At 40.6% G+C, this 72,089-nt stretch overlaps 1 protein-coding gene across 1 annotated transcript; it reads right to left on the bottom strand.

Moving 5' to 3' along the window:
- Positions 1-25,047: 25,047 nt before the first annotated feature.
- On the bottom strand, positions 25,048-47,986 carry TARS1 (threonyl-tRNA synthetase 1). The gene is made up of 19 exons (XM_065875312.1): positions 47,724-47,986; positions 44,039-44,119; positions 42,043-42,233; positions 38,787-38,910; positions 36,898-37,019; positions 36,282-36,399; positions 35,609-35,673; positions 35,446-35,524; positions 34,239-34,385; positions 32,767-32,865; positions 31,582-31,748; positions 30,444-30,606; positions 30,204-30,341; positions 29,767-29,844; positions 29,548-29,648; positions 29,319-29,423; positions 27,689-27,761; positions 26,012-26,126; positions 25,048-25,579 (listed from the first exon to the last, which is right to left on the bottom strand). Exons 1-19 carry the CDS (start codon positions 47,739-47,741, stop codon positions 25,431-25,433), a joined length of 2,133 nt encoding a protein of 710 aa, XP_065731384.1. The 5' UTR covers positions 47,742-47,986; the 3' UTR covers positions 25,048-25,430.
- Between the last annotated feature and the right edge of the window lie 24,103 nt (positions 47,987-72,089).

Raw genomic sequence — 72,089 nt, 5'->3', positions numbered from 1 at the left:
TCTGGTGAATTATGGAACCTGAAGAGGGGGTTATGGGAAGCCCTGAATTTGTAGTCAGCTGGGCAAAATTGCAGGTCCCTGCACACCCCATTTGTGTCTGGCATATGAAGTGGGGACAGTCTGGCGGGATTGAGCCCTTAACCTGTGGAGTCTGTGCTAATTCCAAGTAGTGTCAAAATTGAATTACACTGTAGGTCAGCCAGCTGCTCTTGGAATGACATATTTGGTATCAGAAAAAACCTCAGGGTTCCTTTCTGATATCTCTTACTTAATTAGTTCCAAAACTTTTTAAAAATGTTCTTATAAGACCACAAAGGCAGAAGTGTTTGTGATTCAGTGTCTGTGACATGTGCGTCTGAATCCAAGGCTTAGGCCAGGGGCCCCTGCGGCCCAGGCGTAAGGACAGAGCTGCCCACAGCACTGCAGGTCATGGGCATTCCACAGCTGGGAGCAGAGACTCTTGAGGAAAAGGAACGGTAAGATCCAGGCTTCTCTTGGACAATGGGATAGCTGAGTGAGTGGGGAACATTGCCTCAACAAGGCCGGCGGGCGGCTGGGTCACTCCAGCCCGGAAGCCTGGGTTTCTAAAAGCCAACCAGGAAGACAGGTTAAGCTGTGGCTGTGACTGGCCAGGCAGGGATCAGTAGGCTAGACCAGGGTATCTTGAGTTCAAAGTCTGTTGTGTGTTCCCCTTCTGCCCTGCCTACTGGCTCTGCCCACCATCAAGGACGGGACTCACAGAAGGCCCGGAAGCAAAACAAGTGGGCAGAGCGGCTATGTGGACAAGGCCTATTTCAAATACACCAATTATCCTTCCTCTGCACTTGACAAAGAAGCCAATTTTCGTCCTGATTAGAGGTCATCCTGAATTATTAATAAATTGCTGGGATTTCACAAATAGCTCCCACATTTCACTCTAGGAAGCTAAACTATCAGTAAGTCCTTATCAAGTCACCATCAAGCATAGTATATGGATTCGGGGATTAAAATAAGAGGACAACCATTTGGGAGTTTCCTGTCTGCCGTGTCCATCTGGGTGTCACCAGAAGGGTGATGCCAAGGAGGGATAAGGACAGGAGAGAGCATGTTCATTACCCCTTTCCTCTTTGGGAAGGTGGCTCTGATATTATTTGATCTACCTCAGAACCTCCCAGCACAGCTGTAGAGCTCCAACAAGATGACGTCCAGGGAAGGGCCTGGAACATCTGGTGGGCCCAAGATACATCCATTGTTACTTGGTCACTCATGGGAGAGACTTCCTCCTTGACGGTCATGCCATGCACCTAACATCCCTCTTCCACTTCTCATCTCTGTCACCACTTTCACTGCCCCAGGTTCATCAGGGTCTTTGACTTCCTTCCATTCTCAGCCCTAGTCCTTTCCTAGGGAAATCCCGTGTCTAATGACCCATCCAATTCCCTAACCCTACTCTCTCAAACTGGAGTTTGTATAAGTTACAAGGGGGTACTTCTTCAAATGTAGGCTCCTTGGCCCCGGTGCCACTGATTCGGACTCAGTAGGCAGGAGAAGGCCCCAGAATTTGCAGGTGATAATGATCCAGATGGTCCCAGGGTCACAGAGAAGTCCTCTACTTTCTCATCTCCTTGACCCTGCTTGGGTTTCACAAAGCTCTTAAAGAAGGCTAAGTGACATTTTAAGGATTCCAATATATTTTTTAAAAATGAAAGAATGTTGAAGCAAAGTTATGAAAATTGTAAATTTTGAATGTTTATAAAAATAGGTGTATACACACACATTAAACTGCATTTGGGGTAAACAGCAAAAGTCTAAATGTGAAGCCCTCCCTGAAGACGTCAGCCTCTCTCGGTACAATGTATGTGTATGATGGTCCTGAAGGGCCATCAGAGCAGACCTAAAGCCTTGAGGAAGTTCAACATCCCCTGGCAGCTCTTCTCACCAGCTCCTGTCTTTTTGCTCCAGCCCCCCGGCTAGTTGGGACCATAGAGAGAAAAACTGAGACATGAGACAAAGCAGCTGGAAGGAGGGTTGCCTGCCTGCGGTTGGGTTCAACCCTTACAGCCAATTGTATTGAGATGTTGGTTGACCTGTTGGATAAGACCATGCCCACCATGGGTAGGTGTGTATATGAGTTCCCTATGGCCAACCACCCAGGGAACATAAACTTTAAAGCATAAACACGCTTCGAAAAGTTAGAGCAAGCATCATTAATGCCAGCTTGTAGAAAAGGCTCAACTATCAGCTCCCTACACATTTGTGTTGAAGAAGTGAAACCAGCTGACTTTCTCAGAGAGGAAAGGGTAAGAGGAGAGAGTTAACACACATCAAATGCCTCCTCCAGCCACTCCTGGGGCGCTTGTATTTTACAGGTACTTTTCATTACAGCTTGGGACCTTGCCAAATGCATTAGGTTGAACCATGGGAAGCTTCCATTTCTGTGGGTCAAAAATGGTTGCATATTGGCAACTTCACATGGTTCAATCTCATATTTCAGACATTGGGAGCAGGTGAATGTAAGATTTTGGAAGCTAAGGAACAGAGACTGACCCAAGTCCAGAACGTTTGACCAGATAGTGGTTGGCCCTGGTGTACAGAGAGTAGGATATGGAGTAATATTAACAATTCTCTGATTAACAGATAATGACTGATGGTGATGAACTTGCTGCCCCCCTGCCTTGAGAGCTCTTCCCCCAGATATACACAAAATTTCCTCCCTCACATCCTCTGATCTTCGTTCAACTCTCAATTCTCACAGAGGCCTCCCTCACTATCCTTATCTCTAGGAATCCTCTAGCCCCTTCCCTGCCTTATTTTTCTACAGCACTTGTCCTATTTTTGTTTATTACTGATGCCTCACTAGCGTGGATGCTATGAGTGCAGGGATCTTTGTCTGTTCCCTCCCATGTCACCAGTGCACAAAATGCTCCCCGGCCCACAGAGCATACTCATAAATATTTGTTGAGTAAATGAGTAGATGAAGAGCTGATGAAGCCCTGATCACTCCATCGAGGTTGCTATTGAAACAGTTTCTTTCTTTCTTTCTTTTTTTTTGATATTGAGCTGCATGAGCTATTAATTGCAGCACTATTTATAATAGTCAAGACGTGGAAGCAACCTAAATGTCCATCAACAGAAGAAGGGATAAAGAAGTACGTATATACAATGGAATATTACTCAGCCATAAAAAAGAACAAAATAATGCCATTTGCCACAACATGGATGGAGCTAGAAATTGTCATGCTGAGTGACGTAAGTCAAACAGAGAAAGACAAATGTCATATGATATCTCTTATATGTGGGCTCTAAAAAAAATGGTACAAATAAACTTATCTACAAAACAGAGTCACAGATATAGAAAACAAAGTTATGGGGACTTCCCTGGAAGTCCAGTGACTAAGACTCTGTGCTCCCAATGCAGGGGGCACAGTTTCGATCCCTGGTCAGGGAACTAAGATCCTGAGAGAGAGAGGAAGGAATGAAGGAAGGGAGGGAGGCAGGAAGTGAGGAAGGATGGAAGTGAAAGAAGGAACAAAGGGAGGAAGGAAGCTAAAAGAGTGGATATATGTGGTATGTATAACTGATTCACTTTGCTGTACACCTGAAACTAACACAACAATGTAAATCAACTATATTCCAATAAAAATTATAAAAGAAAAAAAAGAAACAGATCTCATATGAACAGAGAAGCACATGACAACTGTAACTAAGAACATGACTGAATTAATTATATAGAACCATTATCATCGTCACTTTAATCGCGTACAACCCAGCCCTCAACGTTTGCTCCCTGGGTACTACAGACAGCTATCCTCTCAGGTCTCTGGGAGGGAAGTTCTAGCTTCCTTTTGAGAAAAGAGGAGACTCAGCCACAGAAAGGTTGAGGTCACACAGCCCTTTAACGGAACAAAGCCCTGAGGGGCCAGCTGGGGGCAGTAGGGCAGGGAAGAAGCTCAGCTCACTGCCCAGCTCAGAACTCCATTGTCTTGGGAAAGGCAATCCCTGCTGGGGAATCAGAAGAGAAAGCACTGCCACTGATACTCCCTGGTCCTACCACCATAGTGAAAACATTTCTGCAACTGTCAGCAAAGGGCTGTTACTAAGCCTGTTATAAGGACATATCCTCGTTCCTTTCAGCTTCATCATTTTCAGCTGGGCTGCTCCCTGCCACACTGCTGACCAAGGTCAGTCTATATGAGGCATTTCAAACCAGGACGCACATCCAGGGCTTACAATTCCAGAGAGCAATAGAGCAAATACATTTAAATGGATAGACCTACGCTTTACCTATAGGATCTGCTGGGTATCACAGGCATTCTGGAATGAATCCTTTTATATTCATAATCTTGAATAATTGTCATAATAACTCTCCCACCTAATACTAGAAAGAACCTGCTAACCTGCTCTAGGATGTTTCTCTCGTTTAATCGTGCATTGAGAGAGGCGAAACTGATGATACAACTACAACAGAAGAGAAAAAAAAAAGAGAAAGATACTGCTGGCTTTCCTCTTTGGAAGCTGAGCTTAAATCCTCTAACAAACTACCACAAACTCGGTGGCTTAAAACAAGAGAAACATATTATCTTACGGTTCTGTAGATTAGAGGTCCAACTGAGGTCTCACTGGGTTCAAATCAAACTGTTGGGGCTTCCCTGGTGGCGCAGTGGTTGAGAGTCCGCCTGCCGATGCAGGGTACACGGGTTTGTGCCCCGGTCCGGGAAGATCCCACATGTCGCGCAGCGGCTGGGCCCGTGAGCCATGGCCGCTGAGCCTGCGCGTCCGGAGCCTGTGCTCCGCAACGGGAGAGGCCACAACGGTGAGAGGCCCTCTTACCGCAAAAAAAAAAAAAAAAAAAAATCAAAGTGCTGGCTGAGCTGTTTCTCCTGGAGGCTCTAGCGGAGAACTGATTTCCTTGCTTCTCCAGCATCTAGAGGCTGCCTGCATAGTTGGCTCATTGTTCGCTTTCCCATCTCCAAAGTCAATATCAGCTGGCCAAGTTCTTCTCACATCACATTCCTCTGACTCTCTTCTTTTGCTTCCTTCTTCAACTTGAAATGACCCTGTGATTACACTGGACCCACCTGGATAACCCACGATGCTCTCCCTAGATGAGTGTCAGCTGATGAGCAACCTTAATTTTCTCTGCAGTCTAATATCCTTCATACCCCCTTAGTATCCTTAATATCCCAAGATATTCACGGGTTGCTCTCGGCATAGGACATGGACGGCTTTGGGAGGCCATTATTCTGCCTACCATAAACGTTGAGATTACAGTGGGCCTTGTCAACTTTTTTAAAGAAATTTTAACTCTAGCCTAAGGATAGGGTCATTAAAGGGTTTTAAGCACGTGATCATACTGTGTTTTAGGCTAAACTGGTGTGTTATTTTTCTCTGTAGCTTGGCATGGGGATGGGGTGCTGTCAAATGGAACTCCAGACCTGGGCCTTATACTAGGTCTTGGAGAAAGGCCTGTCCAAGGAACAGAGGAGGAGAAATTGTAGTTGCGGTACTTCAGATGGACACCTGTACCCCAATTCTCAAACCTCGGCCTCACTCATGTCTACCCCTAGTAAGTTGAGAGTCTTCTGTAAACGAGATAGTCCCATTACTTACTGCTGACCCGCAGTCACCTCTACTTCTATGGAGTCAGGCTGGATCAGAGTTTATTGGTGAGGAAGTCACAGAGCTGCCACCCAGAGTGGAGAAACTCCCTGCACTTGGCAAGAACAGCTTGAATAGCATCTCCTGTTTCTAACCCAGACTCCTTTTGATAAGACAATTCAGGAAATATACCCTCTACCTCTTTACTTGCTTTATCATGGAGAAGATGTTTCCCAAATCGTTATGATCTTATTTAAATTGCAAGAGTAAGTGCAAGTATTGTAAACATTTTATTCTCTTCCCATTATAACACTTTACTTTTAAAAGGGAAGTTTCTAGAACTTTCTAGAAATAAAGACTTATTAGGAGCCAAGCCTGCCTTCTAAATGAGGAAAGCAGCAGGATGGAGAGCTGGGTCAAGCACCTCTTTCAGTTGCATTTGGTTAATTAGTCCGACTGTTCTGCTATCTACAATCAACAGTCCATATCAGCCATTTGGTTTGCAGAACAAATGGCAATCCTTTGCCTGCTTTACTCCTTATCTTCTGGTTGAATGATATAATCAACACTGAACAACAGGGGCGTCTTTAGTCTTGGGCCTCCCCACATCCCCAGCACCAGGAGCCGGGACCCCACCACAGGTTCTTTGATTTTGCCCATTACTTTCCTTTGTCCTGGAGGGCAGAGACTGCTCCAGCCCACTCTAATTCCATCCCATGCCCTTAACTACCTCATCTCGTTTGCTGATTTCCACAGACTACTGATCATTAGTTCACTCCACCAGGGGTCTCCAAGACACAGGAAAGAAAAATTTACCTTGCACGTCCGTCCCTTCATGCCTTCACAACATAGTATGAACAGGGGCCTTGGAGTCTCAAAATCTGGGTCTCCAAACTCTGACACTTATTAGATGAATTCACGAGCTGTATAATAATAATATTGTCCTCATAGACTTATTGTCATGATTAAATTAGTTAATGCATGTAAAAACATATCAAAGAGTGCTTTTCAAAGTGTATTTTATGGGAACCCTCCTACACTGTTGGTGGGAATGTAAATTGGTACAGCCACTATGGAGAACAGTATGGAGGTTCTTTAAAAAACTAAAAATAGAGTTACTATATGATCCTACCATCCCACTCCTGGGCAGATACTCAGACAAAACTATAATTCGGAAAGATACATGCACCCCAGTGTTCACTGCATCACTATTTACAACAGCCAAGACATGGAAGCAACCTAAATGTCCATCAACAGAGGAATGGATAAAGAAGACGTAGTATATATATACAATGGAATATTACTCGGCCGTAAAAAAGAATGAAATAATGCCATTTGCAGCAACATGGGTGGGCCTAGAGATTATCATACTAAGTGAAGTAAGACAGACAGAGAAAGACAAATATCATATGATATCACTTATATGTGCAATCTAAAAAAAAAAACATACAAATCAACTTATTTACAAAACAGAAACAGACCCACAGATATAGAAAACAAAATCATAGTTACCAAAGGGGAAAGTGGAGGGGATAAATTAGGAGTTTGGGATTAGCATATACACACTATTATGATAAAATAGATAACCAACAAGGACCTACTGTATATCACAGGCAACTATATTCAATATTTTGTTATAACCTATAAGAGAAAAGAATCTGAAAAAGAATATACATATAACTGAATATGTTATAAGTGAATCACTATGTATAACTGAATGTGTATATGTATAGCTGAATCACTGTGCTGTACACCTGAAACTAATGCAATATTGTAAATCAGCTATACTTCAATAAAAAAAATAATAATTCTTAAAAAACAAAAACAAAGAGTATTTTACGGACAAATGCCATCCACAAATTGCTTGCTACCAGTTTGCAACTAGATCAATATGAAAGTATAGTTAAGTAGAGAAACTTAGATCGATGAGCTTATAAACAAAAAGTAAGCTCATTTGTCACATTACAAACTCTAAATGTTGACACATACAGCGTTTATTCAAAGTGTGTACAAAGGCCCTTAATATGGGGAGTCACTATTCTACTCATAACTTTCTGTGAAGTTATGCTTGTGAAGTAACAAGGTATTAATAGTAGAATAGTGATTGTATTAGTCACTTAGACTTTCAATGGACAATATGTACAAGTTTTATAGTTTTTCTCTATGTAACTTTTTATTAATTCATTTTTATTGTATTTTGCAAAAACATTGCTCTGTGTCAAATTGGAAATTAAAGAAGAAACTAGTCATTTGTTTCTTTGTTTCTCTGAAACTAGTCATTCTCAGAGAACTTGAGAGGCACTGACTTAGGAACTACCTGGTATATTTTTTTTTTTTTTTTTTTTGCGGTATGCGGGCCTCTCACTGTCGTGGCCTCTCCCGTCGCGGAGCACAGGCTCCGGACGCGCAGGCCCAGCGGCCACGGCTCACGGGCCCAGCCGCTCCACAGCATGTGGGATCCTCCCAGACCGGGGCACAAACCCGTGTCCCCTGCATCGGCAGGCGGACTCTCAACCACTGCGCCACCAGGGAAGCCCTACCTGGTATATTATAAAGAACACAGAAGAGTGCCAAATATAGCAAGTGCTCAATTAACATTAGCTACTGTTATTTTCATGTTATGGATGAAGAATCTTAGGGAGAGAGAGGTTCAGCCACTTCCCCAGCATCCCAGGTCCATGGCCCTGTCCACTGGAGCTGCACAGGACCTGACATACCTGCCTGTCTGTCTTGAGGAAATTGCCAAAAGGAGTTGTCTTAATTGGGACAAAGGGGTCCTGCAGAAAACCCTGCAGGACAACAAGCAGAAGCTGGAGACAAACGAGTGTCTTAGCCTGCTCTCTAGTTGTTCATGCTGCCAGAAGGAGCTGATATGAAATAGGACCACCCAGAAAGCACCTGAGTGCACTGCCTATGGAACAATAACAAACCTGAGTCATACCCACCCAGATGTTACCCAGCAGGAAAGACAAATCATCCAGAAACCAGGAGATGTATTGGGCAGCACAGGTCTCTAGGGCTTCCTGGAGACTTCCCTGCAGAGCCACAAGGTCAAGTAAGCTATATTCTTCAAAATCAGACACAATCTTAATAATAAAAAGGGATAGAGAAGTTATATGAGGGATTGAGCACTTTTAACTAATGGAAACTGAACCTCACTTAAAGGGAATACGCCTTAGACAGGATTGGAGATGTAATTAATTTTTGCCTAGTATCCCACAAGAGAGGGCTCAGGAGAAAGTTCCAATTACAGAAAAAACAATCTCCCTTTCCGTGAACCTCTGAGTTGTGAAGAGTAGAATTTTTCTGTCTGGCTGCAAGAATGTCGGCAGGGAAGCTAGAGAATGAATTAAGGAAAGAACCTATGAATCTCATGCTCAGTGATCCATTTCTTTCTCTTTTTTTTATAACATCTTTATTGCAGTATAATTGCTTTACAATGGTGTGTTAGTTTCTGCTTTATAACAAAGTGAATCAGTTATACATATACATATATCCCCATATCTCCTCCCTCTTGCGTCTCCTTCCCACCCTCCCTATCCCACCCCTCTAGGTGGTCACAGAGCACCGAGCTGATCTCCCTGTGCTATGGGACTGCTTCCCATTAGCTATCTGTTTTACATTTGGTAGTGTATATATGTCCATGCCACTCTCTCACTTCGTCCCAGCTTACCCTTCCCCCTCCCTGTGTCCTCAAGTCCATTCTCTGTATCTGTGTCTTTATTCCTGTCCTGCCCCTAGATTCTTCAGAACTTTTTTTTTTTTTAGATTCCATATATATGTTAGCATACGGTATTTGTTTTTCTCTTTCTGACTTACTTCACTCTGTATGACAGACTCTAGGTCCATCTACCTCACTATAAATAACTCAATTTCATTTCTTTTTATGGCTGAATAATATTCCATGGTATATATGTGCCACCTCTTCTTTATCCATTCATCTGTCGATGGACACTTAGGTTGCGTCTGTGTCCTGGATGTTGTAAATAGAGCTGCAGTGAACATGATCCATTTCTGACTCCTGCCCTCCAAGCCACCCTGAGAGCTGAGCCCCAGCTCACAGCGCTGGTCTCTGCTGTGTCTGAGCAAGTGTCAGCCCGTACCTCACAGCCCATTAGCCGACAGGAGGACAAGGAAGTTAAGTGCCTGCAGACCACAGTGGAGCCTGTAGGTGTGTTTTTTAGCCGTGGGGAGAGTGGCATCTTGAGGAAGGTGCCTGAGGAGCTGAGGGGCAGGTGGGTAGGTCTTCTCCCTGCTGCCAATGAGGCTTTTCCTGGCAGAGGTACATCTCTCTCCTCGCGCTGCACTAATTCCCTGTTGATGGGGAAAAGACAGGAGAGGCAAACATTCTCTGCAGTGAAGGGCAGATTTCATGCCATGCCCCTTTGCTTGTTTTATCATATGATTTCTAACCTGTTTAAGAGAGTCAAACCTATTTTAGCATTACATGTTCCATATCTGAATATTTGAAAGGGAATTGTAATAAAATGTTTAATATTTATACCTGTAAAATAAATTAGAGCATTTCTAAAGTCCAGCTAATTCCTTAACAGTTTTAAATGTCAGAGACATACACAGTTTTCTATATGTTCGTAGTGGTTACATGACTATATATGTTTGTCAAAAACTCATTGAATTACACAACCCAAAGGGCTGAATTTTTAGCATGTAAATTATACCTCAATGAGAAAAAGAAGTTAAGAGGAACTTCTTAAATCCCAAAAGCAATTTTAAAGAAGTACATACATTATTAATCTTTTTTTGGAAATAAGTTCAAACTTATAGAAAATTTCCAATAATAGCACAAAGAACTTTTCTTCCTGAACCCATTTGAGAATAAGTTGCTGACCTGATGCCCCATCACTCCTGAATACTTCAGTATATTTCCCATAAATGAGGACCTCCTCCTATATAACTGCGAAACAACCATCAAAGTCAGGAACTCAAGATTTATGCCCATCCAGCATCCAATCCACAGACATCATTCAGTTTTCACCAATTGTTCCAGCAATGTCCTTTATAGAAAAGGATCAAATCTAGAATTACACATTGCATCTACTTATCATATTCTCCTTCTGTCTGGAATAGTTCATCAGTCTTTCCTTGACTTTTATGGCCTTGACACGTCCAAAGGTTTCAGGCCAGTTGTTTTGTAGAATGTCTCTGAATCTGGATTTACCTGATACTTTTTCATAATTAGATGCAGGTTATGACTTTTGGCAGGAATATCACAGAAGTGATATAATCTTCTCATTGAATCCTATCGGGAGCACACCATTTGAAATTGCTCCATTGCTAGCAATGTTAATTTTGATCACTTGGGAATTCCCTGGCGGTCCAGTGGTTAGGATTCTGCGTTTTCACTGGTCGGGGAAACAAGACCCTGCAAGACGTGAGTCGCAACCAAAACAAAATTTTTTTTGGATCACTCGTTTGAGGTGGTTGCTGTAAGTGTGGGTATGTATACATGAACAGTCATATTTATTTTCATACCTATCTATATATACTGAAAAGCATGGGTCCACAATGATATCTTTACTTCCACAGCAGTACTGCAGACTGATTTGAGTTTCCCTTCATATCTGTAACTCCCTGACTCCCACTCTGCTCCATAAATGTACTTGTGGGCTCCTCCCCCATCTCCTACCACCACCTCTCCCCACCTCCCACTGACCCCTCCCTCCCCTGTGCTATGACTTCCGGTTCTGGGCCACCACCGCTACCCAACATGGATGCCCTCTTCACCCTGCCAAGACTACCAGGGGTGCAGGGCCTCTGTTCCTGCCATTCCTTCACCCACACAAGTGCCTCCCTCACCCCGTGTAGGCTCTGACACCCTGCTCTGGTCCTGTCCCTCCCCTTACAATAGGTGGTCCCAATTTTTCTACATCCTACCTAGTGATATTTGGACTAAATTATTCAGGAAATGAAGGAAGGAAGGGAGGGAGAGAGAGATGCCTTACACAAATGCTGGTGCATCAGTTTCTGTAGTCTTTCTAATTCAGCTCAGAGCGTACCTAGAACGAGTTCTCCCCTATCTTGAGGCTGGGCACTAGGAGGGTCCTGTCTTTCCTTATCCTTACTCATCAGCACCCCTCTGTTTCATAGCCACCGCCTGTGCCTCTAACCTTAACTAGTCACCACACAGTTAAACCCACCGCAGACAAGCTCAAGTCTCAGTGTGTACCCACCTCTTATGGGCCGGGTTCCATCCTGGGTCCCCATTTCTGCAGAGGAAATGGTACTTTCAGGGTCTTGAAATGGTATCCCTTACAGATAGCACTAAGACCAAATGGGCTCTATTTAAATCCAAAGGGACAAAATACTCCTTGGAGAGATTTCAGACCCTACGACATGCCTTCGGGGAAAGGAGGAGAGGAAGGTTATACCCAAGATCCCACACCTGCAAGTGCCTTGTTAGAAGGGGTCAGGTGTCAACCCAAGGCCGCATCTCCCTCCCAGGTAAGGGGAAGCTCTGCTGGCTTGCTCAGGGCAGCTCAATTGCTCTCACCTCAGCTTTGCTGCCAGTGACCTGAGCCCAGAGCCATGTGCCAATGCTCCCTAAGGAGTTCATCCATCCTCACTGGTAGCTGGTGACGGTTTTCAGGCCATTATCTCGGGCAAGACAACTTCTTTGACCTTCAGTTTTCTTAAATGAGGCTGATAATAATAATGCTTTCCTCACAGGGTTGTTGAAAGGTAGAAGCAAAACTATTAAATTCCTAAAGCCCTGTGTAAGACGTGGTTACATATCACTGCCCTCAGGAAGCACAGCCCACAGGTGAGAAATGATGATGAACAACTGGGCTCCATGTCTCCCCCGCAGGTCACTGCAGCGTCTCTGCAGGTACAGCCAACACAGGGCACAGCCCTGGAATTTCTGTACACATGATGCAACACTTTGATCACCCCAATTTCTCTGCATTCTTCCTGAGCCTGAGACTTCACTCATTAGAAACTGTCTTACACAATTCAGCTATCCTCCTGCGATTATGACGAAGGATAATCACAAGGGGATCTGGGGCAGTCCAAGCAGTTTGAAGGGTGGTTCGTGCACCAGCATCCACTGGGGTGAGTGCCCAGTGTGCAGACCCCACCCACATCCCAGGCGCACTGAGTCAGAGGCCTTGCAGACTCCACAGCTCTCTAGGTTTTTCTGATGCACATTAAGTTTGGGAAGTACTGGCTTCAAAAACTTAGCTAATGGGAAACTTTGATGGAATATTTTTCCTTGAAGGAGGATGACTTTTACATTTCAAAAAATAAATGCCAATTCGAGGCTAAAAGCCCAGTAGGAGGGGAAACAAGCCCTATTTCCAGTTCTGCTATCAAAGACAATGATTTCGAGGCTTAGGTAAGAAGCTGTACCATGACTGCGATGATTGGCTTAGATAAATGCAGACGACTCCTAGGAAAGGTTTACACATTTGAAATTCAAATGTACTGATAAAAGTAAAGCACTGTCACTTCGGATTTTGTAGACTACAACGTAAATAGCAGATGTTACACCAAATCAACAGAGACTAGAATAAATAATACAGTGTAAATGGTACACTGCTATATTAATTAATTAATAAGTTTTTAATTTTTAAGTTTTGTTTCCTCAAGGTACCTATATTTCCCATGTAACGCAGGAGTTCTCAAGGTTTGGTATATGGAAGAAATCACTTAAGGAGCTTGTTAAATTGTACAGGTCTTCCTCAACTTACGATGGGGTTACGTCCCCATACACCCATTGTAAGTTGAAAATATCATAAGTTGAAAATTCTTTTAATACACCTAACCCACCAAAAATTATAACTTAGCCTAGGCTACTGTAAAGGTGCTCAGAACATTTACTTTAGCCTACACTTGGGCAGAACCATCGAACACAAAGCCTATTTTATAATACAGTGTTGAAAATCTCATGTAACTTATTGAATACTGCACTGAAAGTGAGAAACAGAATGGCTGCATCAGCTGCTTGTCCTCATGATCACATGGGTAACTGGGAGTTTTGGTTGTCGCTGCCCCCATCACAAGAGAGGATCGTACGAAATATCACTGGCCCAGGAAAAGATCCAAATTCAAAGTACTGTTTCTACTGAGTGTGTACTGCTTTCACACCATTATAACCATCGTATATTCCCGACGATATTCCCCAGATATCGATTCATTAAGTCAGGAATCAGCCTAAGATCTTAATAAGGACCCTAGGTGATTTTGAAATGTGTTAAAAGAGCTAACCACTGCAAAACCAACACTTAAGAGCTGACTGACCCCTCTGCCCAACTGCTCTTCCTCCCCTCAAAAATCCTCTTTAAGACAGCTTATTCAACCAACCTCTCCATTTAGTTGCACGTTGAATTAATATTCAGTGAGTCCTTTAACATAACACGCCCTTTTCCAGAGCCATGAGCACAGTAACAACTTTCACTTCCCAGAATTGATTTTTTAAATAACTACCATATGATGGCAAATTAACATAGGGTGGTTCTCTGGTGCCATGACGTATGAGTGTTCACAAGCAGATCAAAGGCATTAAGTGATGCATGAAATCTCAGTTTCCTGGATTTCTGCCTATAGGATGATATAATAACAGCAGGCAGGGACGTGGGCTATACTCTTTGGTAATGCAGTATTTTTGAGTTCTGGTCCTACATCTGGGCAATTACTCCCTTATGAATGTTACCTCCCTGAGGCAAAGCCGTCTACCAACCTCCCTTGAAACTAGAGCACAAGGAGCAAGATTTTCGCTGGGAAGAAGGAGGCAGGCACCCTGAGAATCCAGCTGGCTGAGAGAGGGGAATGAACGATGATGGCAGAGAGATGCCCAGCTTTTCTAGGCAGCCCTGGTGGAGATAGGAGGCGGAGCCCCGCCCTAGCGCAGGTGCGGTGAGCTGGAGTCCTCTGGAGGCTGCAGCAAGGGCTCCACCAGGAATCCAGCACTGTCCTCTGGGCTGTTCCTTCTTGCACAGTTTCCACGTCCAACCCCAATCCTGACCTGCAGGTTCTGTGAAGTAAATACTTAGTATCTTTTAACGAGCTCTTCTCCACCGGATCTAGAGCCAGTTCTGTTTTCTGCTAAGAAACTTTTTTGGTTTTTAAATTTATTTATTTATTGTTTTTTTTTGGCTGCGTTGGGTCTTCCTTGCTGTGCGTGGGCTTTCTCTACTTGTGTCTTGCAGCACGTGGGCTTCTCATGGCGGTGGCTTCTTTTGCTGCGGAGCACGGGTTCTAGGTGCACAGGCTTCAGTAGTTGTGGCTCATGGGCTCCAGTAGTTGTGGCTCACGGGCTCTAGAGCGCAGGCTCAGTAGTTGTGGTGCACGGGCTTAGTTACTCTGCGGCATGTGGGATCTTCCTGGACCAGGGCTTGAAACCGTGTCCCCTGCATTGGCAGGCAGATTCTTAACCACTGCACCACCAGGGAAGTCCCTCTGCTAAGAATATTGATAGAGAGCAGTAATTGTCCGTTCTGCCATCTACAAACCTTTATTCTTTATCTGAAATGTCATCACATCCACTTTGCTGATTTTTTTTTAACATAGGCATATCGTTAGTAAAAAACTCTTCCTTTTGTACATTTAAAATAAAACTCGTATTAAGGTGGAAGGATGCCACCATATTTGAACCTCTCATTTTATGCAGGAAATGAAACTGAAGCCCACAGAGGGGAAGGGATTCGACCACTTCTAATTGGACTGTGGAGCCCAGGTCCCCCGCCTTCCCCTTCAGTTCTGCTCCCCCCCGCTGCCCCGCCCATGTTCAGCTTACACATTGCCCAGGACCAGCCACAAATGGCGGTTTTATCACATAAGTGCTGTTTCTTCTCTTAGTGCATGAGCTGGTGCTGAGACTTGTCGGTGTATTGAATTTATTCTTTCCAGATCACAAAAACCAAGACCTTGGGCCTCTGTGCATGCAGTCAATTGAGGATAATTGAGGTTCCAAGTGGTAGGCGCTTTTTGAAAATAGTGGCTACAGAAAAAAACTTCAGAGTCTCACTTATATTTCAGAGAAAAGGCCTGGACTGAAGTTTTGACCTTTGGAGCCAAAATATGCGTGTGTGAATTCTCTCTTATCTGCCTGGGCATTCTCACGCACTGGAGTAACTTTGAATAGGAATAAGGATCTAGATAATTTCTAAGAGGGGGTGTTTATTCTCTACTCCTATTTAGACTCAGTGTCCTGGTCCCTCTCTTCAGCTCACTTCACTCCCCACTCCCCAACTAAGGGGACAGTTATTTGATAGAGGGGAAAGAGCCAGTTGTGTCCAATCAGCCCTATCCCCTTCCTCTTGTGAACCAACTAGTCCAGGAAGCAGGTATTCTCGGCCTCACACTTTATCAGGAGAGGGTTTCGAAGCCCTGCCTGGACTGTATGAAAGAATCTAATTCTGTCTTTGTAGAGAAGTGGCCACTAGCTAAGGTTATTTTAGCTGATTTATCTCAACCTTGTCAAATGATGTCAATCTGCATAAGGAGGGCAAGATCGCCATCTGCTGCTTAGAGGTAAAATAGATGTGCATCTTCATAGATGAGGCTTTCCCTGCGTAAATGAAGTTCTGGCATCACTGGAGACTCATAATGAACTTTGAGGTATTGAAAATTCCAAGAAGTCATACCTCGAAGAAACTGTTTTACCTAAATCTCCCCCAGATTGATTATCTTGAAGAGCCTCTAGAAAGCACATGACTTCGTATTTTCAAAGTCAACATATAAATATCACTTCACACAGGCCACTGTGAATCTATATACAATTATCGATGCAGTACCTCCTAGGATGGCACCATCCCTCAGTCATTCCATCCTCAATTCCACAGTAACCCTGCCTCTTATTCCCCAAAACTCCCCTCATCCCATCTCCCTCCCATGTCCAGTCACTTCTTTCTTGTGTGAAATAAAATTCATATTTTATGGTGAGACGAGAAAAATTTTAATGTAGAAATTCTTCTCTGCCCTTTGGCCTCCTCTCTCCCCCAACTGTGCATGTGTGTCTGCATTATGCATTGACCAAACCTCCCTCATCAGTGGAAATACCCGCTCCACCGTAAAGAACAACGTTCTCCTAGCATTAATAAGACAACTCCTTAAAAACAACATTCCTTCTGGATAGGGGTCGCAGGGTGCTTAAATCTGGATTGTGGAAGCTATCAATCATATGTCATTTCGTGTACACCTTCTGTCTCAACAAACTTATATAACTGTGCCTTGACTTCTGATGGGAGGAACAGTTCTCAGAGCTGTTTGTGAGATGCTCTTCCTCGGTGATAATCCTCAAATTTAGCTTGAATAAAGATTTCTGTTTCTCTCTTAGATAGACTGATTTATTTTTCATTGACATATGTTTGGTGGAGTCGGCAGGATATCAGAGACACCTGGAAGAGGACACTTGGCGTCCACCTGGAACCGGCCCTCGGTACCAGCATGGGCCTACTGAGCCCCACTGCTTCTCGGTACTCCTCAGGTGTTCCGGTGTGTTCTCCTGATGTTTGGATCTTATTGTTTGGGTGATAATCCTCAAAATTTTATTTGAGCTGGTTTTCACTTAAGACTTGGAATCTTAAGGGGCACTGCTGTGTTTCCTAGGCAAGGTCTAGGGCGTCTGGGCAACAGGCCCAGGGAAACGTAGGTGGTCGGGTGTTTGTTAAATTTGACTTAAATTGGAGAAAACATGAGTTGATATATGGCCTGAACAAAACTTTTGCTAGTGAAATGAGAGACTGAATTATTCAGCGCTGAAGAATAAAAGGATATTTTTGTCCTTCCAGCCACACGGCATCCTCCGGCGACTGAGGACCTTGCAGAAGTGTCTGAGGATGAATCCTCGCAACGCACAGTGGTCCCATAGGGGAACCCTCACCATGACCACTAAGTAAACAGTGCTCGTCTAGGGGGGCTTGGTGGAAACTGATCACAGAGCACCTCTGAGCACCCGTGATGGTTTTAGGCTGTCACTGGGAGAAACCAAGCCTCATAAAAGAAGTCAAACCGACCCTCCTTGGGGAGCTAGACTCAGAAGCAGCACATATGTGATCCACTACGCTGTCCTCAGAAAGTTGTTCGATGTCTCATATCTCAGTTGAACTATGAAATTAATAGTGGGAAATTGTGCCTCAAAAACCAAGGAGCTCGGGTGCAAACAGCCACCTATGGGAATACCAGCCGGGTTTACGGATGCTTGCAAGTACTTAATTGGGAGCTAAAGGAAATCAGGCCCTGAAATGGCCAAGCTGGGCTTCTTTTGACACTCCAAAACAAGTTTGAGTGCACAGTTAAAGCCATCAGTCTTCAGGATCTGTGCCTGCAGGGTCTACTGGAAACAGCAGTCGTAAATGTTTCTGAAACCCTGCAATTCAGATTGGGACTTGAACCCACAGTCTTTTAATTGAGATCACACACCTGGTATCAGGATTTAATGAAGCTCAGGTTCTTGATGCCTCACCTCAGAAAGAATTCAATGAGAGACAAAGTGATAGGTAAGAAGTGGATTTATTTAGAGAGAAACACACTCCACAGACAGAGTGTGGACCATCTCAGAAGGCAAGAAGCCCTGAAATATGGTGTGGTTAGTTTTTATGGGCTGGGTAATTTCATTGGCTAATGAGTGAGAGGATTATTCCAACTATTTGTGGGGAGGGAAGGGGCAGAGATTTCCAGGAATTGGGCCACCGCCCACTTTTTGACCTTTTATGGTTGGCCTCAGAAGGGTCATGGTGCTAGTGGATGTGGCATTTAGCATATGCTAATGTATTACAATGAGCATATAATGAGGCTCAAATTCTACTGGAAGTTGAATCTTCTGCTATCTTGGACCTAGTTGGTTTTAACCAGTTTTTGTCATGTCCTATGACTATGTCATTCTTTTAAAGGTTGTCCCCTGCCCTTCACTCCTGTTTCATTTTATATCTTTTATTAGCAGGGAAAAATATTTATAGAGCTAACTCCACAGATCCTTTGAATTGGAGAAATATCTAAACTTAACATTTTAGAGAGCCCTCATTTTAAACTATTGTACCTATTTTAATTGGTATGCAGAAGCCCCAAAGGGCTTCAAAATTCCAAAATAGCCTCATTGAAAGATTTGTTGTAGAAGGCTAATGGAAGATTAAGGGTATAAAAGGTACCTAAAACTTTAACCATCGCTCCCCTCTATGCTTCTTTGAGTACTCATTCTAGTGATCTTCTGCCTGATTGCCTTTCCACTCTGAAGACACTACTAAACAGTTACCTTTGGAAATGGGATTACCTGAGGCTGTAGGCAAATCTCTTCAGACCAAAGGCCAAACTGAGGGCCATAGTTGAAGAATTTCTTAAACCCAGAAATTTTTCTGGGATCACACGGCACTTTTGAGGTGTGTGACCCCAAAAGTGGTTGTAAAAAGGTTACCAAAATGCAAGGCCGCCAGTCTGACTAAACTGACCATAGCTTATATTTGGAGCCTGATAGGAATTTGGTGGGGAGACCTTCTCTGCAAAGCAAAAGGAGGGAGAGTAAAGCATCCCAACACAGGGAACGGGTGTGTCAGTCCTTCCATCTCATTGAGGTGACCACGCAGTTCTCTGAGGAAAGAAGAACTGTCCTTGTTTGACATATCTAGTCTTTATGGGACCAGAGGTGTGGCTCCAGAAATAATCTGAAAACCCATCAATCCTTTTACCACTCCCCAAACTGCCCCTACTTAATCTTAAGAGGCTTGTAAGTACTGAAGAAAAGAAATTTTTCTGGCCTTCAGGAAACAAAGTTTTCCAAGGAGGAACTAGCCTTTCTCCGCCTATGCCTCTCAGAGGCAAGTGTTCTACCTGCACTTCTCCAGGAACCCTTCTTTCTGCCAGCTTTTTAAAATGCAAATATATTATGGGGGCCTTTTCCATAAATATTAGTAGAGAGGGTTTAGTCATCCACACAGGTGACCTTAATTTGTTCCATCCACCAGAAACCCAACTTGAATCCAGCCTCCTTTGTACGTGATGGGTTTTACACTGCTGTGCCTGACTCATGGCTGAAATTCTGGAATGAGAACTATGGTCTCTGTGTGTGTGTGTTTGTACGTATCTATGTGTGTGCTGTAGACGTATGGAGTTGCCGAAATTAATCTGTGAAAGGTCTATTTAATTGGCTTAAAGGAAATTAAGCACTTACTCAAGAAACATAAAAGAAGCTGGCCAGAATGAATTTCAGGTTCACGTGATCTGGGAAATATTCAGGATTGAATTAATACCTGGTATTAACATTAGCTTAAGCTTGTTGGTTGGATTAATTCAGAGTCCTCAACATTAAGTATAATATTTTTATTGTACCTAGGTTGACTGAAATCCAATAAGACCTTATTATTCCTGTTACAAATTTTGTCAGCAAGAAAAATAATAATATGACAAAAACTTTTTTTTTGGCCCCACTGCGCAGCTTGTGGGATCTTAGTTCCCCGAACAGGGATTGAACCTGCACCCTCGGCTGTGAAATCATGGAATCCTAACCCCTGGACAGCCAGGGAATTAGGGAATTCCTTTTTTTTGGCTGTCAAAAACTTTTAAGTAAATAAAATAGAGGTAACTGAGATAAGAGCTTTTAAGTAAACTTTTTAGGAATAATTGAATTTGGGGAATGTCTGCTTTAAGGATGGTATCTACAGATTAATGAATCAGTTGTAAAGACTCCCAGTTCTACTTCAATGGTAAGGATTAGCCTGAAGCACGTTTTTGCAGAATTTTAACCCCCCTCAAGCACTCAACCACCTGATCACCTGGAGCCTAAGGGATGATGCTGACATTTTCTGACCCTCGTGACTTCATTCAACTAAAGCTTGGAATCTGTCAACCTTTGCCCCAATTCTCTGCTGAATTCTCCTCTGCTCAAACCACTTCATGAATATGCATGTACCCTTAGCTTAAAACTTCCCCAATTTTGCTGTTGGGGAGATACTGCTTTGGGAGAGATCCCCAGTGTTCTCCTTATTTCCTGCAGGCAATTAATCCTTCCTTCTCCAGATCTTTGGCTTGGTTGTGTCTTTTGGCTCAACACCCACCAAGGGGCGAACCCAGGTAACAGAAGGTAAATGGGGCATTGATATATGATGCAGCAGAAAAAAGGAAGGTCAAATTTAAATGCCTGTAAAGGGTAGGAAGAGCAAGATCATTTGCCCTGAGGAACCCAGGAAGTCTCAGGAATTAGAGGCACTGGGTACAATGGAAGAAAGGGGACTAAGTATAAGGGTATTATTTCAAAGTCTGCATAAAGAGTAGTTAGACCTCTGTCTGCAACCCTACCTGCGCAGTCAGGTGATTGTTCCATGCTGCACCTCCCAGAAGACTGTTTGGTTTATTCTCTGGAGAATCAGAGAGATTGTAGCCTCTGGGACACCAGGGTCTGAGGAGAACAAGGATGAGGTTCTGCCTGGACACTGGGAGAGTTAAGTTACAGTCTGCGTACTGAATGATAAGACTTCCCCTCCCAAACCCTTCCTGCATGCAATGCCAAAAAGCCATAGGCTTACCTTGCAGGGAGATTGGAAGAAACTTTTCTAAAGACACTTATAACCCCTACAGTATGTTATTATATAAGGAATTGGCTGAGAACAAAGAATAATGCTGGAAACCTAAAAAAGTGACAGTTGAAATCTTTTTTTTAAAATCAATAGAATGAATGGGAAGACAAAGTTAAGGAGAACTCTTGAAAGTAAATCACCTGCCAAAAATAAAAAAGAAAGTAAATCACCTAAATGATAGAAATTCCACTAAGAACAAAAGGAAAAATAAACTCTCCACCAGATCACAATTCAGTACAGTTCTCCAGTCTGTGCATGTATACACACACACACACACACACACACACACACACACACACACACATGAAATAATGGAAAGAGAAAGTTAAGGAAATCTCTCCTAAAGTAGAACACCTAAATAATAGAAGGCCCATTAGGAACAGAGGTAAGGGAGGAAACCATCAAAGACAACACAAAAAGCATTTCTCAGTACTGCAGGGTACCATCTCCAGAATGAAAAGTCTGCTCGCCAGGATGGAAGGCAGAAGACCTACACCATCACCATGAAATTTCAGAACAATAAGCCTAAAGAAAAGAGATCTAAACTTTTCGTAGAAAAAAGTGACAGGTAACACACAGAGGACTGGGAATTGGAACAGATTCCTCAGAGAAACACTAGAAGGCAGAAGGAAGTGACAGCAATGTCTTCCAAAGTCTGAGAAAAAAAAATATTTTCAACCAAGGATTCTATACCTAACCTCATGCATCCTTCTTTGAAAAGCAGCTGGAAAATCCTGTCCACCAACATGAAGTAGTAAACGAAGAGAAAGGAAGACATGGAATCCAGGGAAGAGGATCAAACATGGAGGGAAGGTGGGAGCTGACCCAGGTGAGGGCTGCCATGGGCAGGACACTGGAAGATTCTAAAAGAGACTTGCCTTGGAAGATAAATGGAACTAGTGAATTGTCAGATTTGACTTTTGGATGGTAATTAGAGGGGATGGAGATGTTAACTAACTTTACTGCAGTAAATCATTTTGCAATATTTATGTGTATCAAATGATCACATTGTACATCTTAAACTTATTACATATATGTCAATACCTCAATAAAGCTGGGGAGAAAATTGACTTTTGGGAAAACTGTAATGAAAGGTATAACAAAGAGCTGTTTAAGTCAGATACTCAAGGAAAACATTTTAAAAGAAAGAAAAAGTTAAGTCCAAAAAAAAAGTTGTACTAGGAAAATGTAATCACAGAATATGATTTATTAGACCATAATATTTGTGGACATAGTAACAATTAACACCTACTATGGATTTAACAAAAAGTTGAGATATATTAGGATGGAGAGAGGAAATAAACAGGTGTAAATTAAAATCCGCATCTTCTAAAACAGTAAGTCGGAAGAAGGGTTTTAAAAGTGATGAATCAAGAGAGTAATGTATTTAGAAACAGGAACAGAAGCCTATACCAGCATGGCTAAAGTGGTTGCCTGGGAGCATGGGAATCAGATGAGGGTCCAAAGTACAATAGGCTGGTTTCCTTATAGGCCTTTCACTACAATTTGATTTACCTTCTCCTCAAACTGTGCTTGTCAGCATCAACTTGGAGCTCATTAGATGCAGGATCCCAGGACCCAGACCTACAGAGTGAATACACATTTTCACGCTATCTCCTGCTGATTCCCATGTCCAGTACAATTTGAGAAGCACAGTCTAGCAGTCACAGCGCAGATGTCTGGGGACGTATAAAGGTGAAGTGAAGCAAGTGGATGCACTGGGCACACGAGGTCACCGGGGGCTCAGGTGTGACCTCAGCTCACCGTCGCAGGTCCTTTGCCCTTTCACTTGCCTAAACCATCTTTACCTGCCTGTTCAGTACTCCTGACTTTATGTTATGTCTCTACAGATTCTGGTTTAGCCTGATTGTGGTTTTGGTGCCTGTTTTACGCATCTTGGTACCTACTTTATTTTTCGTACCTGTTTTACTTGACAAAATCTGTCTTTGCAGATGTCCTTGTTCTCACATAGTTCCTGTCTGTATATTTCATTAACAGATCATATAACTCTCGATAGTCGTAGCATTTGGGTTCTGTCACTTCTTTTTTTCTTTTTGGCCGAACTGCGGGGCATGTGGGATCTTAGTTCCCCGACCAGGGATCAAACTGGTGCCCCCTGCAGTGGAAGCATGGAATCTTAACCACTGGACCGCCAGGGAATTCCCAGCAATTGGGTTCAGTCAATTCTTCATTATATGCCAGAAGAGATCAGAAGGGTACAACGATAGAAGTCTCTGCTCTCCAGAAAAGAGAAGGAAAAGAAAACAAAGCAAACTACAGACATAAGAGCTTTGATGGGATAAGAGAGTGGTCCCCTATGCTTCCACTGGAAGTGGGGACTAAGCTAAGAAGGTGTCAATTACAAAGAGGAGTCTCTGATTCCCAGTCTTGCCTACCTATGTCTTTATTATACTTTTATATCTTAAGTTTTGTAAGATTTATGAAGATTCTCCAAATATTTCAAGAAAATTATTAATATACAAGCCATTTGTTGCTTTAAGTGTAAAACAGGTACTAAAGAAATCTAGGTAAACCGTAGTTGGTCTTTGGACTACGTTATTACAGAAGCCATTTAAAATAATGCTGTAATATGAGTTTTTTAAAACTGAGGAAAAATCCAAACTAAGATACCGTGAATTTAAAAAAATAAAAGTCAAATAGTTTTGAAATGAATCAGAAATTTTGGTGTCATGACTTGAGAATGCAAAGTTCTGGTTCAAATGCAAAATTAGTTTCCTAAGGATAAGCATAGAAGTTAATTACAAACCTATCCAAGGCTAAGTTATAAGACAGTCATAAGCAAGGCTTAATTATGAAGTTTCAGGAAAAAAAAAATCCCTATGATTAAAGATCTTATCTCCTTTATTAAAGTGAGGATTCATTTATGCAAATGGGCTCTGCTTTGAATTGATCCTAGCAAACAAACTACTGGAGTTAACTGGCGAACTGACAAGATGTTGTCTTTTTAAAATAGGGCTTCCCTGGTGGCGCAGTGGTTCAGAGTCCGCCTGCCGATGCAGGGGACACAGGGGACATGGGTTCGTGTCCCGGTCCGGGAAGATCCCACATGCCGAGGTGCGGCTGGGCCCGTGAGCCACGGCTGCTGAGCCTGCGTGTCCGGAGCCCATGCTCTGCAACGGGATAGGCCACAACAGTGAGAGGCCCGCGTACCACACACACAAAAAAAAACTAAAGAGGAATTGATATGTAACCACATAAGAAATTCCTTATTTTGTGGTGTTCTCCCAAACACCATTCAATGGTTTAAAAAAAAAAATCATAAATTATCCTTTATGAGACAACAGGGAATTTGTATAAAGGATTCTATGGCCCAGAACAGTCTGCCATAAACACACATTTCTTTTTTTTTAACTGAAGTGTAGCTGATGTACAATATTATATAAGTTACAGGTGTACAATATAGTGATTCCCAATTTTTAAGGTTATAATCCATTTATATTCATTATGGAATGTTGGCTATATTCCCTGTGTTGCACAATATATCCTTGTAGCCAATTTTATACCTAATAGTTTGTACCTCTTAATCCCCTACCCCTATTATTGCCCCTCCCCTGTTCCTTCTCCCCACTGGTAACCACTAGTTTGTTCTCTACATCTATGAAGCATGCATTTCTTTGAAGACTCATCCTTCTTAAAAATTTGTGCAAATCTACTCTAAATTAGCTTCATGGTTGGTTTTAATTTGTTTTAAAAGGTTTGCATCGCAAAACAGTTAAGTGACATTCCTCCACGGTGTCACCCTGTGACTGAGAAGCAGGCACCTGGTTCATACCCCAGTTTGAGAACAGCAGTACACTACAGATTTTACCCCTCCACCCAACTTACATCATTTGTATTATAAAAGATGAAAGATAAGTATTGAATCACGCCATTTGTTCCAGGTAGGTGTGCATGGACACGAGGGACGGAGCAGTTGAAACTTACATGAATAAAAGTTTTTATTTCTAGATCATAATCCAATTCTAATCTTTCTTTTCCATTAATCAAATTTGAAATTTTATTTTAGCCGTATTAAATTTACAAAAACATTCTTCCACATTACATCAGAGCATTCCTCATGTTTTTATTCCAGTGCTCAGAAATTTAATGAATAAAATCACTTTACTGTGTCACTTTTAATTAACTCCTTCAAATACATATTTTCTAAAATCTGTCTAGGTCAAAAAAGGTTGATCCTGCATTCATCTCTGCGGACTCTGCCAAACTATTCCAAGGTCAGTAGAAGCTGATGTTTTCAATTGTACAAAGTTACTGTTATGGAAACATGCTCATCCTTTTCCATTGAGCCAATCTGGGCAAAGTTCTTCCTTAAAATTCTTCTTCTGCCTGTTTGCTGCGGGACTGCTTGAGCTGCTGGAGCCACTCGATGGTTTCAGAAATAGTACGTTCTCCGTGCACCTTATTATCTCTGGTACGGATATTGACAGTGCTGCTGGTTTTCTCTTTCTCACCAACAACTAAACCAAAACCCACAAAGCTTTGTTAGGTGAAAGGACTCCTATTGAATATTGGAACAGAAATCCACCCTGTAGCTTCTGATTCATTAAAATGTACAGGTGACCAAATCTAGTCATTAAAAAACAAAACAAAAAACCCCAACTCACCATTTTGCAATGACTAGAACTGCTGTGTTTACCAAGTCACTTAATCCAGCCAACTTAATAAAACTTCACCATATGAAAAAATAGGAGGTGAAGGGGAGATTTTTAGACAAACCTTTTAAGTACTCTTTTTTAAAACCAAAGTGTTACATCAATGGAACAAACATACAGTTTGAGATCAGGACTGGAAAGAACTACTGATGACCGCAGTTCTCTTAAGCCTAAGTCTCAGCATTTCAAGTTTTCCTAAAGGTTGGCAGGTTTTCTTTGGTGAGTCTCCTTTCTTACCTAGGATGAAGTTATACTGTGCTAACTGTGCATTTCTGATCTTCTTGTTTAACGTACAGCCCGGATCCAGATCAATGTCCACCATGAATTTAGCATCGTGGAATTGTTGCCGTACCTATTTAAATAGAGATAGAGGGTTCTTCAGATCTAAAATCAGAATTATATTTTGATCTTAAATATTTTTATTTAACAAACAATTTGGATAATCATGCCAGCATTAAAAAGGAATGTTAATAGATATACTGAAGCATATATTATTGTGACTTAGAACTACAAAACTATATACTCTGCTCGAGAAATAAATTGTGAATTAAATTAAATAAACTAGCTTATATTTTCCATCCATCTGACAACCAATTACCACTAATATGACAAAAAGATCTGAATGAACCATTTTTATTTCACTAATAGGTTGTTGTGCCTTAGTGATCATTAACCAATGAACCTCCTGGGATTTTATAAGTATGCAAATTTCAGAAGGGTTCTTACTTAGTTTATTAGAGTGCCAGGATAAGACTTCACTCTCAACTGTAACCTATTTTAAAGAATAAAGCACCAGTGTCTTTTTTTTTTTTTTTAACACGAGTCCTCTACACACGTGAGTTGAGCTATTCTGTAATCGGGGAGGAAGCCTGGTAATTTTAGGCTGTTTAACAACTGTGGTCTCTAGTCATTAAGTATCAATAGCAGTGCTCACCCTCCCGTCCACTCAATATAACCAAAATCCACCCCACAAAATTCTAAACGCTACTCCACCCCCAGATGGAAAGGAGAAAGACAGTACTATCTCCAGTTGAAAAGTGAGTTAACTAATACAGACTTTCTTCCTACTGTGTGAGCTTTCTTAATGCAAATACAATAAAGTAAAATCCATTAAACATGGAGCATAGCTGATTCTGATCATTTCTAACTAAAACTACCATGTGCAGTGATAGGAACACAGTATATCTTGAATGGTTTGCCTATCAGCTGTCTTAATGATCATTTATTTCTTAAAGACAGTTGAGACCCGAGTGAAATTTATTCTGATGACCTGAAAACATGGTGGTTTTGATGTTACAATGTTATTCATTGATATTTAGATTTTTGTCTGTTTTAACTAGCCAATTTATTACTTTGCCAGTTACGAAACAATGCTTTTTTAATATCAGCTTTTGATAATTTGAAATTCCTTAGTATGAAATTGTTGCTACAACAGAACAGAGTGTTCCAGTCTTTAAGGTATGAAGTATGAATGGATATTTGTACATCTGTTAGTAAGGTAGCATTTTGGTAGGTAAGGCAAACATTGCTCTGTCATGCCATTAACCTGAAAAAAAGTTTCAAATTAAAGAAATGTGCATTAGAAACAAAGCAAAATTACTGAAGTCAAAGAGCAGTTTAAACTGCTCTATGCATTTGAATTTACATGTCATACTGAGGCATTTGCTATTTACTAATGCTAAAAACTAAAAACTACAAATATGTACAAAACACTCTCTAAGTCTACTAACCATGGAACCACATAAAAAAGCATTGAAGAGGTAATATGATCTACTGAGGCTTACCACAGACTGAAAATAGAAACATTTCTCTATATCACAAGCAGCTTGATTTACCAAGAATACACGTAGTTTATGAGATTGAAAAGCTGAGCGACAGCTCTTAAATTTAAAGTAAGTCATACTTAAGGATTACCTTTTGGGCATATTCATCACATGTTGGTCCCACTGGAACTACCATTACCTGGCGAGGAGACAGCCAGAAGGGCCTTTAGAAGAAATTAAAAACATTTAATGTGGATTTGGGCACTTTCCTTAACAAGAATGGCACATTTCTTAGATTACTCTTCAGTACCATTTCCTGAAACATGCAAGGGCCACTTTAAAAAACTTGGCTTTTTTTCAATATCCAAAAAGGACTAAAGGGAGATTCAGGAGAAGAAAACTAACCCTAAATCAGGAAAACCTGTAACTAAGATTTGTCTTGCTAAGCAGATATAGCAAAGCAAACAGAGGGCAGGGACTACAGCCCACAGCTCAACGCATCAGGTAACAGAACACCATATGCCTGCTGCCAGAGGGCTTAACATAGTTTAAGAAACACTTAGTGATTCAAGTTACTTTACTCAAAAAGTTATTTTGTTCAAGTGTTATTTTATTACTTTTTCTTCACTGGGGGACAAAGGCTGTACCTTCAGTTTATTCAAGATCCACTTTGCAGGATTCAACAAATTGGAACCGATAATAACTGGTGATGGTACTTGGTAAAAATGAGTGTATTTTCACTGCTTATTAAAAGGTGACCCCATCCTCAATTCTACCTTTCAGGTATTTCAGGTGTCTAACCCCTCCCCATGCTGCACACATCAGGCCAGTGTTTCTCTTGGTCACTCCTCTATGTTCAAGTTGTTTTGTTACATTAGGGAAAAGGCTGGAGTAGGCACTAAATTCTACCCAAACTGTGGGCTTTTTCCCCCACCTACTACAGGTTTCGTAGAGCAGTTATCTGAGGATCCCCCTATTCTCTAGACTGTGCATAGAGAATACTGCCCACATTTGATCTGATTTCATGAAATATAACTAAAAGGAGATTAGCTTATTTCATTTACAAGTATGACACCGCCACCCCACCCCATGTCTGAAGTAACCAAATTACACATGAAACTGAGATGACTACAGTGTAGTCTGTCAGGCTCTACAAAATGGGTGTTTTGTAACCATGTGCTGTTTTCAACTGCCTTTACAAAATGTGGGCCCAGATAAAGCTGCTTAGAAAATAAAATGCAAGTCATGTGCTTATATCTTGCCAGTAGAAACATAAACTTCTAGAAATAGGACACAAAAATGATGATCAGTTTGGAGTCTGTACTTTCAATCAAAAGAAAAAAAACCTTGGCTTCTACAGAGTCTAAAATACTTGTTTATTATGATCAGCAACACTGAACAAAGTATTGCTAAAAGCCTACTCTTGTTTACTCAGACAAAAACATCAAACTTTTATAAATTCCCAAAGTTACTTGAAAAGCAATCAAAACAATAAGCTTCTTACTGAATAATAATTCCTAGTTAGAAAGCATTTATATAATATTCAAACAAATCAAGTGCTAAAATAAAAATAATTACTCACAACAAACATTCATAGAGCTAAAAAGTTTGGGTTTAGATTGTGATTCCTTACTTTTTAGTGAACACTTATCATTAATTAGAAGTGACCAACTAGAATCATTCTTCCTTTCCATCATATAACTAAATTGGACAGCAGACATTTCTGACAGTCAGTTTACACGGTCCAGACAAAAACAGAAGGAAACAATGACAAAAATTACCATTTGCCCCCATAGTTTTCAGTGAGGATAGCAATCATTCTTTCCACTGACCCCAAGATGGCTCTATGGATAATCACCGGCCTTTTCTTATCATCACCATCATGGCTAGAAGGAAAAGATTTGTTTTGCTTTATTTTATATATATATATATATATATATATATATATATATATATATTCCTTTATACGTTCTTGAAGAAGAATATTCAGAGCAGACACTAGAAACTCACCTTACAAAAGTAAGATTAAATCTAATGGGCAACTGAAAATCCAACTGGATTGTTGCACACTGGTGGTACCGACCAATGGCATCTTTAATCTGTATGTCAATCTAAGAAGCAAAGATTGGGTTGTATTAGGGTTGAATTTTTTAAAACTTATTTTAAAGTAATCTCTTCTTCACCTAAAAATGAAAGACATATTACTCTCAAATAGACGTTGGTACTGACCTTTGGACCATAGAAAGCTCCATCTCCAGGATTTAATTCCCACTTTTCACCAAACTCATTCAGACTGTTTTCAAGTTGCTAAGGATAAAGCAAAATGATTTTAACTTCTGTTCAAATGCAACTTCTTCCAGCCTAATTTGAGACTAAAAATACTACAACTACTTTCATGTGTCACTATTCTTTGTTTTACCATTTTGTCCACCTAGACATACTCATACACAAACCCCTTTAAAGGTTACAGCTTGATGACTAAAAGAACATTCAACCATTTCTAAAATACAAAACCATAGAGAAAAAAAACTAGCTTATACAAGCCTAGAAACCATTTCCAATTTTCTTTTGCTTTTATCCATTTAAAGAGGTTTTACTTTATCACATTATGGCGCAAGCCAATTTCAGTCAAATAACACTGAAGCACGCTGAAAATCACCACTTACTTTCTCAGCTTGATTCCATACTTCAATATCTCCAAGGAATTTTTCCGGACGAGTAGACAGGTTCAGTTTAAAAGAAAACCCAAATATGCTATATACTGTACGCAGAAAATCCAAACACCCTTTTATTTCATCCTCAATCTTTAAATTAAAAAAAAAAACAAAAAACAGGGACACAGTGGTCATTAATTTTCAAGTTTTGTGACACTTCTTTTCCACGTGTTTCACCCCAGCGTCTCCTACCTGCTCTATGGCACAGAATATGTGAGCGTCATCCTGCTGGAACCTTCGTACCCGAGTGAGTCCTGTGAGCGCTCCCGACAGCTCATTCCTATGAAGCACCCCAAAATCAGCTACTCGCAGAGGCAACTCTCGCCAGGATCTTGGCCGATGATCAAACATAAGGCTAAAGAAAACAGAAAAGTAAAATCCACTGATATTTAATTTCACAAGAATAAAACTGCTTCTCTAATACTATAAGGAAGGCTGTCAAAAAGCTACTGGTTCTAGTTCACACAAACAACACTTTTCAAAGTCTGGCCTTCATACAACAGTGTAAGCACTTGCACGAATAAAGTAGCAAATAAATTACAATACAACCATCTATAGCTAAGAGAAAATTCAAAATGTATTCCCGTAAGTCTGGAGTCATAGCCTTGTGCTCTATCTCTATTAATTTGAGGACTGCCTGTAAGGCTCATATTTTAAAGAAAATCTTAGCTATATACAAATCATTTATATCAGCAGAAACTAAAGTCTGTACTCTTGTTGCTCGCAAAAGTGCTTCAGTTCCCTTAGTCTGAAAGTGCTTCAGAAACTTTGAAGAATCTGGGAAAACTAAGAATGAACTTGACCTTGGTTCCCTGACCTACAAGCTACTCCCCACGCGGAGACTCCTCTGGCTCAGCCCTCTGTCCTCGAGGTCTTGCTACTGGGAGCAGTGCTAGGAGCGATGACTCAGCTACCTACAGCCACAGCTCTCCCTAGTCTGCCGCCACGCTGCTCTTCACCCAACTTTCAAGGATAGAAAGTGAACGGCCTCAAGGCAAGGAGGATTTTCCAAGGAGGTCAATTCATCAGCAGAAGATTTTGATACATGTTTCTTTAAAAAAAAAAAAAAAAATCTGCTGGGCCCCATATTCAGTCGCCCCTGTTCTGTATTCTGCCTGTTCACTGCTGCTACCCCAGTTCCATTCTTGACTATCTGTAGATCTGAGGATCTAGCTGGGCACAGAAGATGTTACAACACCACAATGATGATGCATTTAAATACTCTTCTGATTACATAATTTGTTTTTCACAAAATACTTTCAAAGGAGGGAAAACAATCTGGGACTGATTGCAAGAAAATCTTTGCTAGAAACTCAAAATTGCAGAATACCAGTGTCCCGGGCAGTTCATGGGTTTCAGAGCAAACAGCTCCTTCTCCACCTCAAAGGAGAACATGTTCTCGCTGTAGTGCTGCCAGTGGCCCGAGGTCATCCAGAGTCGGCTGTTGTAGATGTTTGGGGTGATCACCTCCTGGAATCCTCGTTTCCTATATTCACTCTGTTAGAAAACAAATACAATGCCTGTGTAAGGAATAGATGCTTACACTGCTGGTGGAAGTAAAAATTTCAAGAGCAATTTTATACTATCTAGTAAAGTTCAAGATGTACATCTTATAATCTAGAAGCTCCACCTGGAGGTATACACCAGAGGAAGCCCCTGCACACGCACATAAGAAGGCTACTGCAGCACAGCTGGTAATACGGGAGAATGGGAAATTACATCAGTGTCCCCCAGTAAAGAAATGAACACTGTGGTAGTTATATGACAGACTAATACGTAACAACTGGAAACAAACTGGATCCGTACCTATCTAAAATGAAAATCACAATGCAGACTGATATACAATGAGACTTCACGTATGTAAGTTTGAAGCACACAAACAAACACTATAACTTAGGGTACATATTTATGGGGTAGATGTAAAAATAACATGGACAAAAAGAATCCAACCATGCTAACTTCTAAACAGTAGTTTCTTCTAGGAAAGGAGGGAAATGGATCAGAAAGGGCTCTCAAAGGGGAGGATTTTTTCCCCTTACTATATATGTATTACTTTACCTCAATTAAAAAATCTGAAGCAAATATAGCCCAATGCAGTTATGTGTTAAATTAGGTGGGAGTACAGAGATGTTGGCAGTATTATTCTCTATAAATGTATGCTTAAAACACTTCATAGTTTACAAAGAAAAAAAGCAATGTAAAGATTAACTTGCTTTTTCTAGGAAAATACAAATGAATGGTCGGAAAGCCACAGAGCTCCTGTGTAAAGGGTTACAGGCCCCACTTCAGGCTCACCAGCTTGTCTCATGCGTGCACACCCAGGTATGTGGACAAGATCATGTATTAGAAGGAAAGAATTTTTTCAACATTTTATGAAACCTAATACGTCCATTTTCATTTATTATTTGAAATGTTTCTTCTCAAACAAAAGATTATCTTTCCCTTCGGCAGATCTTATTTAATAAAATCAACTTATGTCTTAAATCTACAGAAGAAAGTAATGAATATGGTTTACCCTGATGAATTCAATAAGTGTATTATAAATGTATGCTCCCTTCGGCAGGAAAAAGCAACTTCCAGGGCTGAGTTCATGGAAGAAATATAGTTCCTGGTCCTGGGTAAAACGAAAGCAAAAGGAAGTTTATATATGTATATAATATCAACATAAATTTCAGGGTTCTTGAGTTCAGAATACGGTCATGATGCTTCATATCTTAATTGGTGCCATTCCCAAATCAAGGAAAACATGTTGACATTTCTGGTGTTGCAGGTGCTTTACCACTTAGCACAAGTACGTTCTCTGACATTCTCTGACTGTTACATTCCTGAATCCAGTCAAGTTTACCCAAGAGTCACACGAGCAAGGGTCTTAGTTCTCCTCTACTATGCACAGGAGGGGCTCTCAGAGTCTTAATTCCTCAAAGCTCAAAGATCCTCCCTCCTTCCCTCCCTTTTTTTCTTTCTTTCTTTCTTTTTTTTTTAAAGTAAGAACAGCAGGAAGGAGACTGAGAAAAAGACACTGATAATGAAAGAGAAGATGGAGAAGAAGTTGGCTAACTTTGGGTCATGGTGAAAGAGGCACACCCTCCTACCTTCCTGCCCACCAAATGCCCAAGTCCTCAGGGAGGGACCCCACCAATTGTTGCTGGCCTCCTTCCTGCTGGATCTTATTTCAGGCAGTCAGCAGCACAGGACAGTGGATGCTGCCTGTGCTCAAACTTCGCAACCTAACAGCCGTGACCTGACGCCCAGCACAGAGTAAACACTTTTCTAGAAGGGAGTATTTTTACCAAACCCAACTGACAGCTTAGAAAACAGTCAGGGGTAGAAGAATAAAGAAAAGGACACCACAGAATCCATCAATGACTTGCTATGTCATCTTGGGCAACAAGCAGATGAATCTTCCTGGGACTTAAGTTTCCACATTTTTTTTTTTTTTTTTTTTTGCGGTACGCGGGCGTCTCACTGCTGCGGCCTCTCCCGCTGCGGAGCACAAGCTCCGGACGCGCAGGCTCAGTGGCCATGGCTCACGGGCTCAGCCGCTCCGCAGCATGTGGGATCTTCCCAGACCGGGGCATGAACCCGTGTCCCCTGCATCGGCAGGCGTACTCTCAACCACTGCGCCACCAGGGAAGCCCTCCACATCTTTAAAATAAGTCAGTGAGACCAGGGGATTTCTAAAGCATCTCCCAGCTCTATGAAATGCTGCTATGCCGCTATACATTTTTTAAAGAAAAATGTAGGTCATCAGCATTTGTTCTCAATAAAAGGAGTAGTCAAAATGAACTTCTGTGCGGTACTGAACACACTCTAGAAAGATAATGTGGACAATGAATAAGTAATTTACAGCTTTCACAGGACAGTACAATAATTACTGAAAGCTACAGCATCTCTGCAGAAGTAAATTCCTGGTACGTAATACAATTTCAATTCAAATGAAAATAAAGAAAACTCAGTCTACACACATCATTATTCTTTTAAACATACCCTTCCAATTTTCCTATGATCTCGGTTTTTAGCCTCCTCTTGGAACTTCTCCCATTCTTTCAACATTTTAGGATCTGGGAATGAAATGCCATAAATTCTCTGCAGAGTCTCCATATCTGCCTTGCCTTCCCAGTAGGTGGAGGAATTCTGAAAAGAAGCAATAACCATGAGATAATATTCAAATTTTTTTGAAAAATAAATTTATTTATTTTGGCTGTGTTGGGTCTTCGTTGCTGCACGCAGGTTTTCTCTAGTTGTGGCGAGCGGGGGCTACTCTTCCTTGCAGTGCACGGGCTTCTCATTGCAGTGGCTTCTCTTGTTGCGGAGCATGGGGGCTATAGAGTACAGTATCAGTAGTTGTGGTGCACAGGCTTAGTTGCTCCACCGCATGTGGGATCTTCCGGGACCAGGGTTCAAACCCGTGTCCCCTGCATTGGTAGGCAGATTCTTAACCACTGCGCCACCAAGGAAGTCCCCAAATTTTTAAATATCTCATTTATTTTAAGAGTTAGACGTTTTCTCTCTCAGTCACACCGTGAGTCAAATTCATATTTAGTCCTTATGACAAGAAAAATGGCACAAAAAGTGCACATGTAGTAAGCATCTCAGTTGCTGAGGCCTTGCTAGGGTGGCTGTACTCATTCCACAGCACAAAGCTGGCTGCTTAATGCCTTTGAAATTGCCCTGCCCTCAAGACCCACTCATACCACAACTCCACGAACACGACTGACTACAGGGGCATCTCCCACAAGATGATTCAGCAAAAATGGAAAACCAACCAACCAGCCAAAAAAAAAAAAAAAAAAAAAAAAATCTGACTGGCAGGATTAGTTTGGTTAAAAAAGAACAACTTGGGTAATTACTACCTCAGACATACAAAAGGCAAGAGCACACACTCCTACAGTGAGTCTCAAAGCTTTTAGAGCCACGATGGCCCATGACTGTGATTTTGTAAATCCTCCAAATCTCCATCCCTGTGTGCTCTGGTGATGAGTGGTGAGTCACTCAGTCAGTGCTTGAGAGAATTTCAGTTAAAAAAAAGGCTAGTGGCACGTAGTGCCCACAGTCAGTAGAAAGCACGAGAAAAAAATCCACCCTTAAACATGCAAGAGAAAAATGGCTGAAAAGAGAAACGAATGCAAGTTTAAACATACATCTTTAGTATACAAATATGTTTATATAGCGCCTTCAAAGTTACATTGCTTACTTTGTGTATTTTCAAAGTCTTGATTTTGCCAGTGTGTCTGACATGAGGACCCCGGCAGAGATCTATCAAGGGGCCACACCTAGAGATAAATTAAAAGGAATTTTAACATAGACTTAAAATGACATACACACCAATGGTATTTAATGACACTTGATATTCTCACCTATAGACTGTGGTAGTTGGAGTATTCACTTTTTCATTCAATATCCTGCATTTGAACTTGTTGTACTGAAAATAGGAAAAATTATTTTTTAAATAACCATCCTTTAATTTTTACTTCTAAATACTATAGCTAAAATACAATTCAAAGTACATCTAATCACTGTATAAATATAAATATGTATTTCATGTTTTAAAAACACTTAAATTTTTCTAAAGAACTTAGTAAACTAAGCCCCAATGTACTTTTTTTTTTTTTTTTGCGGTACACGGGCCTCTCACTGCTGTGGCCTCTCCTGCTGCGGAGCACAGGCTCCGGACGCACAGCCTCAGCGGCCATGGCTCAGGGCCCAGCAGCTCCGCGGCACGCGGGATCCTCCCGGACCGGGGCAGAACCCGTGTCCCCTGCATCGGCAGGCGGACTCCCAACCACTGTGCCACCAGGGAAGCCCTACTTTATTTTTTTTAATTAATTTTTATTGGAGTAGTTGCTTTACAATGTTGTGCTAGTTTCTGCTATACAGCAAAGTGAATCAGCTATACATATACATATATCCTCTCTTTTTTGGATTTCCTTCCCATTTAGGTCACCACAGAGCACTGCATAGAGCCCAATGTACTTTACGTAACATTAATGAGTGAAACAAAAGTGGAGGCCATGTTACAGTTCAATTTACCTTAAACATTTCCAGTAAAGTTTCCTTCTTAACTTCTAATCTTTCAAAAGCTTGTTTTTCTTTAATGATTTTCTTACATAAAGCCTCCAAAGAAGAGAAATCGTTGCTGGACACACCCCTGAAGAAGAAAATATAATTAATCTCTTTCCATTCTATTCCACTCACATCGCAGCTTGCAGGAACATTTCTTTAGAATACTTTAAGGGTTTTAATATAAAAAGTTAGACCCCTGCATCATTTATTAAGAATTTTAAACTAGACATTTTTTATAAACTATTTTCATATTTTCAGTGGCTCTGACCTTGGTCATCGTGAAGACCATTCCAACTAGTGAACATTCCTCTAACTTTATAACCAGGTTTAAAGAACAGGAGAGGTCCAAGCTTCATTTTATTTCCCGACATAGCTTAGGGTTCCACCTCCACTGATCTAGAAGAGAGCTCTCTACTACATCGTGAGTTACTACAACACTTTAAGTTTTGTTAGCGGGAGTACTTGGTGACTATGAAGCAATAAGTTTTATATCATTCCTCCTTAATTGAGAACTCTTTAAAAATACTGTATGGACCCATAGTAATTCAGATTTTATTTTTCTTTATCCAGTTACATAACTTACCCTTCTTCAAGGTACATGTCATAATAGAATCCATTTTCTATTGGTGGACCATAACACAAACACCCACCATAGACTCTTTCCATGGCTTCACCCATTATGTGAGCAGTCGAGTGCCAATATACCTGAAAATCAAAGAAAAATGGGATGGTTTGAGTCTGGGCATACAAGCTGTAAATTAATTTGTTTGTTTTGAAAGATATATAAAGTTTATTATAAATAAACCCAAGACGTGAAAACCTAAATTTACAAATCTATAGATTGCAGTGTGATTCTATTCAGAGCCAACATAATTTAAAATGATTCTAATTACTAAATTGTATTTGTACCTTAGAAATTATCTGGTTTAGTTGTTTTCAAACTAATTAAAATACAAATTTAGCATCATTAATTAAACGGGATGGATTTTGTTTCCTGAAAACAATAGGCACTCACAATGTGACTGTCTTATTAACTGCCATGGCCCCAGGATCTTTTGAGTCAATCCCTGGAACTGACTCAAAATATCTGAGTTGGTGGTCTGGAACTGAGCCCGCAATATCTCTGAGGTATGCCTGTAAATAATATATATGTGTACATTTACCTTTCTGAAATAAAATGAAAAAGTGACAAAATTCAAAAAAGTCCCTAAGAATATAACTAGAAGATGCTGAAAATTCAGAACATTATTATCTGACCTCATTTAATGCTTCTTGTTTAAGCAGACATGGCAACTGTGATAAACAATAACAATTTCCAGTAGTTTATCTTTAAATTTCTCCAAAATTAGTAAAGGCTATGCTCTGGCCTTTACTTGGCTGTGGAACATCACTTAAGAATTATAGGGCTTCACTGGTGGCACAGTGGTTGAGAGTCTGCCTGCCGATGCAGGGGACACGGGTTCGTGCCCCAGTCCGGGAAGATCCCACATGCCGTGGAGCGGCTGGGCCCGTGAGCCATGGCCGCTGAGCCTGCGCGTCCGGAGCCTATGCTCCACAACGGGAGAGGCCACAACAGTGAGAGGCCCGTGTACCACAAGAAAAAAAAAGAATTATATCTGCTTTTCTCTTATTGGCCCCAAACAAAGCTAAGATGGTACAACTTGACCCTATGGTACAATTACAAAACCAAGGACCACATACGGGCCTTGAAATCAAAAGGTAGTACTTGGTTTTAAGGTGGTAATTCAGATGAGACAGAATATACCCAAAGCAATGCTTTTAAGATTAATTAATAAGGTACCAAAATAAAGATTTTTTAAAATTCTCATAAAAACTGTACACCTGAAACTAATAATGTGAGTCAACTATACTTCAATAAATAAATAAGTAAATAAATAATAAGTAAAATTAAATTCTCATAAAAAACTTAAGGACTCCAGAATACATTTGAAAACCACTGATTCACATACATAAGTAAACCACTGTCACCAAAACAACGTATTTTACTTCTTCTTATATGGTATTCCATCATGGGGAAATAAGGAGAAAACTTTGCCATCAAATGCAGATTGATTTTTACAGTGCTTTCAGCAGATCTGCATTTTAAGGTAAGAAAAATACAGAAATCAATTGCCCAACAGGAAGAGAACTTTAAATCATGCTCGAATTTGTTAAATATATGCATCTTGATTAAGTGTTGACTAATAATGCAGAAAACAATTTTTACTTGCTTAATCAATTTTTAATAAAATTCCCAGCACTTTTCCCCCACTGAAGTATCTAGAGTAAAAATAAACTTGAATAAGTGCACTTATTAATTTTATAAGACAAGCACTTTTACTATGCTTCCTACATGAAAGACAAAATGAAGATTTCAAGTATGACAATGAGACATCAATCAACTTTAGCCACCCGTTGGCTTTAGTAATAAGCTGGAGAAGTCTGCAAATGTGAATCTGAATAAAAACTTACTGCTTGAGCTTCCTCGTCCTCAAACTTGAGAAGCTCCAAGGTACAATCTTCCTCCAGAGGACGGTCTAGGTCCCAGACGACTTTATTCACCTTAGCGATAACAGTGTTGTCAGCCAGGCCTTGACTTTTAAAAAAAACATACACACAGGTATAAAAACACAAGACTCTAAAAAAGAATTTTCTGCAGCACAACAGTTAATTTGAGAACAAGAACAGGAAAATAAACATTATACACAGGCATATCTCTCCTTTTATTGCACTGTGAAGATACTGCAGCTTTTTTTGTTTTTTTTTTTTTGTGGCAACCCTGCATCAAGCAAGCCTATTGGCATCATTTTTCCAACAGCATTTGCTCACTTTGTGTCTCTGTGTCACATTTTGTTAATTCTCACAGTATTTCCAACTTTTCATTATTATTATGTGTATTTGTTATGGCGATCTGTGATCAGTGGTCTTTGACGTTAGTACTATGACTCACCGAAGGCTCAGATGATAGTTAGCATTTTTTAGTAATAAAGTCTTTTTAAATTACAACATGTACTTTTGTTTAGACAAACAACTGCACACTTAATAGACTGCAGTACAGTGTAAACAACTTTTATACACTGTGAAACCAAAAAATTCGTGTGACATGCTTTACTGTGATACTCGCTTTATCGTGGTGGTCTGGAACTAAGCCCGCAATATCTCTGAGGTACGCCTGTATATTATATATAGATGTACATTTACCTTTCTGAAATAAAATGAAAAAGTGACAAAATTCAAAAAAGTCCCTAAGAATATAACTAGAAGATGCTGAAAATTCAGAACACTATTATTTGACCTCATTTAATGCTTCTTGTTTAAGCAGACATGGCAACTGTTATAAACAATAACAAGTTCCAGTAGTTTATCTTTAAATTTCTCCAAAATTAGTTTTCCATAGAGCCAAGCTATTCAGATTCCAAAGGAAAAAAAAGGGGGGTGGAGGTGCTTCTAAATAACCTCTCTGCTTTCATCCTGCTTGAAATCTGTAACAGATCTTTCCTCTGAGAAGCAACGCTAATCTCATAATTCTGCAAATGCCTAAGATGATGTTAGTTATAACAAATATACAGGTGAAGTGAAATACTATTTAATGAAACATTTTATAATACGGATAAAAATGTCATCTAAACGTACAGTACATAGTACAAAAGACAACTCTCTCCTCAAGCGATGAGATGTTAGACCCACCAAGTGGAGAAGTCGCAGGAGTTCTGAGGAAGGGAAAGCAGCACAGTTCAGAGAAGTCTGGACAGGCTTTAAAACATAAAGTAATGAGGGGATGAAGCATCAAAAGATTTGGACAGGAAGAAAAGGATAGGAGATGGCACTTCAAATGTTGAGAATGGGCATGGATGCAAGCAGAGATATAAGTTAGGAGACGTTCAGGAAGCTGCGGGGCTCAAGCAGAATTGAGTAAGGTTAGTCAGCTTCTAGATGTGAATGTGCAGCTAGAGAAATGACAGTCTATAATAGTCTAGCAGTTTCCCCGCCTCAAATATTTTCAAACTAATATGTTATGACACTTACACTGCAGTAAAAGCTTTAATTCAAAAAAAGAGAAAATTAGTTTTCCAATGGGCCACTTGATAAATTACAACATAATCTGAAGAACAGTACGGTAGCATGTAGAGAAAAAGTTCTTGCACTAACAGGAGCCTGGATTTTAGTACTGACACAGCTACAGACTCATTGTGCAACAACGGAGGAATCTTTTAACCTCACCTGCGAAATTATCTCTCAAGTGAAAGGCTGAACTGATATTTAAAGGTCTATCTAGTCACTTATGATCTCACATGGAAACTTGCTTAACATTACAACTTTCTTACTTACTTCCTTTGGAGTAAGGCAGAAGTATGTTAGGTAGAAGTACTTGTCAAATTAACAGCAACATTCCATTCCTTTTGTAAGAAGGCCAGGGCATATACCAATACATAGCTCGTGGGCCTAACTCCCACCAGTTACATAGTAGGCTTACCAAGAATCAGCTGTGATGGTTCCCAAATTTGTTTACGCACTTGTTATTTTATGTCTTAGGTTCAACAATATGAAATTGATGATAATCAACCATTTCTGACAATTCATATATGATTTCATTTGTTTCAGTTCAATATGTAATTATTATAAATAAATAGAAATATATAAGTAATACAACGAGGGAATTACAGTTTCTTGGTTTGAATTACATTCAAACCAAGTTGAATGTTTGGGAAGGCTTGATAAAGGGAAGTCACTAAAAAAATACTGTCAAGTCAGGTGTGGATGAAACAACTACATAAAAATCTGGAAGGCTTCTGCACTCAGATGGCTTCTCAAGTGTGTTAAGATAATGTAGAAGTTTAATTAGCACTCCACCCCCCAAACTTTAGCCTTATATACATATTAGTGAATAAATGAATATATATAAGTTTTAAGTTAAAATGTTTAAATGGCGGCTGGCAAACTTTTTCTGTAAAGAGCCATATAAATATTTTAGACTGAAGGCCATACATGGTTTCTGTTGCATATTCTTAGTTGTCTTATTTTTTTCAAACCATTTAAAAACATAAGAACGATTCTTAGCTCTTGAGCTGTACAAAAACAGGCTATGACCAGTTTGCCAACACTCGGTAGAAGATACATGTATCAATTTATGCCTTCCCAACTTTATCATTTTTTTGATAAACTTACCAACTATTCATCCCAATCATATTAGATTAGGAAAGCATTTACTCTATTACAAAGTATGCATCTAATTCTCAGTTACCTGAAATAACTTCTCCCCAGCCCGACAAAAGTTTTAACATTAGCTTTATAAAAATAGTACATTTTTTCACGTGTTAGTTTCATATATTTCATATATAGTTTAATAATATATTTCATATATTAGTTTCTTAATTTTCCCATTTTGAGATGAGCTACCTTCATTTTTAACTTTAAAACTGAGACTTTTTAGTCAAAATAGGTGAAGTACTCTCTACTTGGTTATGGGACATTTTATGATCAAAGTAGGAGAACTAATTATATAAAATTTTTTGTAAAATAAGACCGAAGTTGACTCTTTCAGATATTAACTTTGAATCTTGACTATAAAGCTCTACATTATTTTGATTTTTTAAAAATCCCAAATAAGGTAAATTAAACAATAAAAACATTGAACAGGAACATAAAAATATGAGGATAAAACTTGGCAAGCTAAAAAAAAAAAGTTCAGTTACAAACAACAGAAGGTCCAGACAGGTATAGCTTATACCTAATTCCACAAGCAATTTGATACGGCGTAGTTTTCCAGGATTCTGCATCCAACTGTTTACCGTCAGGCAGGGTGACTTTAATTGGCTTGCTGTCTTTTTCTGCTTTTTCTGCCAGAATGGAATCGTGTTCTGCTTTTAGTTTATTATACATCTCAAGACGTATGTTAATATATTCAGGCCAAGGATTCAACTGCAAGACAACAAATGAAGAAATAAATAATCAGTACACACTTGCTTTCCTTTTTAGAAAAGTGGAAGAAATAATAAAAACAAAGTTTACCTTGTATGAAGTAGTGCTTTTATTGTTTTTCCCTTATACAAAATTTCCTTCTCATTTCAATCATATTTTTTCTTGGCCTTCGGTTTTTTAAACGGAAGAGGCTTAATATCTTTATAATTCCCTCCGACCACAGTCCTTCCCTTTCTTTAGTCATTTGGGTGCTCTTTGGGGACTTTTCATTAAATTGTCACAGGGGTCCATAATCCTCAATGAAGAGGCATCAGTAAATTAACTAAAAGCTCAAAGCCTATCATTCTACAACCCTGCTCTGAATCCCTCAGGTCAAAGCACATTACCTGGTCCCACATACTCTGACATCACTACAGGCCTACGCACCCACATGACCCTCTGTATCTTATTGCAGTTTATCTCCACATCCATTTGGCACTTCCTGGTCAGAAGAACTTAGTGTCAAACTTAATTTATTCAACATTCATGGAGCAGATACTCTCTGTGCCTGGCTCTGCGGATGCAAGAGAAGAGTAAGACCTGCCCACTGCCCTTAGAAGGGGAACAAGACAAGTACACAGATGATGGGAGCGTGGAGGAGGAAGAAAGGTCTTCGACATCTCACTGTACACTTTTTTTCCAGACAGATCATTTAAAACATATATAATCAACCATATGTCATATGCACAATTCTCTATTCAAAAAAGTCCTCTAATTATACCCTTTGTTTCCTATTTCCAGGCTAAATCTCAAGCTGTAACAGAACAGCATGTACTACTTGTATTGAAAGTACAAAAAAGAAATTAGGGAACATACGCCATTTTCTTACTTACTTACAAATTCTGAAATTCACAATCAACAATTCCCCACAATTACAGTAGGATATAATGGACAAAACACAACAGAAGCGGTTATGCAGGGCTCTTGGCAACACTTAGTGACTCTTGATCACCTACAAACTTACCCTAAATTAAGTGGAAGCTCCATAAATGTAGCAATGCAACATTTATAAAAACAGCTCTTTAAAGTCAGTTTACTGTGCTATAGCATACTTCTTAAAAGCCTATTCCTTTGTCTTGCATTCTGGTCGTTTTCTAAAGAGTCTCTAACAAAACGGTTGCGATGACAAAAGCAAAAAGTCAAGCACGGTTCACAGCAGTTCAACTTCAAAATCTAAGTAGGAAGACAAGCTTAACTGCCTCCTAAAGCAAGACCCAGGAATCAGGTCAATTCTGGGATGACTCTTGAAATGCCAGTTCCTTTTAGTGTGAGCCTGGTGAACTGAAAGCCTTTTCTCTACACTTGAGAGGCAGCAAGGAGATTTGTCCTGGCTTAAAACCAAACTCCAGTGGCAGGTCCAGGTGGAAACAGTGCTAGTGGGGTGAAGGAACAAGGCTTTCTTTGGTTTCTGTTGTAGTCAGTAAAAGCCCAAACACCAAGTCTCTTAACGTCTCATTGAATGAAATGGTCAGACAGCTAGCGTTCGACCTGGCAACTAATTACCACAGTCCTCTTTTCACCAACTTCTGTTCTAATATCTAATCCCACAGATTATTTTACAATCATACTTCAGTTGTTTTCCTTTTTCAATAACAAGTAACTGCAAGTCTTTCTCCCCCTCTCAGAATTTCCTAATTCTCCCTGATTTTTCCATCTAGTGCCATCTTATAACCCCCACGAAAACCATTAGAATCTCGCATAGGATGAGTCTGAGACAGCTCCCTGCCTCTGTCAATCTTTGATGACAGAGCCCTGAAAACATTTACCTCTGCTCGACCTCCATCCCCAGAGCCTTCTTTGTTCTTCTTCTTGCCTCCTTCCTTTCGTTTCTCTTCACTGGCACCTACCTAAATAAGCAAAAAAGGCATGAAGGTTTTACATTTTAATCTCATTTGACACCCATCCATGCTGCCTCCAAAAAAGTTTTGAGGATGTTATTTTAGCATCTTTTTTTTTTTAAGTGGAAATCTGATTTTGAAAGACTAGAAAATTTCACCACTGTCAAAGACAAGTTAACAACTTACAATAAAGACAAGCCCTAAAAAAGTAGAAGAGTTACTTGATAATATTCAAGTCCTCAAATTTCATTCATTTTACCTGTTCACATGACTCTCACTTCAGGTTTAAATGGACATATACTAAATATATAGCTACAAGAAGCATGCAATTTATTCAGTAGTATTTTCAGAAAAAAAAATCTAATGCAGTATATATCCATCCATCCCACAAGTACTACCCAGAGCCTCTGTGCTCGCAGTATTTTTTTTTAAACCCTGTAGAAGAAGCAAACATAAGACCCAATCCCTACCATGTGCAAACTTAATCTCTTTGGGGAAACTAAGGCATACATATGTGAGAAACTCCTGGAGGAGAAAAGAACACAGCTGTAGTACTCTGATCAGATGTCAGATAAGCTAAGACACTAGTAACTGTTAGGGCTTTAAAGGACTTTAAAGGATGGAGAAGATTTCAACAGGCCGGATTTTGAGAATGGAGGAAATTTTGTTCTAGGTGTACACAGAAACTTATTGCTGGAAATGTTAGAGAGAGAGAGAGAGAGAGAGAGAGAGAGAGAGAAAATTACTAAACCTTTTAGGAAACACTGTCAGTTAAGACAGATGAGGGCTTAGACAGAAGCAAGCACTAAAAGTTACCATAAAGATGTGTACTTCAATTAGAATTCAATTCTTCAATTCCAGGAAGTCATAGAAAGTTTTACAGTAAGTCCTGTGCAAAAAGGCAACCAATGGCAAGAACGGTTTTACCCGTGGTTCTCAACCAGAAGCAATTTTGCCCCAAGCAGACACCTGGCAATGTCTGGAAACCTTTTCAGTTCTCACAACCGGGGGTGGGGAGTTGGGGGAAGGTGGGAGGGCGGTGTGGTGTGGTGCGTACAACAGGCAGAGAGTGGGTAGAGGCCAGGGAGGTTGCTAGCCATCCAACAATGCACAGGACAGATTCCCACAACAAAGAATTATCCAGTCCGTGATGTCAAGAGTGTTGAGGTCGAGAAACACGGAACCACATTATGGGATACTCCAAAGAGTATCTTCTCAGAAATAAATTACTTACTTCTTTGTAACTGCTCAGATAGAAACATCCTAATGCAAATTTCACTACATAAAGTTTTACAGTTTACAAAGTTCCTCCACAATCACATCTGATTCTCATAGAAACACTGTGAGATGACTATCATTATTATTCCCATTTTATAGATAAAATTTTAAAAAGTTAGATGATTTTTCTAAGTTCAGAAAACCTACAAGTGGCAGGAAAAAAAGATACCCACCCAGATGTTGACAGCGGTCAGCTCTAAGTGGGGATGTTATCATCAGCAGTGAAGGAGTTTTGAGGGTAGAACTGGGGATGGGACGGGGGGACTTTTGTTTCATATATTTTTTTGATCTTTGAATTTTTTTTTAAGTTTTATTAAGATATATTTCTGTACCGTAAAATTCACCCACATAAAGCATATAATTCAATGGTTTTTAGTGCATAGACAGTTGCCCAACTATCACCGGGATCAATTTCATCACCCCAAAAGGAAACCATGTATCCATTAACAGTCACTCCCTGTTCTCCCCTCTCCCCAGCACTTGGCAACCACTAATCTTTCTGTCTCTACAGTTTTGCCTACTCTGGGCATTTCATATAAGTGGAATCATTCAATATTGGTTTTTTTGTGACTGGCTTCTTTCAGTTAGTATAATGATTTCAAGATCATCCATGTTACATGTATCAGTATTTCACTGCTTTTTATTGCCAAATAACATTCCATTATTTATCCATTTATCCCTTGTGGACATTCTGATTGTTCTTTTCAATTTCATAAAACTTATGACTTGTATAATTTAAAAAACAAAACAAATTTTAAAAATATGACTTCAAATTTCATGTTGAGCTAACACTTGCCCCACTCAGGTATTCACGATTTAATGAACTCTGAAGGTTCATTTATAGTCAACAGATGAACAATGAACACACCTTAAGTCCATTCTAATCAAGAACTAACCAACATGATTATAAGATTACCTGCATGCCTTCACCATACTGTATGATTAATGTAATTAGTCAAATATATCAGGTGAAAAGAAGGGTAAAAAGGGACTTCCCTGGTGGCGCGGTGGTTAAGAATCCACCTGCCAATACAGGGGACACGGGTTTGAGCCCTGGTCCGGGAAGATCCCACATGCTGCGGAGCAGCTAAGCCATTGCACCACAACTACTGAGCCCACGTGCCACAACTACTGAAGCCTGCGCGCCTACAGCCAGTGCTCCACAACAAGAGAAGCCACCGCAACGAGAAGCCCGCGCACAACAAAGGGTAGCCCCTGCTCGCCACAACTAGAGAAAGGCTGCACCCAGCAACGAAGACCCAGTGCAGCCAAAAATAAATAAATAAATTTATTTTTAAAAAGAGGGGAAAAATTAATTGCAAGTTTGCCTGTATAGCTTTAAAACAGAAAGAGAGGGAAATAATTCTATTTCTCTGATTACATGTTTTTGGTTTTGGTCATATGGATATTTGCTAAATGAACAGGAATAATGGTAAAGATGAAGAAAATTAACATCACTTTTTTTTGTCTTCTAAATACCTCTCCATTTTACAAATGAGAACAATGGCTCAAAGAAAGTAAGTATTTCCCATTTGTACATCGCTAGTAAACAGTAGAGCCAGGGCGTTAAAATGGATCTCTCTGGAACCCTGAGGCCCATTTCACCTTTCCTATAACAAGTGAAATCGTGATGGGCAACTGTTCTTTACTTCCAATGAAAACAAAACAAAAATAGGCGATATGTCAACGTAAAAGCAATCTAAAATTTCAACCCAAAAGTTGGTATACAGAAGAGGATTGGGAAGATGTTCCTAAGCAATTTATGACACTAAAGGGAAAGTCCAGAGGTGAAATGAGCATTTATGAATGGTATAAGGCATGCCTCCACCACCACGCAGGGAAGTGTGTAACTTTTCTAGAGTTTGTCAGCTGGGGTCATCCAGTCTCCACCATTTATTATAAACCACCCAAAACTTGGGCAGATCTCGATGACTTGGTTTTCCCTTCCTTAAACTGGGGCTTTTTACCCGTACGTGGTTTTAAAAGTAAATGAGACTCTGCAACATTCTTCCCGACGAAAGTGAGCCACATAACCCTAGTCTAGGAGTCCGAAGCCCTAGATTCTAATTGTCTCGGCTTCTAATTAGTTGTGTGGCTCTGAGCAAGACACTCAAGGTCTCAGTGTCCTCATCTACAAAAAGAGGATGGTCCCAGAGACGATCTTAAGCCCCGCCCTGCTTTATCCATTTGAGATTCCTCTCCAAAGGGGGCCCTGACTTGTCCGGGAGCTCCATCGCCCCCCTCGGGTTCCTCCACCCCCTCCCTCCCCCGGTTGGGCAACACGGGTACCAGGAGAGCCCCAGCCCGGCCTCCAGGATCCACTCAACCCACTCACCGACTTCTCGTCTCCCATTTTCCCTGAAGGGCTACTGGCCTTCTCGGACACTGGCAAACCACTAAGAGAAAACTAAACCTCAAAACTTCGGTCAGGAGGAAAGGAGAGTGGTCGCCAGGCAGAGGTGGGTTGGAACGCCCAGGAACACTGCGCTTGCGCCACGTGGTCCGGGAGGGACGTGCTGATGCAACAGGAAAGCGCCCAAACTCCGCCTCCTAACCTGATGGATGACGGGCAGCTAATCGACAACGGGGAATGGCGGGTCCTCCTTTCTCTAAACCAACCTTGTTGGGCGACAACCCTTCTAGGTGCGGCGGGGCGGGAGAGGAAACCACTGACGCTAAACCTGCACTCTCTGCCCGTCAGGTATCGGGCCTTTCCCAGAGCCCAGAAGTCCGCAATGCGCGTGCGCCTTCTTCGGTCTGACTTGGCTTATTATTCCAGGGCCTTTTCGGCCACCGTAGCGAAGAAGAGGGGCTAAGTCTTGAGCTTCCGGCAAATCTCCGGCAAGCTGAATCCCATCCTTGGCAGTGGGATGACACCGGAATAGAGGCCGAAGTTCCCTGCCGCTTCGGCGCCGCCCGACCTGGTGTGACTGCTGAGTTCTGGGGACTACTCAGGGCCCCGAAGTCTGTGGCGGTGAATTGACCGAGCCCTCCAGGGTTCCCAAGACCCAAGCCTTGGTGATCCAGGGGCGAGCACCCTTCCTCGGACATTCCTTTGTACACGTCACCGCCAATCTATCGGGGAGCATTTCCACAGAGCCCATGAGAATGCAGCGAAACTTTTGCTTAATAACCACGCCGACCCCAGGGATTCTCTCACGCAGAGGTCTCAGTTTGTAATCCAATGGCTCTATTTTCATTTACCAGCCAATTTAAAACAGTTGCTGATTTTAAATCAGAAGCGCAATGAGCTCGTTTATAATTTATATACTCCATCACCAAGTTTTGTGGATTTTACTTTCTCAACATCAGCTCTCGACAACTTGCCACCTTCAGGGTCATCCTTCCATGAAGCTCAATAATCAGTAGCCTCCTAACCTGACTTTGTGTTCATTTTTCACATGGCACCAGAATAGTGTTTTTAAATACAAATATGATCATGGCAACCTCCAACTTAAAATTCTTTAAGTGTTTTTCAGTGTAAAGATAGTTATGGCTTTGAGGGCCTCTGCCCTGCTTTCCCACTTCCCCACCATACACTGAACTGAACCTTAGTGACCTTATTTCTCAGGTCTTCTCCCACAGATTTTTTTGTACCTGCTGAGATTATTCTCCCCATCCTCATCTCTGCCTGCCCCAGGTCCTTTTTTGCATATTTAGCACATACTTAGTTGTTAGATCTCAAGAATCGTTTCCTTAGGGGAACCATTCTTGACCACTCTTACCAGATGAGGCAAGTCTCCCTGTTATATATTCTGGTAGCTTCCTGGAGCTCTCTTTATAGCACGTATCAGTTCAGTTTTACAATTAAAAAAATATTTTATTGCCTCAGATTGAAAACTTCACGAAAGCACAACTTGTGTATTTTTGCCAGCATCTAGCAGATATAAGCCTGGCGCACAGTTAATGTTCAGTATATGTTGAGGGAATTAATGAGTGTTGAGACAATCCTTGCTTGAAAAACTTCCTCTTAATCTGGATTGTGAAAGAAGGAAGCCCAAACCGCTGTACTAATGAGATTTAGAAGAAGCTTTATAATAAGAGTAGATTATTGGTAGTACTTGGTGGGTATTCTCTTTAAGAAGTTCCAGTAGTTAGACACAATTTTATAGGCTTAAGTAAACCAATCTGACTTCCCATATTTAAATTGCAATGAGAATCAACAGGATCTAGTCTTACCTTCTAATGCAAAACTGTTTAATTATGCTCATTAGACATGTTTTCCCGATAATTGTATCTTAATTATTTAAAAAAACTAACATTTAATTATTTTTGGCTGCGTTGGATCTTTGCTGCTGCGCATGGGCTTTCTCTATTTATGGTGAGCGGGGGGCTACTCTTTGTTGCGGTGCGCTGGCTTCTCATTGTGGTGGCTTCTCTTGTTGTGGAGCACTGGCTCTCGGCGCGCGGGCTTCAGTAGTTGTGGCACGTGGGCTTCAGCAGTTGTGGCTCGCAGGCCTTAGAGCGTAGGCTCAGTAGTTGTGGCGCACAGGCTTAGTTGCTCCGCGGCATGTGGGATGTTCCGCGACCAGTGCTTGAACCCGTGTCCCCTGCATTTGCAGGCGGATTCTTAACCACTATGCCACCAGGGAAGCCGGAATTGTATCTTAATTTTAAATGAGAATAATGAGGGCCAGAAAGATCAAGATACTGAATTTGCGAGAGGCAGAATAATAATGGCTAAAAAATTACAGATTGTTCTTATCCCTGTGAAACTTGGTGTTTAGCAGCCTCTCTTAATGCCTTGTTCTCACGTAACCTCAGAACCAGTCCTGGCCTAAGAATGGCAAAAAGAAAAAGCAGAAGGCTTTTCTGAGAGGTTGAATGTGGTGCAGGAATGTATTGATAGAAGCAGCTGGGAAAAAAAAAAAAAAAAAAAAAAAAATCAGTTGCTGGCAGTATCCTGATGGCACAGTGCCCTCTGGTGTTAGGAAGGGGTACTTTCATCATGCACATTAAGGGCTAAGCAAAGATGATGGGAGCTTCCTGCAGATCTCAGATCCAGAGCACAACATGCTCTTATGCAACTTTATTTGTATTTACCATCAAAAAAAATATTGACTGACATCCAGTGTTATAATTTATGCCTACTACTCTACATACTTTCTAGGACAGTGATTCTCAACATCTCTGCTTTGAGAAGTGGAACAAAATTATTTAAGAGCTACGCTACAAAAAATGTTAAAAATAATAGAAGATTGCACATAATCAACTTTTTAGAAATATGAATTAGAGAAGATTCAAGATGATCTATAATCTCTTATTCACTCAGATAAGAACATTAAAAAAGAAAGGAAGTACAGAGGGTGTGTAACAATGGAAGATTGCATGGAAAGTTCTCCTTTGCTGTTAGTACATCTTAGGAAAACATTCAGCTGGAACATAACCAGGTAAGAATGAATCTGATTACAGTGAGAATGGGGAGGCGTGGTCTTTTGGTTGCAAGAAGGAAACTCATTTGGTGATTTTGACAAATAGGAAATTTATTCTTAAATAACATGAAGTAGAAAGGGAAAGGAGAATCTCATCTGTGTAGCCAGGCCAGGTGGATTGCAGGAAAATTGACAATTGGGCCTCATGCGAGGCCCATGCAAAGACTGCAGCTTGATGGTTGATCAGAATCCGAGGTGCTCTGTAGTATAAGGAAGTTGTGCCTTTGAACTCTAGTACTCTGCTAGTAACAAGATTCAGTCAGTCTTGTCTTTTGCTTCTCCTCCTATTACCAGCTGGCCAATTTATTCCACATGTCCTGGTTCAAGTTACCAGGGAGAATCAGAGTAGTTGTCTAACTGCCAAGCCACATCATCATAAGTCACAGGCCAACTTATGGATGGATTGGTTGTTCCTTAGGTCGGGTGCCACCCCTGGTCTTGTCTGTAATGGCTGAGGGGCTGGTCATGTGGTTTAGCCATCGTGCTGCAGGGATCAGCTGTTTTCCTCATGGACTGGGGGCACCTTTAGAAGGAGACGCTGAGCATGACAGGTGCTGCGAGTGTTATCTCTAAGGCAAAACGTGTTTGTGATTCATTTAGCAGTATTTACAGTTACTATAAAGGAATTTGGGTGCTATTTCACTTAAAAAGAACTAAGAGGGTGTTTTTGTGGAGGTTTTTGTTGGGGAGGGGATGCAAGGGTGCTTAACGTCTAACAACATCTGACAAAACTAGTTGTTCCATGCAATGCACTTTGGAAAATGTGACACCACTTATAAGGTGTTCATTATTATGATAAAATTACTTACCAGTCACATTTGGAGTGACACAATGCTTTCCAAATAAATCTTGGCTTATGTTTTAGTCTGAAATCCTTAGAGCTATCAGACATATGGTCCTTACTGATACGAATTTTTTCCCTTCTGATTTCTTTGCAGTTAATCCTGCAAATCATTTTGTATCTGAAAAATATGGTTAAAATTGTGAATGCTGTTGACGATGTTACCAATCATCATGCAGATTCATAGCATATAGCATCACTGTAGACCACAGCACAGGAGATAATGCTGATGCAGATTTACTTTACATATATATATATATAAAAAACCATATGTTTACTCAGGGCACAAGCATAATTACTTGGTCAAATTGAAACTCACTGTCTAACTCTTTGAGTATTTTAGACCAATGTTTCTGGTTTACTTTTCAAAACTGTCCAGATGTTCTGTGGGCATTTTGAATGACAGTGTCAACCTTTAGTAGGTGCTTCCAAAATAGAAAGCCTATCTACACCTTGAAGAGGGCACTCTGTGGTGTTTGAACCCTGGTTTCTTCTGAGTTTTCCAGTTTGTTTAGTGGCTTTGCTTCCCATCCTGTTAGATTTTATTTCAGTGGATCTCATTGTTTTGACCTAATAACATCTAACACATTCCCCATTTTCTACTGCTTTTTTGAAGAATACCTTAGTTCTCTTCTACCTTTTGAGGTTACTCCGTTTCCTATCTATCCTTTCGTTAAAGATACGCTTTTTCCCTTCTTGCCTCTACCATAGTAATTTTTTTCTTAAGGGAATTTCTCTCTGCAGCTTAATCAGCTTGTCTTCTCTTGTTTTACTTTCAGTGTAACACTGCTGATTTCTAACACTAAAACTGAAGTGTATTTTCCAAGCACCTCTCCTTCCTCTTGGTCTCCTAAGAACACCTGCTTCCCTGAGACAGAGACTTCAGACACAGGTCTTTTTAGTATTTTAATTACCTTTTTCACCTTTGGGCTTGCAATAATTTAATTGAATTGTTTCTCTACTGCAATCCCCCAAAAGAACATATTGTCTTTGTAATAAAGGCCTATATCCTTGACTTTTTGTCAATAACACAAACTAATTAAAAAATGTTTTTTTTTAATTCTCAAGAGTCTACTTAAGATCACATAGCTGGTGAAATCGCTGGATAAACCACAAAAGTCAAAAAAGTCACTCCCTCCAGGCTTTTATCCTTAAATACAGTTCAAAAGTCATGCAAGGAGGAGTGGAATTTGGGACAGCTGATCTAGCTCTGGATACCTAGACCTAGTTCTAAAACTACAGCTAGTCCTAGTACTACCATAGAGCAGTGCTCTATAGTCCATGTGTATCTTAGCTGCCTTTGTGCTTTAATATCCTGCACGTGGGCAGAAAAAGACTATAAAAAGCAAATATTATTCCTTTTGACAATACTTGACAGAATGCCGCAGCCTAATGTTTAGTGCAGGGAAGCCTGAAGCAGCCACTCTCTCAGGCAGATCCTGCAGACCCTGTCTGATATCTTCATGTTCTTCAGCTATAAAATGTAGATAAGAATAACACGTGATTCTGGAACTTGTTGGGAGAATAAAATGAAACTCGATGTGTGAAAAGTCCTTTGCAAACTCTAAAGGGCTATAAAAGTTAATTACGTTTGGGGAAATGAATGTTCTGGCTAATTACCCTCTCACGTATACTCTAGGTTCGTTAGGAACTATCCTAAAAAATCCCCCTGAATTAATCTTCAGTTTTGTCATACCTCTTCTTTGCTGAGAACCTTACAATGATTTTTCATTGCCTAGAGCAAAGGTTGTCCTTATCCTAGCAATAAAGAGCTTTCACAACTTAGACCCTAGTAACTTTCCAGTTTATGTTTCTTCTCTGCCCTCATAAATTCCAGTGAAATAGATGTACCCCAGGAGAGGTGACAGTGTGTCTCTGTATCCTGGCCTTTGCTCACTTGCTCATGATCTTAGCCCTTCAGATCAATCTAAATCTTGCCACTTGTCTATGGCCAGCATAAGGCCTTAGCAAACCTCATAGTTACCGTTTGTATCTAGAGCATATGTTGGGTATATATTTCTTTTGGAAGTTATTCAGATGTTGGGAACCTGAATGTGCCTCATGGCAATTAAGGGTCACATTTTCAGCGTTTCTCACCTCTCCCTTTTTCTGTGCAGGCTCATAGGACTCAGCTTACTTCCCTTTTCTCTGAAGATGCCAGAAACTACTTTCTTTCCAGAGACTTTTCTTCCTCCGAGACAGATTGTGAGATGGGATTCTTCTCACCTCCTCTCTCGTGTATGTCGTTGAAATGAAGTCCATAGTGTTCCTTATTTTAAGCATTTGCATTTGCCTTTGTAGAGAGTAGATGGGGGAATGACAGAGGACAGAGGTAGCAAATAGGGAGACACGTGATCAATTTTACAGTGTTCTAATAGTCTCCTTCCTTCACCTGTGTTTTCTGGGTCCTTTCCTGCTCTGTGATCTGCTTCTTTTATCTCAGCACAGAGCTCAAGGAGCACCACTTCTCCAGTTCCTCACCATTCAGGGGCCCTCTGGCTGTAGGATGGTCATTTACATCCCAGGGGCTCCAGCCTAGGTGTTTCACATTCAAACATCTGTGTTCCAGGTGGAAATCTCTACTGCTTTTGAGCAACTTATTTAATCCCCATAATTATTCTGCATGGTACCTCATCATTTTGGAAACAGATTTAGGGAGGTTAAGTGGTTTGGTCACAGTTATAGAGTTAGTAAAATCAGGGCTAGGAGTGGACCACAGGTCTATCTGTCTCCAAAATGTATGTTTCTTCCACTCTTCCAAACTGCATCACCTCAACACTGGGTGATTTCCTGACAGTCATGGACTATCACATGAAAGCATATGAAGGCACTCCTGTTGTTATGTTGATCTTAGTGTTTGTATCTTTTATCATTTTTAATTTTTATTTTAATATTTAGGAATATTGTCTCCATATTCTTCATACAGCTAACTGAAGACAGAAACATTGTTTTATGTGTCACTGTATTAGCCAATGCACCTTTACTAAGGGTTTAATGCATAGCATGTGTTTACCATATATTTATTGGTTAGTTGTTCCAGAAAGGTTTTCAGGAATAAATAGCTTCTTTTACCTGTTTTCTTTTTTATGTATAGTGTAACTAGGATCATAATTCTAATTTTTCTTCACTGAGTGACAGTCTTGCAAGTGAAGAGTGATCTCAGCACATGACAAATGACAAAACAAAACCAAAAGATGTTTAAAATTGTGTGTCTATAATGGGCCACGTAGAAATGGGGTAGTGGTTAAAAAAAAAAGGTCCTGGACAGAGAAGCAGAATTTAGAGCTGATGGCCAATGTATAGAGAGTTTACACTTTTTTTCAGGACCAATGAAGAGACATAAGAAGGATTAGGTCTATCAGATTTGTCTTAGGAAGGTTACACTGGCTGTACCAGAGAGCGGATTGTAGTGGAGCGAAGCTGGAAGCAGAGTGATCTGGTCCCCCTTATCTGGGATCTAGCTTTACTTCCCCAGCCTCACCCAACTTCCCACATTACTGTACTAGCCAGGATGCGTAATCCTGTTAATCAGTGGGAAACTGAGTTTCCACTAGACAATGTCCCACCTCAAATAATCAGGCAGGAGGAGTTTCCTCTCACTTAGCTTTTTTCTTCTATTCAGATCTTCAGTGGGTCATTAGGAAGGCGCAGTCTGCTTTAGTCTACTCATTCAGATGTTACTCTTATCCAGAAATACCCTCACAGACATGCCCAGAAAAACGGGGAAGACAAACTGGCCAAGCCTGGGTCATGAACTTCTGGGGCTGAATCTCCTCTGGGGCCAAGGGAGACCCACCCAAGTGATGCAGAATGAAGATAAGTGGTTTTCCAATGGAAGGTGGGGAAAACAGTCCAATAAACTTATCTTCTTTTTGGCCACACAAGTAATACACAATTACATTTTTATTTTATAAAATTACACACTCTTCACTACATTTAAAAAGGATATATTGGCAATATGTTACCAATCCTTGATTGACAAGTAGGTAGATAAATAGATGATAGATAGTTAGTAAATATATAGATTTTAGCATCAGTGATAGGCTCAATATAACTGTAGGTACCGGGGCCACAAAAATGAGTGAGACCTGGGGTTCTTAGTCTCATGAAACTCATGACTAATGAGGAAATTTAAACAAGTAAACAACCATTATAAAACAGTGTGATAATCACTAACAGGTATGATGACAGATAATGATGGGTGAAATAAAAACTCATATTCTAAGGCAAGTTAAGGAACATTTAAACATAACATTTTTTCTCTGCCCTTTGGCCTCCTCTTTTGCCTCTACTGTGCATTGTGTAGCTGCATTATGCATCAACCAAACCTCCCTTTTGGCAGAAATACTGGCTCAACCATAAAGAGCAACTATCTCCTAGCACCAACAACTCCTAAAAGATTATATTCCTTCTTGATCTTGTTACCTGAAAACTGGGTTCTCCTCTTGGTGGGCGTTGAGCCAGTAGACACAACAGAGCTAAAGATCACGAGAAGGAAGGGTTTATTACTTGTGGGAAGTAAGGAGAACACTGGGGATCACTCCCAAAGCAGTGTCTCCCAAACAGCAAAATTGGGGAAGTTTTAAGCTAAGGGTACATGTATATTCGTGAAGGGGCTTGAGCAGAGGAGAATTCAGCCTAGAATTGGGACAAAGGTTGATTGAAGTCATCATTCTATCCTCCACCTCGGTGGGGGGCCTTAGTTCCTGCAGAACTAAAAGATATGTTGTGTATGTCCCTTGAGGAACCAGGACCCTGCCCCAAGTCTGCACTATTGTTTCTTGACTGCTCCTCCCTAGTTTCTGCATTCCCTCCCTTAAAATCATGAATTACTTTGACCTGTTTAAGGGCAAGCATTGTGGCCAGGCTTAGGTCACACAATGGCTTAGGCCAAAATGGATTCTCTTATGTCAAGAAAGCCATTTCTGCTTCTCTTTCTCAGGGGACCCCCTAACCTGTCTCCTTACAATCTTGTAAAGGGTCACAATGATCCACCATTTTGTATTTTCAGATTTGGACTGTGCAAACTATCTACATCATTTAATGTATAGCCCCATCTCAAAAACGTATATAACTGTGTTTTTTTTTTTTTTTGGTAATTCTTTTTTTTTTTTAATTTTAAATTTTTATTTGTTTATTTTTGGCTGCATTGGGTCTTCGTTGCTGCACGCAGACTTTCTCTAGTTGCGGTGAGCGGGAGCTACGCTTTGTTGCGGTGCGCGGGCTTCTCATTGCGGTGGCTTCTCTTGTTGCGGGGAACGGGCTATAGGCACGTGGGCTTCAGTAGTTGTGGCACGTGGGCTCAGTAGTTGTGGCTCACAGGCTCTAGAGCTCAGGCTCAGTAGTTGTGGTGCACGGGCTTCGTTGCTCCACGGCATGTGGGATCTTCCTAGACCAGGGCTTGAACCTGTGTCCCCTGCGTTGGCAGGCAGATTCTTAACCACTGCACCACCAGGGAAGCCCTATAACTGTGCTTTGACTTCTAACACCCGAAATAGTTTTGGGAGCTTTCTGAGAGGCTGTTCCAGGTTAAAATCCTCAATTTGGCTTGAATAAAATTTTGCGTTTCTTTCTTAGATCAACTGATTAATTTTTCATTGACATGATCTTGCATAAAGGAATAAAACTCTTCTTGGTCTTTTATGGTACTATTTCTTGCCTTTTTTGGCATTTGTGGGGAACATAAAAATAAAGAAGACAAACACACTGGATTTAGAGTCAACAGACTGTGGGTAACCTCTAGCTCTGGGTCCTTAATTAAGCAAGGATATGACCACTATTTGTTCTGTTGTCATGAGTGTAAAATGAGGAGGTTGAACTAGATTATCCTCTAGATCACTCTTTTAAAATTCTGAATGTTTGCATGTATGAGATTGTACTAATCCATGGCGACTTCATGGGAATTGTTGGATAGTCAGGATGTACATGAACTGAGAAGCCACTAGATGTCATACACTTCATAGATTTTGCTTATCAAACCCTATTTTAAATGCCAGGTTATATGGGAAGCTGAATGGGACCTTAAAATTCATGTTGTTCAATCATGTCAGTTAATTAAAAACAAAAATAGACTATTTGAACTAGATAAATCAAGTGATTTAGCTAAGATCACATAGCTAGTTAGCATTAAAACTAGATTTCTTGACTTCTATTCCAGTGGACTTTCCTCTCATTAAAGTAAGTAAATCTTGGAAAAGATGATTTTGCATCAGTTATCAACTTTGATTATTTTTTTTTCTTCTTGAAATTATTCAAAGTAATTTTGGGGGTCTGGAGTAGATTGTTCAAATTGTTGTGACTTAATGTAGTACCAGTAACACTGGGCAAAAAAGTAATATTGTTCATAGGTTCCTACTCTGCTTTGAGACCTGTTGGCAGATAACTCACAGGAGGATATAAGAAACTGGTTAGATGTGAATGAAAATGGAAATCAAAGTTCACAACCACCTAGCTTATCTGAAGGTTAGACTTCAGATAAGGAAAACCTCAGGTTTTCCTTTCTTAACATGGTCCTGGATGGAAAAGTTGAAAAGGGCTTTCTTTGAAAAGTGAAATAGCTTTCTTAAGATCTCTGCACCAAACTTATTAACAATGATTTCTATGTCATTCCTTGAACCTTACCTGACATGCAGTTTTTAATAAACATGGTTGTCCAATTCTTGGTTTAGATGACTTCAGGGTATTTGAAACAGAAATGTGACTGTAAGAGGCAGGCCCACTAAAATAGGAAGTTACAGCAGTTAGCCTGAAAGGAATAAGGGGGAAAATTGCTAGACTCAAAGGAACAAAACTATATTACATAATTATAAGATAATGATATTTACATTTATATTCGGCTCTTCAAGAAAAGGTTAAATTGCATTGACTATCCTTTATGACATACAAGTTTTTTGAGAAGGATTTCTTACAAAATGATTAAAATGGAGCTTTGGTGTCCAAAAGGAATGTTTTGTTTATATGAGAAAGTCATTTATGTAATGCTTATAAATGAGAAGTTATAATAAATCCTTTTTTCGGGATGGGGCTGGGAATGGATCATGTATATAAACAATGAGTCTGTTAATACTGGTTTCATTTCCTGAGTAAATTGAGAATAATAATACTACTGCATAGGGGCGCTATGGGATTTTTTTTTCTTTTTTTTTTTTTTTTTGCGGTACGCGGGCCTCTCACTGTTGTGGCCTCTCCCGTTGCGGAGCGCAGGCTCCGGACGCGCAGGCTCAGGGGCCATGGCTCATGGGCCTAGCCGCTCTGCGGCATGTGGGATCTCCCCGGACTGGGGCACGAACCCGTGTCCCCTGCATCGGCAGGCGGACTCCCAACCACTGCGCCACCAGGGAAGCCCCCTAGGATGTTTGAAAGAGTGTGGAAAATGGGAAGTGCTACATAACTGTAAGCTATTAAGATGATGACAGTAAGGAAAAGTGAACGCACATGCCCTCCCAAGAAAAGCTCTCTGTGGGGAGATGAGCTGAGAAAACAGGAGAACCCAGAATTTAAAAAGACAGAAGAACAGAAAGGAGGGTGGGCCATGGGTTAACTTCTCTGTGGTGGTAAATAACAGGACTGATCTTCTACTTTCTGAAAGATAAGAAATGATCAGAGAGATTCTGCCAGGGATTGGAAAATGGGGACACTCTGAACCAGTACTGAAGTGTGACCCATCTGTGTTCATGAATGCATGTAACACTATGGCTCTCCAGCTGGGATGGAGCTTTGTGAAGCTAAGGGACCAGATCTTGTATTCTCCCCATTTTTTTTTTTTTCCTGCTCAAATGCAACATGAAGGAACACCAGGACCTGTATAGCATCTTCCTTAAGCTATTTTCAGTTTTATTTTATATCTGCCCTGGGTTGGACAACTGGGGTATTCTGCTGTTTTTCCTATTTTATGTAGTCTGGCTTCAGTCTTTTTCTCCCTCTTTTTAAATCTCTTGTTGAATTTATACTCACAAAATAAGAGTTGCTTGTTGTAGGCAAATTCCATTTGGTTTCAATGAGGAAGCAAGACAAGTTGGCCATTACCTGTGTTCGCATTTTTCAGGCATGTGCGGATTGAATTTCTGTATTCCCTCAACATAGAAATACTTATTCCTAGTAAATAACCAGCAAATATGCTTTATTTCAATGTGGGAATTTCATATTCTCCTGCATATTACTGGAAAAAAATTTATTTCCCACATATTTTGATTCCATCGTCGTAGTGCTGGTCATGTTGTTGTGTGTTCCCATTATAAACTTTGTTTGTCAGGCTTTTGTAACTTGGCTGTAAAATTCTGCCTCAGGTCTGAGACTTGCTCTTAATCTCAGAGCCATTTAGGAAAGAAGAAAATAAATTTACCTTAAATTGAATAAAATGTTAAAGAGTCAAAATAATTAACAGCTACTCAATACTCTGCAATGGCCTATATGGAAAAAGAATCTAAAAAGAGTGGATATATGTATATGTATAACTGATTCACCTTGCTGTATACCTGAAACTAATACAACATTGTAAATCGACTATACTCCAATAAAAATTAAAAAAAAAAAATTAACACCAAAACCTCCAATGGTTCAAATCTAGTTGCTATTTCTTTTTTTTTTTTTTATCAACTCCAAACCCTAAAGCATAATTTTTGAATTCACTAAGTTCTTTCATTCTATATGACTTCTAGTATAGTTTGGAAGTTCATCTTTGGATCAGAGAAAGACGTATCTCAGCAAATAAACCGACATAACATCTGGGTGAGAAAATAATTCTATTTGTAAAAGTTTCTTGTTTTTAACAAAGTAGCTTTGTAAGGGTTACATAGTAGAAAGGCAGACAACACAATGGGCCGGGAGAAACCACTTATGTGTGTTCTGATGCTGTCTTTTTTCAACCTCAGTGATAAACCCATGGAGGGGGTTTAATAAGCAGGATTATTAAACCTGTTTATTAACCTTTTCTCTCTTGAGTTACTTGCATATGTTTTCCCTTTTTAAGGATTTAGTTCAAATTCTACTTTTTATTTTAATAGCAAGGGTGTTCTGGGGATAGAAGTGAAGAGAACAAAGCTACACATCAAATTCACTTTGTAAAAATGTCTCTTTAGAGCTTATCAGTAAGTGAGCCCGGGTGTTGTAGAAGTAAAATACTTTTTTCAGTTGAACTGTCTTTCTGGACACCTAATTTGTAACTGCCAATTTGTCTGCACTCCTCAGCTTTTAACCTACGGGCTCAGTGATCATTGGAGTGACCCTGAGGCTTTTGTTGAACTTACTTTCAGAGATCAAGCCTCCAGTTGGGGACACTCCCCCTGGGGACGTTTTCTGCATCCACTGACTTCAAAGTAAACTGAGCCCAGAGGGAGATAAGCACAGTGGGGGGATGTCTGAGCCAAAGTTTTATCAAGAATATTTTGGGGTAGGGTTCTTGGGATGAACAAACCTATGTACAACATTTAATCATCTTCAAAGCCCTAAATGATAATGTTTGGTTTTAGTAAGTTCAATTTGAATTGAAAGCCAATCAGTTGAAAAAAATAGCAAATGTGTTATGGGACTGCAAGCTAAACATACTTCCTAAAAGAAATGACCTCCTTTAAGGTTCTGTAAGTGCAGGAAGGAATATGGGGTGGGAATGGGTATAAGAGAATCCCCGTCACCACCTTGCTGGGTGATTTTCAGTAAGTTGCTATACTTCTTTGAAAGTCAGTTCCTTTCTATGCACATACACAGAGAGAGAGAGAGAAAGAAAAGAAAAGAAAATTGAGCTATCACTATCATAATAGTTGTTTTTATTGTTCATGCAGGAATTGGAAACTCTGGAAAGGGCCAAGTAGCAAATATTTTCAGCTTTACAGACCACGTGGTCTCTGTTGCAGCTACTCAGTGCTGTTGTGAACAGAAAGCAGTCATAGACAATATGTAAATGATGAGTGTGAATGTGTTCCAGTAAAACTTTACAAAACTGGTGGTCTGCAGACCATAATTCGCTGACTCTGGGTTTAATGCATGCTTGCATACTTATTATGTGCCAGGCACCACGTTGACTGCTTTACATACATTAGTACATCTGATGAGGAAGATACTATTTTTTGTAATTTATTTATTTATTTATGGCTGCGTAGGGTCTTCGTTGCTGCGAGCAGGCTTCCTCTAGTTGCCGTGAGCTGGGGTTACTCTTAGTTGCGGTGCGTGGGCTTCTGATTGCAGTGGCTTCTCTTGTTGTGGAGCACGCTCTCTAGGCACGTGGGCTTCAGTAGTTGTGGCTCGCGGGCTCTAGAGCATGGGCTCAGTAGTTGTGGCACACAGGCTTAGTTGCTTCGCGGCACGTGGGGGGTCTTCCTGGACCAGGGCTCAAACCCGTGTCCTCTGCATTGGCAGGCGGATTCTTAACCACTGCGCCACCAGGGAAGTCCGAGGAAGGTACTGTTATTGCCATCAGCCTATGAATGAGGAAGCCAAAGCTCAGAGAGGTTAATCCACTTACACAAGAACACATGTCGCTGGTAAATGGCAGAGCTGAGTGCTAGCATCACATCCACCTGCCTCAGCCTCAAGACAGACTTACCTACCTAAGAGAGCTTCCATAAGAGAACTGCTAGGCTACATCACTGTAGACTGGGAAATGTGACCCAAATCTTAATAACTCCAACTGGTGAGTGCCGTAGTATATTTGGCCACCAAACATATTTTCCAGATGATTCTTGTAATTTAGCTTTGGTAATAGGTGTCAAAATAATTTTTTTTCAGATATACGACTCTACTTGTTTCGTTCATATTTTAGCTTACAAGGGAGGGATTATTCTTCTCTCCAAATGTATTTAATAATTTTTCCACTTGTTTTTCTCCCCTGAAAGCAAGAGAAGTGTTAAGATGTACTGTTTACTTAGATCTGAGTTCCTCATTTTAAGTGAAAAAACCCCAAAGCATATTATTTCTGTTTTTCCCCTAAAAGAAAAAAGAAAAGAAATGGAAACAATGAGAAAGCTTCGGCAAATACCATAAAGATGGTGAATTGGGCTTCCCTGGTGGCGTAGTGGTTGAGAGTCCGCCTGCCGATGCAGTGGACACGGGTTCGTGCCCTGGTCCGGAAAGATCCCACATGCCACCGAGCGGCGTCCGGAGCCTGTGCTCCGCAACGGGAGAGGCCACAACAGGGAGAGGCCCGCGTACCGCAAAAAAAAAAAAAAAAAAAATGGTGAATTGTATTGTAATTCAACATGAATGCCATCCGCATCCTCTTGTGCGATTTGACAGTCATTGAAGGGCTTGTGGTTTTAGCTATCTGGCATTTGTAATGTGGAAAGTGTATGCATTTTTACAGTAAGGTTGTTGGACTGTTTCTCAGGCAGAACAGCTCATCTGTCAAGACTTAGAAGTATACAGAGAATCCAAGTTGGTTTATCTCCATCACGGAGGGGAGAGCTCCCCAATACCTCATGTCTTCCAACTGGCTCTGCCTGGCTCTCAGGGCAGGCTGGGACTGATTAAGAAAACAGCAGAGTATTGACTGGAGAGTTCCCATATTTTCAATGTAGTAGAAAGAACCAACTGTCAAGACTTTCTGTACATTGGCTGTGATCTGTGATGCCCTTCACAACTCTTCTTTTAGATTTCCCAGGAGATCTTATCAGAGGGCCTCTGAAAGGAAACATGGGCTCAAAGGAAGGTCTGTAGTACATCAAAGGTTCCCAATGAACCTGACGTAGGAAGGTGAACTTCCTCACTTCAAAGGTTACTCTTAACCAATTAAGCCTGGAAGGCACAAACAGACCCCAAGATCTGGGCTTCCAGAACAAAGTGTACGTACATATCCATGTATGTATGTTTCCATGGCTAGGTCACCTGGAGCATCCTTTCTTTATGATGGAGACATTCTGGCTTCTGAAGCTTGGTGAGTTTGCCCTGGAGTTTGTATTGGAGTCATGCATGTTTTGTGGACAGTAAATGTCCTTGGCAATTCTCTGAAGGTCTTGGATGAACTCTGTTGAAGGCTGGGTTCGACCAAATCAGCGTTTATAGTTTATTTTCTGGGAGCAGTGATTCAGGTGCATAGCTGCCACTAAAACCATCATCAAGCAGTAATTAGTGATTCGTTTGGACAACAGTGTACATCAGCACCATCACCTCTCTTTCCAGAGTCTCTCACTTCCAGGAGTCTCCACATTTTGGGGTCCCCATGCTGAACCCTCATTTCTGTGCCCCACTCAAGCCTGGCCTTTCCAGGCTTGCTTTGTATCTCTATTTCATATTCATTTCTCTAATCCTGGCACAGACATGTTTCTTGTGTTGGCATAAAGTCTCATTGCATTGTTTTTAAGAAAATTAATCTGCCACTTTTTTAAAAATTGCAATTAGATCTGAAGGGGGAAAAACTAGATAAAATTTCTCATTGCTTTTTTTTTTCTAACAAAGGAATATCAATTGTATCAGGTATTAGATTGAATTAAAGTTCTCCAGGAGAATAAAACATTTATGTATATAAAACATTAAGGTACATGGTTACATTAGAGGTAGCATTAAACTTTTGAAGACCAGATGTTTCAAGGGGAACTACTTACAAATGAATTAGAACTGCCACGTTTATGGTAATAGAATATAAAACAAGGCACGCATGTAAACCGTTTCATCTCTTTATAGAGACACCAGGGCAAAGATGTGGTATTTAAATTCTTGAATTATCTGAAGAGTTCGATTAATTATCTTCTTATTCATGTAGAATATATCTTCCAAGGAATTACAGAGCTTTTTTTTTTTTGCGCTATGTGGGCCTCTCACTGTTGTGGCCTCTCCCATTGCGGAGCACAGGCTCCAGATGCGCAGGCTCAGCGGCCATGGCTCATGGGCCCAGCCGCTCCGTGGCATGTGGGATCTTCTCAGACCAGGGCACGAACCCGCGTCCCCTGCATCAGCAGGCAGACTCTCAACCACTGCGCCACCAGGGAAACCCTACAGAGCTTATTTTTATGATTTTTCCCAGAGAAAGGTAATTACCCTCTTCTTTTTCATTTCTGGTAAAATTTACTTTTCTGGAAGGAGTAAAAGATGAAATAAGATTAAACATTTAGTTACAAATCCCACTCCTGGGCATATACCCCGAGAAAACCATAATTCGAAAAGAACACGTACCCCAGTGTTCATTGCAGCACTATTTACAATAGCCAGGACGTGGAAGCAACCTAAATGTCCATCAACAGACGAATGGATAAAGAAGATGTGGTACATATATACAATGCAATATTACTCAGCCATAAAAAAAGAACAAAATAATGCCATTTGCAGCAACATGGATGGACGTAGAGATTGTCATATTGAGTGAAGTAAGTCAGACACAGAAAGACAAATATCATATGATATCGCTTATATGTGGAATCTAAAAAAAGGGGTACAAATGAACATATTTACAAAACAAAAGTAGAGTCATGGGTGTAGAAAACAAGCATCGTTACCAGGGGATATGAGGGGAAGGGATAAATGGGGAGATTGGGATTGACATAGACACGCTACTGTATATAAAATAGATAACTAATAAGAACCTGCTGTATAGTACAGGGAACTCTACTCAATACTCTGTAATGGTCTATATGGGGGAAAAAAAAAAGAGTGGATACAGGTATGTGTATGTCTGATTCACTTTACTGTACACCTGAAACGAACACAGCGTTGTAAATCAACTCTAATAAAAATTTTTAAAAAAAGAAAGGACAATCAAAAACCAAAACCAGCATCCCTACACCCGTCCACCTGAGAACATCATCAGAGAATTTAAAAGCGGCTTCCCTGCAGTGCATGGTCCCCCCCCCCGACCCCACTGTCATAGGGTTTTCATGGATGTAGGTACAGGCCCCACCCCCAGAAATGCTCAGTAACCATCACTGTTACTGTTATTACTATTATCACTGGCTGAAGGAGTTCACAGGAGGAAAGAGTCCAAGGGGACAGCCCCAGGGGATGGCTGTAAGGCCCCTGTATGGGGGCATGGCAGGTCTCATTAGCTAGCACCATCCCAGGGAACGTCTGACACAGATTAAACCGGGTTTATATGAAAAAAAAAAATTACAAAGCAGCAGAGAAATTTGTCAATTCTTGTTTTCGTAAGTTTATCATGAAAGACACCTCTTTTAAATTTATAGCATGGTCAGAATTTAGAGAATCATGCTATCCAAAGCAAATTAAATTAATGACAGGGTAGTACCACCTCCTCCTTTACAAAAGAAAAAATTCTTTTTCTGCTTATAATAATATATATATATATATAAACCCACCATAGAACATTTGGAAAAGATAATATTATATGAAATTATATAAAAATATTCATAATCCTACTGCCCATAAATGACAACTGTTACCATTTTGGTATATTTCCTTCCAGCCCTTATCCATGCATGGATACGCAGTGCACACACACTAGTGTGCACATACCAGTGGGGTCACAGTAAGAATATGAACCAAAATGTAACTGGATTTTGTCCCCATCTGCATAGTTCAGCCTTCAACTGTAGCCCTCCGGCTCCACTTCACCCTAGTCAACTCTGGGAGCCTCTGGGATATTCCAAAAGAGCTCCAATAATTTCTCATGGGCTGTTCTATTTCTCTGATTGCTTTCTTCTGCCCTTGCTTCTTGCAGTATCCTCAGAATGTAGAAGAATGATTGGCACAGAGGCTGCTCATAAGCATTTATTGAGGTGTTGAATAAATACAAAGTCTCCTTGAGAGATATGCCCCAACAGTGTCCCAACTGTTGGTACTCTTTCTGAGGAAGCTGTTGACCCAACAAAGAGTGCAGTCTCCTTATGCTTCCCAAAGTTCTCACAGTACTGGAGGGATGCTTCACACAAAGGTATAGAGAAAGCCCCGCTTCCTAGCTCTGTGCCACACTTTGTCACCCAGAACATCAATGCCTTACTGAGCAGGTCTCCACACCTCATGGAGGCCCTTTACAAACATTTCCTACAGCTTTTGCCTGTAGTCCCCCTTCACTGGACTCAGTCATAAGGTTGGGAATATTATCTGAAACAGGCTCGATGATATCTTCTCTGGATTTGTGTGTCCTGATTTCTCCTCTCCAAAATTTTTCACACAAGTGAAATTTGGTCATAAGAGAGAAAAGGAATTACACAGTTGGTACTCAGCCAATATGTTTAGAAGGCTTGAAGAGTGGGCAAAATCACCTCAATGCCTTAGTGGCCTGTTTTGCCTGAGAAAGTGGGAGAAAGACGATACTACCTTATTTACCTTGGTTATTCGGAGCTGTACGTGCCTCTCTGCATTTTTGTTTTTTAACCTGAGCTAGACCAGCTACCTTCTTCATTTTTTCCTTCTGAAATCCATGCTGCTCCTTTATCCCAGAATCCCTCTCTCTCTGTCTCTCTCACTTTCCACATGTATGTGTGCACACACACATTAGAAGGATCACCTCTATGCTTAATGGACTAAAAGAGTGAGGTGTGGCTTCTCTCTTTCTCTTTTTCTTTTCTCCCAGTAATCTTCCTGAGAAGCTGACAATATTAGTGAGCTGACTTCCCTCAGCTCTTTCCTGAAGAAGTCTTGTCAATGGATCTTTTTCCTGTTTTGATGAAATCGTCATGCTTTATGTTTGTTTATTTATTTATGTTATTGGATTAATTCAACTTTATAAAACCATACAGTCAGATTCACTTTTCTTATGATTCACATAATCCATTCACTGATGCCAGGCTCATCCCTTGATACAAAGGGAAAATTTAGCTTGTGTAACGCAAAAGGAATCAAGTCCATTTCAGTGTTCAAGATCAAATACTAAAGGGAAGGAGGTGATGAAAATTGCGGTTTTAGAAGCACAATGATTGTTTCTGCTGCTAGTGCTTTGGTGTGTGAGAATTTTTTGAGTTCATAATTTGAATCATAAAGATGATGCCTTTTGGGGCTGGGCAGCTCCAAGGGTGCTTAAAACTTAGGGATGCCTTCCACCTCTAGTAAAGCTGCTCCCAAAGGCACTCTCTGGGCCAGTAGGGTATTCACAGTTGTAGATTGAAGAACAAATGTGGGGATGATGCCCAGAAAAGAAGGTAGTCCGGGATTCCTCAGAATGATTTTGAAAATGATCCCAAATCTTATTTTTCCCTGTGTGAACTCGGTTCCTGGCTCATATCAGATGCTGTCTTGCCTGTCTGTCTCCTCTCATGTCATTCCCAGCTTGACACCAAGTCCATGGAAAAGATACGATTGGCCCTTCCCTGAAGCCAGGAAGTCAAGACACTTAATGTTTTAGCCCAAGTTCATTTACTGGGTAGATGTCCTTAGGTCATACTGACTTTTCTGGGTCTTATTTTTCTCATATAAAAAACAGGGGAGTAGGTAAATCATCTCTAAGATGGCTTTTAATTTAATTCTATCACTGCTGCAGCTCAAGGAGATTTTAATTGCATGCAGAACCATATCAGACCCTTCTGTCTTCCTCATGCCTAGCTAAGTGCTGTATGCAAAGAAGAACTCATTAAATGAGTAGTTAATGGCTGATTCAAACCCCCAGAAAGAACAAATATTTTACTTTTTATTCTATTCATCTTTGAATAGGGGAATTAATATCAAACACCTACTGTTGTGTTTTGGACTCAGTCTACAATTAGCCCAAGGTTTTCTACATTTCCTACATCCAATAGGATTGTTAAATGGGAATTGGTGGTTAAAAGGTAACTCTGAAACCTTGTACAATTTTAAGGATCTCTTCCTGCATGGCAATACTTCTCCACTGGGGCAATTTTATCCCCTATGAGATATATGTAACAATGAATAGACATTTTTGATTGTCAAAATTAGGGAAGTGCTACTGGCATTAGTGGATGTGGTTAAGGGTTACCATTAAAGATTCTACAATGCGCAAAACAGCTTCTTACAACAAAGAATTTTTTGGTCCAAAATATAAATAGTGCTGAGGTTGAGAAACCCTACTGTACGGTAGGCCTAATGAGGGTAAAGATCTTATCTTATTCATATTTGTTCCATAGTGTTCAATACTTATTTCTCCCATCCTTCAAAAACTGACCTAATTCTGTCAATTTGGTTTTAATATTAGGCATATTTTACAGAACTAAAATTGTTTCAAAACTGATCATCTATGTGGATCTTTTATTTGGTATTTTTTAAATAACAAGAATATAAAATTAAAACAAATACCATTCTAACAAAGTTTGGCATCAGAGCCTTTAATACCATAGTTCTGTGTATATTGAGCCTACATAATACTGTTCACAAAGAATAATGTAACCCTTTTATAGGGAATTTCCTGAAATTTATATTTCCCTCTGATGTCATGTTCAATTATGGTAAATAAATTTCATGCACATGAAGCATATTTCCAGACCTAAAGATGAAAGAGTGATGATATCCAGTTTTTTTTTGTAATTGAATTAGTGAGTGAAGAGAGGAGAGACATTTCGCACTTCTGCCTTTAGTGTTAATATTTTCATTTTCCCAACTTTAGCTTTGAGTATAGTACTGTTTTTTTTTAATGATTTAGGAATTTACATACATTCCATTGTTATTTGCCAGTGACGGTGTGGATATTTAGAAGATGCTAACTCCTAGACTGATGGATCCATTTAATCAAGCATGTATAGATTCCTCTCATGTACAAGGTCTTCTATGGTAAACACCGAAGAACAAGGTATCTGCTCTTTTGTATTGTACAGGCAATTAGAACAGCTAAGACCTATCTGTATATATCCATAATATAAAAAGTAATTTTAAAAGTTTATGAGAGGGCTTCCCTGGTGGCGCAGTGGTTGAGAGTCTGCCTGCCGATTCAGGGGACATGGGTTCATGCCCCGGTCTGGGAGGATCCCACATGCCCTGGAGTGCCTGGGCCCATGAGCCATGGCCGCTGAGCCTGCGCGTCCGGAGCCTGTGCTCCGCAACGGGAGAGGCCGCAACAGTGAGAGGCCCGCGTACCGCAAAAAAAAAAAAGTTTATGAGACAAATGCAAATAAAGATCTAGTTCAGAGGAGGAGAGATTATTTCCAATGGAGGGAACAGTCAGGAGAGATAAGTCAGGAAGGAAGTTTGGGATCAGGAAATACGGACAATCTTTACGGAGAAGTGAAGGACTCCTTTGGTGCGATAGTCTTTGTTCTGCCTGGCCAGTAACAAACTACCATTTATTGTGTGTGGAACATCTTAAAGCCTTTGGTATATAAGTGAACCTCAAGAGAAGGAGAGATTATGCAGCACATCTCAAATTTATTAGTATTACATGTATCACTTTATTTACTTGTCAGGATTAGAGTTACATAGAACACATTCCAGAAAATGCTATTCTACTTTAATGGAGCTGAGTGAATGTGGAGGAAGGTAGGCCTTTGGATATCTTTAACAGCACATTTGGGGAAGGAGAAGAGAAGTATCAATTCTCATGTGACAGGAATTGTGCTACACCTTGTATGTAACCAATCTCACAGGCCATCACAAAGCCCCGGCCCAAAGAAAGGGTTGATCTGGAGACCAGGGTTGAGCAGAGAAAGGCCTCAATCCTTTGGGAGCCATGTAGGATTACACAGTGTTTCATGTCTGTTTTCTCCATTATAAACCAAGAATCTTGTTTAGCTCCATATTAACAGACAGACTGGCTGCATCACTGAGCCTGTTCTTTGCCTGCTATTAAACAGGAACAGTATACGAAGAGCAGGTTTCTGGCTCTTTTGTTTTTGCTTTTTCCATTTCCAGATCAGGGATTTAATCTTTGGGATTATACTTTTCTTTCTTTTTAAAATAAAATAAAATACCTCTGGCAGTTTTGATGTACTAAATGCTTCTTTCATTGTAAATAATTTTTGCATAATACTGCTTGGCAACGGGGCCCACTTGGAACTGAGGGGTCCCTAGGTCAAAATGTGGAACCCATTCTGACAACATCAAAGCCTCCTCTTTCCTCTCCAGAAGGCAGAGAGCTGACACAACAGCTTGATCCAATACATGCTTTTCTTGCAACCAATGGGTTATTTATTGTTGTTGCACACACGGACAAGTAATGAGACAAGGCAGGGACGGCGAAAGCATCTTGCCAAAGACTGTCTCCCCCAAGCATCTGTAAGGGAACATTACAAAATCACAGAATACTAGAGTTAAAGGGAACTTAGTGGCCCAAATAAAAGAAACCATCTCCCCTAGACAAGAAAGAGGGAAACTGAGGCCCAGAAAGTTTAAGGGACCCGCCTTAATCAATCAGGCCACAAAAGCAGATTTTGGACTCAGCCTCTCACTCCTAACACAGCATTCATTTTCCTACACCACAAATTAAGATTCATGATCTGGATTTTATTATACTACACAGTCTCTATCCACACTTGATTTTTTCACTTTTAGTTTGTCTGAATGTAAATTGGGATGCCTTGCTATCCTTTCCTCAGCACGAGGCTTTGGAGGCTTCTAATTAGAATCGCTAATTCTAATTAGAAGGCAAAGTCTAATTCTGGCGAAGTCGAGTTTGGATGGACTAGAACATAAATCAATCTGCAACAGGGATTCAGTTTTGTTGAAAACCCACTGAGGTTTAAAAATGAAAGACAAAACTGCCAGGTAGGATTGTTTTGGGTTTTAGTGAATCTAGAATATTGAGAAAGAGTTGAAGAATTTGGACCAAACTGTTCATTGCTTGACTTGATCAGCCCTGCCCGGCACTACAGGAAAGTTTGGTAGAAAACACTGGAAATAGGTTTAGTCTACAAATATCCCAATTGGTGAGATGGAAAGCATCCTAGTGGCCAGCAGGAAACATTTCTGTCTTGGAATTACCCCAAATGTAAGAGCACAACAAGGGTGGAGGCAGTGTGCAGACATTGTTTCAAACCAAAGAATCACAGCTCTTTCAGGAAGCCCTCCCTGACTGAGCCAGGGCAAAAACCAGCCTCAGGATAAAATCTTGAGCCCATGCTTTTATTCTCAATATATCCACTAAACAATTAGCAAATATTACTAAGTACCTACTGTGTGCCAGGCATTGGGGCATATGATGCCTTTCAGTAGTGCTTATTTCCCCAAGCAGGTCATCTTTTATCACGGAATTTCCAGAGGATCTCTAGAAACTGTCCTTGACCTGCAATTCAAGGACACTGCAGCAAGCGTCCAAGTATATCCTTGGCTTGTTGTGGGAGGGAACTTTCACTCAGTCTACAACTGAAGTTCAAATACTGACACTCTTGTCTGATGCACTGGGCTAGGGGATAGGGTGGCAGTCAGGAATCATGGATCCCCTGAGAGAAAATCATCATGAGTGAAGAAAGTGGGCTCAGTGCTTCAGATAGAACCTCAAGGTCATTGTCTGGATGTTGAAGAGAACAATGGTTCCAGCTTTGGTTAGAAAGTATACTTGACCCAACCAATTGTCCCTTATTTCCATGGGTACTCATTTCATTCTACCATGTATTACACTATTTACATGTCTCTTTCTCTATCTAGACTGTAAGTCTTTTAAAGGCAAGACATG

This window comes from Phocoena phocoena, chromosome 3 (genome assembly GCF_963924675.1).
Source record: "Phocoena phocoena chromosome 3, mPhoPho1.1, whole genome shotgun sequence".
Classification (NCBI taxonomy): Eukaryota; Metazoa; Chordata; class Mammalia; order Artiodactyla; family Phocoenidae; genus Phocoena; species Phocoena phocoena.
Note: the sequence above shows the minus strand (reverse complement) of the source record. Positions and strands in the feature narration are given on the sequence as shown.

What these genes read in the sequence shown, in the direction of transcription:
- TARS1 (XM_065875312.1), bottom strand. An exon ending in TATTCTGTGCCATAGAGCAG is followed by an intron (nt 30,342 to 30,443) that starts GTAGGAGACGCT and finishes TTTAATTTAAAG; the next exon opens with ATTGAGGATGAAATAAAAGG. An exon ending in GAAAACTATGGGGGCAAATG is followed by an intron (nt 27,762 to 29,318) that starts GTAATTTTTGTC and finishes TTTCTTCTAAAG; the next exon opens with GCCCTTCTGGCTGTCTCCTC.